This window comes from Gossypium arboreum, chromosome 11 (genome assembly GCF_025698485.1).
Source record: "Gossypium arboreum isolate Shixiya-1 chromosome 11, ASM2569848v2, whole genome shotgun sequence".
Taxonomy (NCBI): domain Eukaryota; kingdom Viridiplantae; phylum Streptophyta; class Magnoliopsida; order Malvales; family Malvaceae; genus Gossypium; species Gossypium arboreum.
This window is the reverse complement of record NC_069080.1, coordinates 120,817,569-120,882,042: the sequence shown is the minus strand read 5'-3', so window position 1 is coordinate 120,882,042 and position 64,474 is coordinate 120,817,569. Positions and strand designations below refer to the sequence as shown.

The 64,474-nt window shown below is 33.9% G+C and overlaps 3 protein-coding genes across 8 annotated transcripts; 1 reads left to right on the top strand and 2 right to left on the bottom strand.

Annotated features, from left to right (window-relative positions):
• Positions 1 to 23,278: 23,278 nt before the first annotated feature.
• Positions 23,279 to 27,078, bottom strand: LOC108470495 (CBL-interacting serine/threonine-protein kinase 9). Of its 5 annotated transcripts, XM_053021190.1 has the most exons (9): positions 26,842 to 27,078; positions 26,588 to 26,707; positions 26,049 to 26,154; positions 25,794 to 25,910; positions 24,642 to 24,732; positions 24,062 to 24,115; positions 23,832 to 23,956; positions 23,666 to 23,754; positions 23,279 to 23,549 (listed from the first exon to the last, which is right to left on the bottom strand). In XM_053021190.1, the coding sequence occupies exons 4-9, from the start codon at positions 25,878 to 25,880 to the stop codon at positions 23,543 to 23,545; spliced, it is 453 nt and encodes a 150-aa protein (XP_052877150.1). In that variant the 5' UTR covers positions 25,881 to 25,910; positions 26,049 to 26,154; positions 26,588 to 26,707; positions 26,842 to 27,078; the 3' UTR covers positions 23,279 to 23,542. The 5 variants fall into 5 exon arrangements, with proteins under 5 accessions (XP_052877150.1, XP_017627315.2, XP_052877153.1 ...); XM_017771826.2 differs by lacking the exon at positions 26,049 to 26,154; XM_053021193.1 differs by lacking the exon at positions 25,794 to 25,910 and having other exon boundaries at positions 26,842 to 27,075.
• Positions 27,079 to 34,908: 7,830 nt separating this feature from the next.
• On the bottom strand, positions 34,909 to 37,263 carry LOC108473498 (uncharacterized). Of its 2 annotated transcripts, none has more exons than XM_017775091.2 (3): positions 37,009 to 37,263; positions 36,649 to 36,817; positions 34,909 to 35,656 (listed from the first exon to the last, which is right to left on the bottom strand). In XM_017775091.2, exons 1-3 carry the CDS (start codon positions 37,261 to 37,263, stop codon positions 35,637 to 35,639), a joined length of 444 nt encoding a protein of 147 aa, XP_017630580.1. In that variant the 3' UTR covers positions 34,909 to 35,636. The 2 variants fall into 2 exon arrangements, with proteins under 2 accessions (XP_017630580.1, XP_017630579.1); XM_017775090.2 differs by having other exon boundaries at positions 34,909 to 35,262.
• A 490-nt stretch (positions 37,264 to 37,753) lies between these two features.
• LOC108473497 (aminopeptidase P2) lies at positions 37,754 to 45,648 on the top strand. Its single transcript, XM_017775088.2, has 13 exons — positions 37,754 to 38,086; positions 38,440 to 38,565; positions 38,684 to 38,803; positions 38,920 to 39,195; positions 39,359 to 39,531; positions 39,720 to 39,974; positions 40,250 to 40,401; positions 40,613 to 40,803; positions 41,016 to 41,124; positions 41,219 to 41,373; positions 41,639 to 41,731; positions 45,151 to 45,231; positions 45,383 to 45,648. The coding sequence occupies exons 1-13, from the start codon at positions 37,754 to 37,756 to the stop codon at positions 45,452 to 45,454; spliced, it is 2,136 nt and encodes a 711-aa protein (XP_017630577.1). The 3' UTR covers positions 45,455 to 45,648.
• The last annotated feature ends 18,826 nt before the right edge of the window (positions 45,649 to 64,474 follow it).

The following is a 64,474-nucleotide window of genomic DNA, read 5'->3' as shown; positions in this document are numbered from 1 at the left end:
TATCCCAGATATGGTCTTATATGGAAATCACTTGTCACTTGTAGCCGAAGTTACCACTATTCATCGATCAGGTAGCCGGAGCTACCATTTTTCACTGATCAGGTAGCCGAAGCTACCACTTTTCACTGATCAGGTAGCCGAAGCTACCACTTTTCACTTGTCATTCGTCCTTGATTAGATAAGTGTAGTCGAAGCCATCACTTATCACTTTCACTTGTCCTTGATCAGATAAGTGTAGCCAAAGCTATCACTTATCACTTTCACTTGTCCTTGATCAGATAAGTGTAGCCGAAGCTATCACTTATAACTTTCACTTATCCTTGATCAGATAAGTGTAGACAAAGCTATCACTTATCACTGGTTGCCATAGTCCAACCATATTCTTTTCCGTCAATTCACTTTGGCACTAAACTGAAGTGCTCAATTTGATCATTTATTCAATTTTCATGCATTTACATTATTCACGATTTTATCATCAATACATATGAAATAACACATCATAAAATTCATAAAATTAACAAATAATCACTAAAATTTAGGCATATAAACTCACAAGTTCAATTTTTGTATTATAACGATAATCATAATTTCATAATAAATATTCCAAATAAAACATTATATCATTTCTAATTCAACACTTATCAATTATAATCGGGCATGTGATCAATTTATACACGAGTCATTCATATATTTTTTTTCTCCTCCTCCTCTCCATCCACATCCTTGGTATAAATAACACACTTGTAACTAACCTTATCCATAATTTTCACTAATTACTTATGTGAATATTCAAGCTATCCACCTGTGTCATAGTCACTAAATTATTTATATCTAGAGGTATGAAACTTCAAATTAAGATCTTCTAATTTTTCATGAAACTAGACTCACGTATCTTCTTACCATAAAATTTTCAGAATTTTTGGTTTAGCCAATAAGTACAGTTTATTCTTTAAAGTCACCCCTGTTCTGCTATCTGACAGTTCTGATCCTTCTTCACTAAAAATTAATTATCTCTTCATACAGGATTTGAATGATGTTCTCGTTTGTTTCTATTAAAAATAGACTCATTCATAATTCTATACATATAAATTTAAGCCCTTAATTATTTGTATTCAATTTTTTATGATTTTTCAAAATCAGAACAGGGAAACCCGAATTCATTCTAACCTTGTTTCACAAAATTCATTATATCTCATGATTTACAAATCCATTGTTTACACCGTTTCTTCTATGAGAAACTAGACTCAATAAGCTTTAATTTCATTTTTTTTCATCTTTTAATTCAAATTATAAAATTTATGTTGATTTTTCAAAGTTAGTCTACTGCTGCTGTCCAAACTTGTTTTAGTGCAAGCTGTTTATTACCATTTTTCCCCTAAGCTTTTAATAATTAACAATTTCGTCCCTACTCAATTAGCCTCTCAATTAAGCTGATTTTTCTCAATTAACACTTTATTCTATCACTTTAAACTACTTTACAACCCTTGGAGATCATACTTTCAACACTAGACTTTAATTCCAAACATTTTCACAATTAGGTCCTCAAATCAATTTCCATCAATTTTACTTGATAAAATTATCATATATCAAAACTAAAGCTTCAATTCTATGTTTATTCATCATGTGATTCTAGAACTCATCCATAACAACTTTAAAAATTAGCCATGAAATCAAAAACTAATGAAATAGTAAGTTGGACCCAATTGTAAAAGTTCAAAAACATAGAAATTATAAGGAGAAAGCAAGAATTAAACTTACATGAAGCTAGAGTATGAAAACCAGCTTGAACCCTCTTCCATGGCTATTTTTCAGCTGATGAAAATGAAGAGCATTGAAGAGAAATCTAGATATTCCCATTTGGGTCCCATTTTTATTTAGTTAATTTTGAAAATTTTCCAATTTTGCCCTTAATTCACCCATTTCCTGATTTTTCTCAGCTATTGCCACCCAAAATATCTCCTATGGGCTTATTTGCACTTTAGGTCCTTCCTCATTTGACAATTGAGCTATTTAATCCTTTTAGCAACTTTTACACCTTTTTCAATTTAGTCATTTTTATTTAATTAACCACCCAAACACGGCTCGATTTATAAAATTGAGATCTCGATACCTGTTTTCCTCAATTTCTTGACTTAATAAATCTTTATAAAACACAAATTACTAATTTAAAAATCTCTCCAAATCACATTTGGCTCATAATTATTAAATAAATAAATTTACGAGCTTATTTGTCGAATTTAGTGGTCTCAAACCACTATTCCCGACATCATTGAAAGTCGGCTATTAAAATTGGAACCGCTCATGACCCTCTGGGTATTAAGGCTATCGAAGAAGTCAGACGGTGCCGCACGGAAGACCATGGCTGATGACATACAAGATAACTGCCAGATCAGATATGTTACGCAGCAACGCTAGCGTATAAGTCAGATTGTGCTATGCGGTGAACCATGATGCAGACGTCAAAGATAACTGCTAGATCAGATAATGGTATGTAGTGTAGCTAACGTACACACAATATAGTACAAGATAACAAACCACTATTCCGTTATCAGTAATGTCCACAACCCTCAGGGTATTGGGACCGCCCACTACCCTTTGGGTATTAGGGGCTATCAGAATGCAAATAAACTGCCAAATCGTAAATCTCTCTTCTCTTCAACATCCCACCCCAAAAGTTTTGTATGCAGATGTATGCATGTGGATGCCCAACTCAGAATACCAGTTCCAGACATTTAATCAGAACAACCATTCACATTTAGTCAATCAATATAGAATCAAACGTGCATACACTCATAACTCAAGTTCAGTATCAAGCTTGTCACAGAACCAATCACATATGACACATATATCAAGTCTAGATCAGAGTCATAATTACCCTCGGTAAAGCTCAGTTGAGGATTGACACCCACAGAGTCACAATTACACTTAAATCAACATAATACAATAATTTTGCAAGTTAGAACCACATGGCCGTATGCCCTGGCCGTGTGGAATTGCCCCGGCTGTGTGGAGGTCTACATGCCCATGTAGAGGCCTCACACGCCCGTGTGAAGGCCCCACACGTCCGTGTGAATAGCCTGTGTAACTCACTATCCAAAAATGCTAAAAATTAAGAATAGAGGAGACATGGCCATGTGGAGTTCTCACACATCTGTGTGGGACACATGCCTGTGTGATCAGGCCGTGTGGCTCTAAAATTCACCCAAAACCCTAATTCCCAAACCCACATGCTCGTGTACCTAAGGGACACGGCCTTGTGAAGAAAATTTGACAAAAATCCCCAAATCGCACCCAAATTTTGCTCGGAACCCTAATTCCCAAATCCACACGACCATGTACCATGGTACACGCCCGTGTGGCTGTCAGGGAGGTCACAAAACCAACCCAAAATAGCCCTGAAACCATTATTTTAGCCACCAAACTTGTCCCTAACCTTTGCCCTATCAATAACCACCAAAAAGTGACGATTTCTCATCACCTCCATTGACTAAAAACCCAAAATCAAGGGGTTAACATTCAATCAAGAAAAGCCAAAAACAAATGTTCGCAAACAAAATAAATAGAAAAGGAAACTGTAAACAAGGTTCAAATCCCACACCTAATATGTGATCGAAGACGACGACAGATGAGCGAAATTCCACAATCAGTCAACAACTGATTTTATAGAAAACAAAGAGAGGCAAAAAGAGAAAACCGAAGAAGAATAAAAAAAGAAAAAGAACGTGAAAAAAATAGAAAAAAACAAAATAAAAATAAAAACATATAATAATAAACCCATAAAAAATAATTATTTAACCTAAAAAAAATAAATAAATAAAATATTTTTCCAAAATGCCCATACAGAGACTCGAACTCAGAACCTTAAGGTATGCTAACACTCACTCAACCACCATACCAGCAGGCCTATTCTGCCACTTAAATGCGCAGCCAAACTCATACGTGAAGCCTCCTCACTGTCCCTATGCTCAAATCCCAAAACTTCTAGGCCCAAAATTCAGGGCATTACAATGTATCTGCTTCAGTGGTTAAGTGTTCTGGGTGTGTGATGTCTTGGGTTCAAGTCTCCATTTTGGAAAATTTGTTATTTTTTATCCAAGCCTCATCCTTGTTGGGTGGGCTTATATAAAATTGTCTATTAACTTATATCAGAATGAGCTTACTGGTTCAAGTGGTAAGGTGTTAGTGTGTTGGAAGTTTTGTGTTTGAATCCTTGCACGAGCGTGAGTGTTAATTTTTGCTTCGAGTGTTTGATAGAGGTTTGGAGGAACCAAAATTCTGAGGTGGTTGAGAGTTAGTGGGTTAGTGGGGAATGAGAGGAAAAGTAGGGATATATTATCAGGTTTTCTGAATTTTAATTTCAGTTTTTCTCTTTTCTCAAAATTTTCTTTCTCTGCCATTTTTTTTCTTTCTATTTTCCCACTTTCAATTGCCGTTTCCTTCTTCAGATTTCTGCCGAATTTTATCTTTCAATTCGCGATACTTTAACGTTTTGATTCCTTCGTGTTGCTGAGTAGGTAAGGAGTTCGTTGTGTTTTAGGGTAGTTTTGATTTATACCTTAGTCCCTGTTGGTGTACAAGGTTAATTCGTCATACCGTTTTGTTAGGTGTTCTTCAGGAAAACAGAGACTCTTTGATTTAGTAGTTAAGTTTAGAGGCCGCTGTCATCGAGGGTAAATTTTCCAAACATTTTAGTGCTATTTTTCTTTTAAAGGTGTGCATTTGGTTATGTGAATTTGAATGAAGATTCGTTTGGATTTCTGAACTCACTTTGATTGTAGGCGTTTTGTGATAATTTTAGGTTCTGTTCACTCCGGGGGTGCGTTTGCTTCGAAAATGAACCAAGTGTATACTCCTAACACGAAAAATCGAGCTTCAATGAAAGCCAAAAATAGAGTCTGTCGACTCCATATGGGCTAGGCCAGATTGGGTGTGCAGGCCATACGAGCAATGCCAGTCTTGGTGTGTGGGCCCACAATTTTGAAATTTTCCTTAAGGTCGCACGGGTTGTTCTTGTAATAGCCCAGTTTTAGCTAAATCAGAACAGTGGTTTCAAAACCACAATCCAAGGTCAAAAAATTATTTTAATATTATTTTATGTGTTTACAGCATGTGATTATATATGTGTGAAATTTCATGTGCTAATTTTATCGTTTAAGTGGTTCATTTGAGAAAATGACTTAATCGCATAAAATGTAAAAGTTGCATTCTATATGTTAAAAGTGCTAAATTGCCATGGCTTATTAAATGAAAGGTCCTTATGTTGTAATTAGACCACGATTAGTGGAAATTGACATGAATAGCCATCCATTAAATGAATTATTAATGTTTAAAATCAAGGTTAATTTAGTAATTTGTGATTTAAGTTAATATTAATTAAAAGAAACATTAGGGTAGCCATTTTATCATCTTTTTACACTAAAATAAAAAATAAGAAGCTAAAATAGTGATTTGAATTTTGACACTTCTCTAGCTTGATTGAGGTATGTGTTGAGCTCGGTTTTTGATAAATTTTATGTTTTTGTAATCATTGCTTCGAGTACTATCTAGCTCGTGCTTTATTTTTTGAATTTTTTGATGATTTTATGAAGTGCCATTGTTGACTATATGAGCTTTGTGATGGTTGATGATGAAAATAGATATTTGTTGATGGATTATCAAGTCTTATTAAGTGATTTTTGACAAAAATATCAAATAAGGATTTATTTGTGAAAATGTGAAAATATGTGGTTAAATGTGTGAATAAATGATAAATATGAGTTGTTATATATACTAGGAGAATCCGACTAGCTTATATTTGAAAGAAATTGTGTAATTTTGTGTATTTGTGAAATAAGGACTAAATTGTAAGAAATGTGAAACTTTAGGGGCTAAAGTGCAAAAATGCCCAAATTTGTGTTTTTCGATTAAATTGAATATGTTGATGAATAAAAGAATTAATTTTGAATGTATATAGATCAAGAACGAAAGAAATCAGATTTAGATTGGGAGAAGTCGAAAGTTATTGAATAGTCGATCCGACCCCTCTATTCCGACTACAAGGTAAGTTCAGATGCAAATAAATGTATTTATATTGAATTAGACGTGTTCACTTGTCTTGAAAATGTTATAAATTTTGAACGAGCACTTACGAGTAAGAATCGACAGAGTTACGATATCCGAAAGTCCCGTACGAACCTTAAGAATAGAATAAGATACGAATGTCATGACATTAGGTTATCGAGATGTGATTACATGTAAGACCGTGTCTGGGACATTGGCATTGTATTGAGATTATGTGTAATACCATGTCTGGGACATTGGCATCATTAATCGATTTCGTGTAAGACCCTGTCTGGAACAGTGGCATCGATATATAATAACATGTAAGACCATATCTAGGATATGGCATTGTATGAGCTTTATGTAATTTCTGAGTATCCTTAATGATTTCGAATGGTTCAACGGGCAAAGTCAAGTCGAGAAAGAAAATGTGAATGAGCTAAGTGTGTAACATCCCGAAATAGGGCCTAAACGGAACAGTGGTTGCGAAACCACAAATCCGAGGTAGAATGTAACGGCCTAATTTTCAGTGGTGTCAAAAATGGTGATTTGAGATCACTAAATCGGACAAATAAGATTGAACAAGATAGTAACTTAATATTTATGAGTCAAGTAAGAATTTAGAAGAATTTGTGAAATGGTGAAATTAGTGAATTAAAATAATTTATTAGGTCAGACGGGTCAAAAACGAGGTATCGAGACCTCGAATTTGAAAATCGAGCTATAAATATTTTTATAAATATTTATGAAGTGTCATTGAGTTAGTATTAAAGTTTCAGTTAGAAAATTTTGATGTTTGGATAGCTAATTAATTAAAAGGACTAAACTGAAAATAACTCAAAATTTATTAAATTGTGAGTAAATAGCTTAAGTATTTAAAAAGATGGATTTAAAGAGCAATTAGACCCAAAGGTTAATGGCTGGACGGTTTGGGTATGAAATAAGCAAGAAAACAATGTGAACAAGGGACAAAATTGGAATTAGCATAAAAGTTAATAGTTAAAAAAATGATGTGATTGAAAATCTAGACATTTCTTCATCTTTCTCAGCCAGAAACACCGTAGCAGGTCTCCTATGCTGGTTTTTCATATTTTTGCACCATGTAAGTTCAATTTTTACTATTTCTTAGTAATTTTTATGTTTTTGTGACTTTTACAATTAGGTCCAATCATCTAATTCATTAGTTTTTGATTTGGTGGGTGAAATTGGAAGTTACCCTGGCTGAGTAAGGGTAGTTTATGATGAATTATTATGAAATTGAAGTTCTAATTTCATATTAAGATTGTTTTATTAAGTCATTTTGATAGAAAATGGTATTTAGGACCTAATTGTGAGCAAAATTGTGAATTAGATGTTGGTGTTGAAATTCAGAATATCAAAGGCTGTGAAATAGTTTATAATTATAAAATAAAAGTGTTAATTTAGAAAAAAATTAGTTCAATTGATGGGTGAATTGAGTAGGGACTAAATTGTAAAAACTGTAAATTTTGGGGTAAAAGTGCAATTTCGAATTTTGAACAGCATAAATTGTGAAGTGAAATAGAAATCAAATAAATGCTAATGGGTAGAAATATTTTATATTATAGATCAAGAATCCAAAGAAGAACGAGGAAAAGAAAAGTAAAGGACTAAAGTGTAAGGTTTAGTCACTTTTTGTATCAAGGTAAGTTTACAGAAATAAATGCAATATTCTTTTATTTTACATTATTATTGTCAATTTCAGTATTTATATATTTATGTTATGAAAATATTTAAAGTCGAATTTAAGGTGAAGTGATGAGAGGAAAAGTGTTAGAAAGCCCGGTTGAACCCTAGGAATGTTAGGATATTAGGGTTGATGTGATGTAATGAAATGAGCCATGTAAGTCCATATTAGAAATATGGCTTTGGAGACAGGATTGAGCCATGTAAGTCCATATTATATATGGCATTGGAGACAGGAATAATTCATGTAAGTCCATGTCAAAGACATGGCATTGGCAGGATATTGATAGATAGGAACGACCCTAGTATCCTTAGTATTCCGAGTGGTTCAACGGGTCAGGATACGAGTTAAATTACAGTGAATTAACAGCAAAGGAAAAGTAGATTATACTTATGAAAAAGGAAAGGTCGTAAGAAAGAAGGTAAGGAATAAAGAAGAAGATAGAAATTGAGAAGTAAAGAAATTTATGATGTTAGATGATATTATGCATAATTATCCATTATGTTGAATGTTGTGATTTATTTGCTTGTAAGCTTACTAAGCCTAGTGCTTAATCTCTTTATTTTCTTCTTCTTATAGTACTTATCTAGTCACTCGAGGATCGAAGGAAATGTCGGAGGCCGATCACACTATCAAAGAAATAACTCGGTATAACTAGACGTTTTGTTTTGGGTATGGCATGTATAGAAACTTAGCTACTTTTGGTATAATATGAATAATGAATCATGTGTAAATACTTGCTAGTGATTAGCTAAGAAAATAGCTGATGATATACATGTTTATTAATATGTATGATTGAATGATGATTATCACATGAAAATTATGAAAATGTGAAAGTAACCTAAAACAGATTCAAGTAACAAAAATGATGTAACTTTGAAAAATCACTAAAAATTGTAGAAACATAGTTTGAAGATGAATAATATAAGAAATTAAAGCTTATTATGTATATTTTCTTATGGAATAAGCAAAACAGGTAAAAGTATTATATTTTATGATATATCTGAGTTTTAGTGAAATAGGGTCAGAGCAATTTCTGGATCCCCTGTTTCAACTTTGGAAATTCACCATAAATTGTACAAAACTAATTAGAAGGTATAATTTATATGGTTAGAATTCCTGTTGAATCTAGTTTTGAGAGAAACAAACGAATTAGTCATATGAATTTTGTACAGGAATAAAAATGGTTCGTAGTAAGAAGAGGTCAGTGCAGTCGAGTTTTGAAACAGGGGAAACTTTAACTAATAAACTGTACTAATTGGCTAAGTCAAAAATTCTAGAAAAAAATTAGTAGATATATATATGAGTCTAGTTTCATGAAAAATTTACGGATCTTAATTTCGAGTTTTGAAACTCGAGAAATGAATTTTTAAGTAACCATGACGCAGAAAAACAGTTTATTCCGAAAATTAAAATAAGTGATTTAGAGTTGTTTAAAAGGTAAGATAAGTTTAGTAACACCTCAAGCTTGACTCCGGTGACGGTTTCGGGCGTGGGGGCGTTACAAAGTGATTTAGGTACATACGAAATTCATACAAGTATTGAAAAGGGGAAATATTTGATGAACTCGATTAAGACATTGAATATATGTTCAATGAGAAAGGTTTTTGCATTTGAATGTGATTAGCTATGTTTAACATATTTGAATTGATATACAAATATTCATGTGTTGACTTTATTTGTATATGGCTTACTAAGCTTTTGAAGCTTACTTTGTGTGTTCTTTCACTGTTTTATAGGTTATCGAAGCTAGCTCGGATTCGAGAATCGTCGGGAAATATCATCACACTATCGATCATCTCGTTGGTACTTTTGAGAGTTTTGTATATATGGTATATGACATGTATAGGCTAGTGTCATATTGGTATGTTTTGAGTTATGATTTAGCCATGAGATTTGGCTTGTAAATGTTGATGTATATGGCCATTTAAGTTGGCTTGAATTATATGTTTGATAAGTGGTATATGTGATGTATATAATGCCTTATATGTTGGCTTGTTTTGGTATGGTTATGAGTTGGCTATTTTGGATAGTTGTAAGTTGGTGTATTAATGCTTGAGGAATGGTATATTATGGTATGTTTTGTAGATGATGAATTGATATGTTTGGGAGGCATGATTTAGTTGATGGAAAGGTGATAAAAATATATTACAAAGTTATGTGAGATTGATGATTGTGGGCATTGATTTGGTATGTTTTTGAATATGGAATTAAATAGTTGAAATGGTTGAGTATAGATGACATGATCAGCGTATGAATTGGCATGTTTTGGCTGCCTATATATTTGTTGAAATGGTACCAATTTGGTTATTTTGTGTGCGTGAGAAAAGGGAGACAAATTGGCTTTTCAAATGGCCAATTTTTTCCACATTGGTAGAGACACGGGCGAGTGTCTTAGCCGTGTACGACACACGGTCATGCTACAAGGCCGTGTGTCCCCTAGGGTACCCTTTTGAATTAAGGCAGTGTACCCGACAGTTTTGACATAGCCTAGACACACAGACGTGTCTACTGGCCGTGTGTGGCATACGAGCTGGTACATGGGCATGTGGTCGACTGTGTGACCCAAGTCAGTAACCCCTCCAGTTTTTCCACGGCCATGGCACACGGGCGTGTCTTCGGCCGTGTGGTTCAAGCTAGTATGTATGCCCTATTTTCACACGGTCTGTGACATGGGCGTGTCTGGTGACCGTGTGAGGCGCACTGTCTGTTCACACGAGCGTGTAACCCTTATATGTTTAAAAATTTTCTAAGTTTCCCAAAGTTTGTAAATGTTATCAGTTTAGTCCTGAACCACTTCTAAGCATGTTTTAAAGTCTTGTAGAGCCTTACAAGGGACATTGTGAATGATTTGAATGGATTTTGAGCATGAATGTATAAATGTATGTGAATAAGATGTGTTATTCAGTAATGCCTCGTAACCCTATTTTGACAACGATTACGGGTTAGGGGTGTTAGCATTCTGATCGACTGTGGACCTATTGTAGGGTTGGTAAGGGCTAATCAAACCTTATCTCATGTGATTTCGTATTCTGATAGACTTATCTGAGTAGGATTCTGGTATGCATGTCTGACTGTATTGTTTAAGTATGTATCTATCTGTGTGCGAGCATGTTAAGCATACTAATTCTAATATTATGTATATGTATTATGCATCTGTAATTGGGGTGGGAATTGTGAATATGGAGGAAGTGATCTATATGGTGACCTTTCGCCAATATTCTGGCAACTTAACTGCATATTATCTGCTATGTGTCACATCGACACTATATAATGTGTAGGGATGGGTGGGTGTTCTTAACCCTACATGGTGTGATGGGATGGTCAACGATTGTGTGTAGAGGATGGGGATAGGATTCTGTATATCTGGTTTGTTTATCTGATTCTGATATCTGTATCTGATATGGACTTAGGTCTGAATCTTTATCTAACTGTATGTGGAATTCTGTATTTGTTGCATGACCATTTCTATTGGGTTATACACCGAGTTTATAAAAACTCATATCTATTTGTCTGTACTGTTTAGGTAATTTATAGACTTAGGCGAGTCGATGCGATGGAGGCTCAACGGTGACCACTGGACTAAGATATGATTTTCTTTTGTTATATTAGTTTTATTTTAAAATCTGGTTTTCTTGAGAGTTTGTAATTTTTAGGACTCTTTGGACTGTGTGGTTTTAACTTTTGGATTTGGATTTCATTTTGCTTTCTTTTCAACAATGTTGACAAAAAAATTACGTAAACAAATGTTTTTTTTTTACAGATAATTTTTTGAAAACGAGCTTGGTTTTGGTTTTAAAAGAATTTCAAACTTCCGCTGCGAAATAAATAGTTAATTATAAGAACATCATATAACAGTTTCAGTAATGAAAATGTTTTCTAATGCTTGGATGCTTTATCAAATAACTAAACATGGTTTTATCAATGTAACGTCAGTTCCAAAACCCTTATTCATGGTTTTATCAATGTAACGTCAGTTCCAAAACCCTTATTCGTAACACCCTCAGACTCGGCCATAACGTCTAGGCTGGGTTTGGGTTGTTACACTCTACCCGACATAATATTAATTAATGGTTTGTTTGGGTGAATAGTAGTTAAGTTTAATCCAGGATAAATTTGATTTGTGTTCTATAAGCCAATGTTGTGTTGTGGTTTATAATGTTTGTACGCCATGAGTGGTGGACAGTTTGATTAACTTGGTAAGTTTTTTGTGTTATGGTTAAGGAATGCGCCTTTTGGAAAAGTGCAAGTTTTTGTTCTTGTGAAAAATGAAATAAAATAAAAAATAAAATAAAGAACACACAAATTTTACGTGGAAACCCTTTCGGGAAAAAAACCACGGGCAGAGGAGAAGAAAATTCACTATGTCGAAAATTTGAATCAATACAAGAGGAATAGACAATGTCTATTTATAGGCTTATAAAGCCATATTCTAGTAGGATTGAAACACCTTATCCTAATCAATATAAAATAGATGGAGTTTAATAAGGTTTAAAAAACCTTATTCTAAAATAAAATAAAAGAAGTCTAGTTCTGTATGGATTTTACTTTTATTTTATTTTCCATCGTATTTTATTTAAATAAGAATTCGGGTCACTTAATTCTAACAATCTCCACCTTGACACAAATTCTCAATGAACAAGTTCTTCATCGCAAACTTTTAATGAACAAGTTCTCCACCTCTTCCATAAAACCCCTTAAGGGTTTAACTTCAATAATGAACACAAACCAAGTCTAAGCAATGCTCAAACTTGGTTATAGGAAGTGACTTAATCATCATATCTATAGGATTTTCATGAGTACTAATTTTGCTCACAATAATATCACCACGAGCAATAATATCACGAACAAAATGATATCGAACATCAATATGTTTTGTTCTCTCATGAAACATTTGATCTCTTGTAAGGAAGATGGCACTCTGACTGTCACAAAATACTGTACTGATTTGAAGGTCTTCATTGAGTTCACTAAATAGTCCCTTCAACCAAATAGCTTCTTTACAAGCCTCAGTAATCACCATGTACTCAGCTTCAGTAGTAGACAAAGCGACTGTAGTTTGCAAAGTGGCTTTCCAACTAATTGCACAACCTCCGATTGTAAAGACGTAACCTGTGAGAGATCTTCTTCTATCAAGATCTCTAGAAAAATCAGCATCAACATGCCCTATGACTCCATCTTTAGTTCTTCCAAACTGTAAGCAAACATCAGTAGTGCCTCGTAAGTATCTTAAAATCCACTGAACTGCTTTCCAATGTTCTTTACCAGGATTTCCATGTATCTGCTAAATGCACTGATTGCATATGATAAATCTGAACGTGAACAAACCATAGCATATATGAGAGATCCCACTGCACTAGAGTATGGAACATGTGACATGTACTCAATCTCATCATCTGATTTTGGAGACAAAGCCGATGAAAGTCTGAAATGGGCTGCTAAAGGAGTGCTAACAGGCTTAGCACTCTACATATTGAACCTGCAAAGAACTTTCTCAATGTACCCCTTCTGACTTAGGTACAATTTACTTGCTTTTCTATTTCTGAGAATCTCCATACCAAGTATCTTCTTTGCTGGTCTGAAATCTTTCATCTCAAATTCTTCACTTAGTTGGGCTTTGACGTTTCTTATCTCTCATTTATCTTTTACTGCTATCAACATGTCATCAACATAAAGAAGTAGATACACAAAAGACCCATCACTGTTTTTCTTAAAGTAAACACAACTGTCTAAACTACTTCTTTTGAAATCATGAGAAGTCATAAAGGAATCAAACCTCTTGTACCACTGTCTTGGTGATTGTTTCAAACCGTAAAGGGACTTTCTCAGCAAGCAAATATAGTCCTCTTTTTCTGAGACTATAAACCCTCTGGTTGTTGCATGTAAATATCCTCCTCAAGTTCTCCATACAGAAATGTAGTTTTTACATCTAACTGCTCAAGTTCCAAATCATGCATGGCCATAATACCAAGCAAAGCTCGAATCGAACTATGCTTAATAACTAGAGAGAACACGTCTGTGAAGTCCACTCTTGGAATTTGACCGTAACCCTTTGTAACAAGCTTTGCTTTATATCTGGGTTCTTCAACTCCTAGAGTCCCTTCTTTCTTTTTAAACACTCATTTACAACGAACAGCCTTTTTACCTTTAGGAAGTTTCACAAGGTCTCATGTTCTGTTTTTGTGGAGTGATTCCATCTCTTCTTGCATAACAAACATCCACTTTTCTGGGTCTTCACAGCTAACCGCCTCAGAATAATTAGGTGGCTCTTGATTCGCATCTATATCTTCAACCACATTTAAAGCATAAGCAACTAGATCAGCCTCGGCATACTTCTTTGGAGGTTTAATTTCTCTTCTAGTTCTATTTTTGGCTATAGGGTATTGTGGTGAAGAAGCAACTCTATTCTCAATTTTTGTTCTGGCTTGAGAAGTTGACTCTGTATTAATCTGATGCTCCACCTGCTTTTGATTTTCTTTTTTGGAAGAGTCTTTAAGAGATAAGTTAAGTAGCATAGCATTTTCATCAAAAACAACATCTCTGCAAATCACAACTTTTCTATTTTCAGGACACCATAACTTATACCCTTTTACACCAGCTTTATAACCAAGAAAAATGCATTTAATGGATCTCAGTTCCAATTTTCCATTATCAACATAAGCATACACAAGACACCCAAAAATCTTTAAATCAGAATAATTAGCAGGATTACCAGACCATACCTCTTGTGGAGTCTTTTTCTCAATGGCAACGGATAGAGATTGGTTGATCAAAAAACATGCAGTAGAGGCTGTTTCTGCCCAAAACGACTTCGGTAAGTTGGCATTTGACAACATGCATCGAACCTTCTCCATGATCGTTCTGTTCATTTGTTCTGCAATGCCGTTTTGCTGTGGAGTATGACGAGCTGTCAAGTGTCTCACAATCCTTTCTGACTTGCACAATCTATTAAACTCATCAGAACAGAACTCTAAGCCATTGTCTGTGCGGAGGTATTTATTTGTTTTCCCGTCTGTTTTTCAATCATAATTTTCCAAGACTTAAAAGCGAAAAACACATCGCTTTTCTACTTCAGGAAGAACGCCCAAACTTTTCTGGAAAAATCATCAATAAAGGTTAGCATATAATTAGCTCCACCTCTCGAAGGCAGTCTGGATGGCCCCACAAATCGTAATGAATATACTCCAACGCTCCTTCGTGTTATGGATTCCTCTAGTGAATCAAACTCTCTTTGCTTCCCAAAACACAAGGCTCATGAAATTCGGTTTGCAAATTCCTTACCCATCAAGAAGTCCTCTTTGCTCAATTCGCCATGCCATTCTCACTCATATGCCCAAAGATATGCCAAAGTTTAGTAATATCATCATCTAACAAGGAAGAGGAAGCGACAGCTGCATCACCAGTAACAGTAGAACCCTACAAAACATATAACTTGGAAATCTTTCTCTGCCCTTTCATCACAACAAGGGACCCTTTGGAAATCTTTAAAACCCTACTTTCAGTTATGTATTTGTACCCTTTTGAATCAACAGTACTTAATGAAATTAAATTTCTTTTCAATTCTGGAACATGCTGTACGTCACTAAGTGTTCTGACAACTCCATCAAACATCTTAACTTTAATTGTTCCAACACTTGCGATTTTATACGAAGTATTATTTCCCATCAAAACAACACCTTCAGACACTGTTTCGTAAGTTGTAAACCAATCCCGATTGGGACTCATGTGGAAGGTGTAGCCTGAATCAAGTATCCACTTCTCACTTACTTTAGAATCATTGACAGAAGCGACTAGAAGTTCACCATCACTGTAATCTTCTACAACATCAGCTTCACCGGAATTTTCTGGTTGTTTTCCCTTTTGATTCGTAGCCTCCCTTTTAATCTTATTTTGTAGCTTATAGCACTCAGATTTAATGTGCCCTTTCTTCTTGCAGAAGTTACAAGTTTTACCTCTATTTGAAAACTTTGATCTACCCTTAGATTTACCACGAGGACGCCGTTCCTGTATCCTACCACGATCATCATTAGCATGTCAATCTTGTCTCCCACAAACAATGAGACCCTCTCGCTAAGAGTCGGGTTTAACCACAAGATGATTCATCTTATCATACGAGGTTAAAGAATCATAAACCTCATCAACTGTAAGAGACTCGCGGCTATATAAAATCGTGTCTCTAAAGGTGGAATAAGACAGGGGCAACGAACAAAGTAGAATCAACCCTAGATCTTCCTTATCATACTGAACCTTCATGGCCTCCAAGTTTGAGAGAATTTCTTTAAACACTGTTAAGTGTTCGTGTACAGACGCACCTTCCTCCAAACGATGAGCATAAAGACACTGCTTCATATGCAACTTGCTTGTTAGAGTTTTCGACATACATATTTGTTCTAGCCTCTTCCATAATGCAGCGACAGTCTTCTCTTTCATCACATCCTTCAAAATTTCGTTGGACAAATGCAGATGTAATTGTGTTAACTCCCTTCGATCCTTACGCTTCTTCTCTTCATCTGTTAATGTCGAAGGCATCTTATCTATCCCTAGAAGGGCATCCTCCAGATTCATCTGTGCAAGAACTGCTTGCATCTTAATCTTCCACAATGCAAATCTGGTGTTGCGATCCAACAGCAAAATTTCATACTTCTAAGACGCTATTACTGTGATTGAGATGAACAATCCGGAAGCTCTGATACCAATTTGTGAAAAATAAAATAAAATAAAAAATAAAATAAAGAACACACAAATTTTACGTGGAAGCCTTTCGGGAAAAAAACCACGGGCAGAGGAGAAGAAAATTCACTATGTCAAAAATTTGAATCAATACAAGAGGAATAGACTATGTCTATTTATAGGCTTGTAAAGCCATATTCTAGTAGGATTGAAACACCTTATCCTAATCAATATAAAATAGATGGAGTTTAATAAGGTTTAAAAAACCTTATTCTAAAATAAAATAAAAGAAGTCTAGTTCTATATGGATTTTACTTTTATTTTATTTTCCATCGTATTTTATTTAAATAAGAATTCAGGTCACTTAATTCTAACAGTTCTTTATGTCTTTGCGTAGTTGTTAGAAAGGAACTACCAATTGGTGTTTTCTTTTGATAAGTTGTATGGTATTGTGAAGCTGATTATTTTTTTGTTTAAACACGTGTGCTTATTGTTCAGTTTTATTAAGTCCTTGATAAGACCTAGTTAGGAACAAAATGGAGTTTTATGATTATTTTATTATATTATGTACTTGAAATGATTATGTTGGCCATATTAAGATAGTGAGTTAGTTTTGCATGTTGGCCTTGTATTTGTTTTGAGTAAGAGAACTATAAGCTATTTATATCGGTAGACTTTTGTTTTGTAGGTTTTTTTCTTCTTTTTCCTTTGGCTCTCTTTTTTTCTCCTATGTCCTGATTAAGAAAACTTCTACATTAGAGAGGAACCAACAAATGATCATATAGTAAGACAGTGGTTGTACTTGTATCAATAAAGATACCGTAGTAATCTCTTTGAGATCTTCTTTGAATATCTAGTCTAAGTTACTCTTCTTTGAGTTTCCTTCCATCACGAATTATTATTATTACATTTGGTAATTCTAACTTAAAATTCAAATGAGACCCTTAATACAGAACTTTGTAAGTCTATTGCATGTTATATTCTATATGTGCATATTTGTGACATGAAATAGGTAATGCCTCATTGGGATATAACTCGACATCTAGATACGAAAAGCCACTGGTAGGGCATGTTAATTGCAAACTAGATTGGCAGATATGTAAGACCACTGGTAGGGCATGATAATTCCTATCCAGATGAAAAATATGACAAGCCACTGGTAGGACATGTTAGTTATTAACCATATTAGCAGCCACTGGTAGGGTATGTTAGTTACCAACCAGTTGGTATGAGTGCTAGGTTTGCTAAGAGATGTTAATTGTTAACTGACCCACACAACGCGTGCATGTTGAAAACAAACATGCATTTATGAAATAGTTTAAAGAGCGGGTTTTAACTGCAAGCGTACAATGTTAGTTGTAATATTTATAGTTTTGATGGAACACGAAGTATTCCAAAGGTCGAACCCAAAGAAAAGCCAATTGAGCAATAACTAGCATACACAATAGAGTCTAAATGGCTAATAATCTGATTTCATAGTACAACAATTCATAACAAGATGAGTTTGTAAGAAAGTTAAATATTCTACTCTAAAGACTAAATTGCAAGAAATGTAAAACTAGAGGGAATATCCAACAAATAACTAATGAGGGTCGGTCGATTTTAATGTGGTTCACCAAATCTCAGACTAGGGACATAAATCATGTAAATTACTAAGTGGCTCTATTTTATCTTTCGATCATAATTTTACTGACTTAGACGAATTAGGTTTGGTTTATCTTCCAATCTCATTAGTTAATCTAAGACTAACGAACTGGTGTGAGAAAAGATTACATTTCGGTCTCACTTTATCCTGATATTCCCTGAGGGGCATCACTACCTAAGTTCTTAGTTTTATTTAAATTAGTCCAATTTGTTACAATCTAGTTCGTTGTCCAAGGGGTTTTAGTTTACCCACATCTCCATCAACCAACCTCCTTAAAGGTTTAGCTACACATGTTCAAAGTAAAGAAAATAAACATAACAGTGGAAAACAAGGCACCATGAAAGTAAAGCTTTAGAAAAAAGCAAGAAAACTTAAATAGCATAAAACCAAAAGCATTGAATAGAGAAATCTAAGGCAAGAACATAAAAGGAACAAGCTTTATTATATTTAAAGTAAAATAAACTGAAATACATTACACTAAAGCTTAAAGCGTCTTGAAAGCAAGGTACAGGGACTGGAAATGTAAATAAACCTCAGCCATGGTGTTAACTAATACTAAGAAAAATAAGAACAAGAAGTAATGGTAGAAAAATAAACTCTAATCTAAGGTAGAAGAAGAGAAAAATAAAAACCCTAGAAAAGTACAGAAAAAAACTAAAGAAAACCTAGAGAAAACCAATCCTAAAATTAACCTAATGTATGTCTCTCTCCTCCTCAGCAACTTTTAGCTGTTTTGAAGTGTATTTTGATGAATTTTTTATGCAAAAAAATGCCCCTGCACGAGCCTTGTGTGATTTGTGGGTCAGACAGACAAAAGTTACCATTTTTTGTCCAAGTTTGTCCCCATAACAAAAGTGATCTCGCGATACCCAGAAGAGGATATTGCGATATCTCAAACAATATTGAAACTTGGGGTCTTTCTTGGGAGGTGAATATTGTGATACCCAAAGGGAATATTGCGATGCCATTGAATGGAATCATTGATCTTCTACACTGTCGGAGGTATCGTGATTCCAAAAGTTGGATGTCGCAATACCCTTGCCCTTGGTGCCATTCTCACTCGTTTTCAATCTTCGACTCGTTCCTACATCACTCAAACACATGTTAGGCCTCCAAATGCCACTAGCGGCCAATTTGGGTAAAAAAAATAAACAAAAACAAGACATTTTCACTTATTACCTGAAAAATATGAAAATACAAAAATAGCGAAAAACTAAGCTAAATACTCTATTTTTCTCGAGAAAAAGCTCCTTAGGTGCATCAGAAAAGTCTAATTTTCCACATCGATTTGTGGTAGATCATTAATCATCCTAGCGAAATGGGTGTTGCCTACGGTAAGACATGTTAGTTGTTAACTATGACAAAGAGCCCTGAACTCACATGAAAACATATGAATTTGAAATAATACGAAAAGTGAAAACCGATTTGATATGTAATTGACGGATCCGATGATTAAGCTAAGGAAGGGTATGAAAAAAGTAAGTAAATATGATTCTGTATATGTTATATGTTATGAATTAAGAGAGTAAGAAAATGTGGTTTCATACATGTGTTTGATATTTGTATCTGTTGTTAGAAGAGAAAAGTGGAATGTTAAGTGGTAAGTTCTGACCTCTGTTATTGTGTTGTAAATGTAGCGTATGTGTTAAGAGTAATGATATGTACATAGAATCTGCCCTAATGAAAGAAAGTTTGGAAGGCTTGTATAACCTAGCCTTATAAGATGTTTGGGTTGTAAAAGTAAGTGTTAGAAAGGTTTTGGGTTAAATGAAGAAATGTAAGCTCTGTAAAGATGTGGTTATACGTTTGAAGTTGAAGAAGTAAGTATACATATGATGTTTGAATCCGCTCGGTAATGTTATCTACCATAATTTGAATTTTCGTTAATATTATGAGAGTATGAGCCTAAATAACTTTGTGTCCGAAGTATTGATGTATTATTAAGAGTATGTATGTATGAATATTTGTGATATCTATTGAAATCTTGTATTTGTCTAAGGGATGTGTAATTCTCTTTGTTGGTGCTCACTAAGTTCTTTTGAACTTACTCCCCATTCTTTTCCCCTCTTTCATGTGGAACTTTGTTGTAGGCTTGTTGAATGGACTCAGCCAGAAAGAGTGACATTTGTTGCGAGCTTAGCCTATGTTATTTGGTAACATGCATATGGTCTTTGGGGGTAGTGTGTGATTCTATTTGAATATGAACCTGTGTAAAGGTATCTTTTAATTTAATTATAGTTTTAAAATAATGTTATCTTGAAAGATTAATTAATTTTTTATGAACTATGATTGGTGAAATGCTTTTTGTTTCTATAGCCAAGCTAATTATTATGATATGATTTCCTCTAGTACTGAATTTTAAAAAGAAATTATTTTTATTTCAATGAAAGTTTTAAACTTATTTAATTTTGGTTAGTGGTGTATACTTATTTCAATTGCTTTGATTACTTTAAAATCTTTCTGAAGTATCACCCACTTCAATTTGTTTTGCACCATAACTAAACTAATATCAAACCATGTTTAAGTTTGTTTTATGTGTAATGCCTCAATTAACTATATGAGATTGGTGTGTTACATCTCAACCCAACTCGATCTAGGTCCAATTCATTTTCTCCTTCTTTAAATGAAAAAAAAAACCAAATAAAGTGTTCAAACAAAAATTAGGAAGATAGGTATGGGACCCAAATTGTCATTCTATTGTGCCTTTAAACGCTCAAGTTTAGTAAGGTTCTGAATATCTGAATGAAGTGTACCTTGCAGGTTCTGATGACCAATTTGGATCCAAGTGACGGGTTTGTCCTCTAATCAGAATATGTGTTTCCTGTTTCATGGATCTGGGTTGGTCCACTCAAAAGGTTCAGGGGGACTGAGGGTCTTCTAAAGGGCTAACATGGTAGCATAATCATCGCTTGCAGTTGCCTGGGATTTAACAAATGAAGATTGAAGAGAAGCAAATAATAAAAGTAAAAATCTCGAAGCAGAAGCCAAGTCCGGATTTGTATTTCATATTGAGAAAGATTAAAAAAAACTCAAAGCTTTAGTTTTTTTTCCTAGGGGAAATGATGCATGAAAGATTGCAGCTTGGAAAATGATGCATGAAAGATTGCAACTTTTCTTTTTCTTTTCTCAAAGGCATTAGATAGATAAAGGCAACATGTTGTAGGTGAACTATAAACTAGAAACTTAAAAGGCAAAAGAAGAAGAAGAAGAAGAAATGATAATAGGGAGAAAGATAAGAAGAGGTTTAGGATGGGGAATGAAAATTATAAGCACATGGAACAAGTAGAAAAGAACAAAGCAAGCATAAAAAAAAAGAGAGTAGTAGTAATTGAAAAGGAAACGGACTGAAGTGTAGTGCACATGTCCAATATGGAAAGTTAATAGGCCACGTCAGCTATTTAATTAGCCACATCACTTGTTCCGTTAGGCTTGTAATAGAAAACGTTAGTGGGAGATTGATTTGTCACTTTTCGATAACGTTAGTGACTAGTTTGTTATTTTCTTAAAGTGAAGTGACTGGGTTGAAAGTTGAGTAACTGTTGGTCTAGTTTACCCTAAAAGAAATTCACCAACTTTGTTGAATTCAGGATTCTATTTGGATGCTAAAGTCAATGCTTGGGATCTCATATTTAATCTAACTTGTGCACAAAAAACAAAAACCGTACACTGAGTGATAAACTCAGTGGTATTCCTACAATTCAAATGACAATTGCAATTAAGCTAGTGTATGCAAATTAGTAATCATGCCATTTTATCAAATGCAAAACATATTACTATATGCACCATTTATGCCATATGTTTCAATCTAACATGTTCAAAAAATTAAATTAGGAGGAATCGTATTAGCATATCATATTCCAAATCGAATTATTTAATTCGTCCAAATTCATATCAATCTTTCGAGTTGAAAATCCGGTTCACATAGTATTTCACCATAAAAGTTCATTTCAAACGCCATTTTCAAACTTTACATTTAAAGTCCCTATTAACCTAACTCGAACTCGAACGGATACATAGATCCAACCAACACACTAATTTAACACTTAGTGTCTTACCAGACAATTTTAAATTAAATAAATTGTGCACAATTCTCATCTGTATAATCAAAGTAAAAGTTGTGTCCAACACTCATCAACACGTACTCGAAGTAACCCATAGTCAATATCCTAAGACATGTCAATTATATCTGACTCTGCCCAAACAGTTAATAGGGTAATAACCATTCAATTCCGAATATAGTTTAATAACACAATTCACCATATTCAATTCATCAACCAAATAGTCATTTCATATGTATAATAGCATGAATCAACCCAATTGAAAGTCAAATTTAATATTAAGTAAATTGGTCCCTCTAAAAAAAATTGAAGCAATTTAATCTATGTCATTTTCAAAAGTGAGCAACTAAGGACAATTACTCACAATGTTAATAATTTTTGTCAAATTTACACAAATTTGATTGGTATAATAACAAATTTAGCTATCATAATTTACACATTCTATTAATTTGGTAATGATTTAACAAATTTAGGCTATATTATTTGTGTAGATGTTGATGTTAAATTTGTTGATTTTTTTCAAAATAAAGACCAGATTAACAAAATATGTAAATATATAATGCTAAAATTGTTATTATACAAATCAAAATGATGTACAATTGACAAAAAGCATTAACACTGTAATTAATTGTCCTGAATTGCTTACTTTCAAAATTGACAAGATTAAATTGCTCTGATTTTTTTTAGAGGATCCAATTTGCTTAAATTTAAAATTATAAAGGACTAAAGAGGTCATTTTACTCATGTATTATATGTTTTTTAAAATATTTTATTTTCTTTTTACAATTTATATTCAAGGTTTGTGATTCATTGGTTCACTGCAACAAAATTGACTTTTAACAACGTTTTTTAATGTCTTTAAAGTGCCACTAAAACTATTTGTGGCGTTTTACGTTACCGCAAAAAACGCCGCTATAGATGGTGCCACTAAAGTTTGTGGCGTTTATTTAAAAAAACGCCGCTAAAGGTCATGACCTTTAACGCGCTTTTCCCACAAACGCCGCTAAATGTCATGACCTTTAGCGGCGCTTTACCCAAAAACGCCACTAAAGGTAATGAAATTTTAAAAAAATATATTATAAAAGTCATGAAAAATATAAAAAATTTAAAATTCATTATCAAAATATTGAGAAGAGTAATATCCATGATATAAATATAAAATTTTCTATTAAAATTCATTATCAAATTAAATTTTCTATTAAAATTTTAACTAAAAATGTTAAAAGAAAAATAAAATTTAGAATCCAAACTAAAATAAATAATAAAAATTAGATTGAATATAAAGATATCAATGAAATAAGGACTTAAATCATAACCATGTAAAATATAAGATATTATCATCAAGATTTACATCCTAATCTTGCTCAAATTTTGATGGCTTGTACCCTTTCTTGAACCATTCATCTTCTAGAATTTCACTAATAGTTATACGCTGCCAAAAAGAACATGCAAAATTTCAACCAAAATGCACACGCTAAAGCTTATATTGTGATCAAAGATTGCATGTAATCACAAATTTTCATAGGATGAATTTAATTTGAAACTTACGTAAGAGGGTTTGGATCAAGAATTCGCTTAATCAAATTCCTAGCACCAGATGAAAACCATGATGGACAGCTGAAAAAAGCCTCCCAGATCTGAAATTTATCAAGGTACAAACAATTTTAATGAAGTTCTCATCTAAAAAGACTGGCCAAATCTGTAGGGTACTTACTTTCTTATACAAGCCTATAAGGCTTGGCTCATCAAAAGGTAAATAACCAGCCATGAGAACAAAGATAATAACTCCGCAAGACCAAATATCAGATGATGTACCATCATAACCTTTATCTTTGAGCACTTAAAAATAAAAATATCAGATACCAGAATGAAAGGCAAAAAAAAAAAAAAAAAGAAGAGTTACAGCAATACAGCTAATTATTTTCTGAGTTCATGAGTGAAAACCTCCGGAGCAACATAATTTGGAGTCCCGCAAGCAGTGTGAAGCAACCCATCTTCCTACATTTTCAACGTGTCAAAGAAAATAAAAGATTACACTACTAGACATGGAGCTTTCTATCTTTTCCTCTATTATTGATAGTTAACATTTATAAGATGTTACTGCCAACTAAATGCCTTGACCATCTGTTTCAACCATTTTCCCATACAAATTATTGGTTTATAAATGGATTTTACCGTTTCGCCATACGAATTCCATCATATCTTCTTAATATGGAAATTTTACCATTTTCGCCATACAAATTATTGTTTGAGATGTTCATATCATGCTGTATTTTAATCGTTTTTCTTATATATCGTATCCAAAATTATCAAATATAATGTTTTCTACAATGTTAAATTAGACTGCCTATAATATTAACTCTGAAATTTATGATGACTACAAAATTCCACTTCGCGGTCCAGAACTGACAGAACATGTCACAGAGCACTGAACGGTGGAAAAGAAAGAAGGAAAGAAATACGTTTTCTACTAATTTTCTTCCTATCAGGCCATGGTGGATGGTTTAGACAAACTGGAGGTTACCTTGTGTCTGCGCATTAGATTTGGCGACCTTTTCTCTCCACCCTTTCTGATGAGCTCTTATTTCCCACATTGCTGTCAATAAAGTTGACACCTAAATGAAAGCGATAGCAGCAACAATGGTGAAAAAACCCAGCAGAGAGGGCTTTTGTCATGCTAAAATTAGAGGTGATCTAAAAGGCATAGAAAAACAAATGTAAAATTTCTTTGTATTAAGTTACTTAGTCCCATATTCCAATAAATACATCCATCCATGACAAAGAAACAGGAAACTGACTTGTAAAGGAAGCATTGCTCAGTCCTGCATTAATTAAAGATAGAAGTAAAAAGAAGCATACATCTTAAACTAAAAACAGAGATGAAAAGGCAATAAGGAATGAAACAGTGATCCTCTAACCACTAACATCTATTGTTTCTAATAAGGAATGAAACAGTGATTCTCTAAAGGTGAAACCGAAAACCATGACAAAAACACACTGAACATAGAAGTAAAAAGAAGCATACATCTTAAACTAAAAACAGAGATGAAAAGGCAAAGACAAAGGATTTATAAAGCAGAAAAAAAATCACAAAAATACCCACTGACATAAAAGTAAAAAAGCATCAACCAATAAGCAAATTTATCTTCTAACTTATTATAATCAATAATGTCTCACTGCTCAATATAGTAGCAAACCCCATGACCCATTGGTTTGGCCCATAGAAATACTAAGAACCACCAAAACAGTGAGTAGCATATTTTATAAAAAACAAATATAGATAATCTCATATAAGATTTACAAGTTTAGTTGATTTAAAAGTTCAATTGAAGATGTAACAATACAGAATCATTAGTCATTCACACTTTATTTGCTAAATTATAGTAGATATATAGATAATAGCACTAACCAAACCATCATTATCATTTGGGACATTCTCAAATCATCAAAACTAGTTTCAACCACCTAGGGTTGATGAATGAGATTACTACCTAAGGTCAGTAATGTTAGTTCCATTTTAGTCTACATAGGCAAGGCAGAAGAAAAAAAGGAGGAAACTGCTAAAAGGAATTTATGACTGATTATCGGGACATATTAATCTATAAGCTTCTTTAGCTTCTACAAGATCTCTAATTGCCTCATCATGGGCAAATTCATCAGCCCAAGAAGCACCTACAGTGTACTGTTGCTGATATTCTGTTGCCCGGTTCTCTAATCTTGGTTTGACCTGATTATCATCAATGATAAGTTCGCCACTACTCATCTTGGATACAAATTGAAGAAATTTTGAATTCTGCATGCCCCAAAACATACAGCACATAAGTGCATATATTAACTCATGCATAGTAAAGATTATATCATTAAGAGCTATCTTTGACACATTGCAAGTATTCAGCCAAACAGTTTTAAATAACCCAAAACTTAGGATCACCGTTTCGAGAGAGTGTATGTGCAAGCATCTTAGTCTGCTGAATTGCAACCAAACTTTCTATATTTCCCCCTCTCATGTGATCTACAGATGTTAACTGAGCTTGTTCCTGTATGTTTTAGCTCATTATTTGTGTTATGCAAGAAAAGCAGGCTAAAAGGTGACATGCATGTAAAGACTACTCAAAGCACGAGATAGTAGCAGAAAGAAAAGGAAAGATAAAGCCAAATTGGAAGGTATATCCATCTGCAATAGCACAAGGAGTTAGATATAGTTCCCTGGTAAAAACACATTAGCATGTCCTTTCAAATTTGCACATGATGCATTCATAGAGAAACCTACATATCGAATAAAGTTGTGATAAATAAATATATCTGAAACAAAAAAATAAAGATGAACAGGCAAAGACAAAGGATTTATAAAGAAGAAAACAAAAAAATCATAACAAAAACCAACTGAAATTCAAGTAATATGAATAGATTTGAAACTAAAACAAAATGAAATGGCAAAGACAAAGACAAAGTACAAGTGATGATTCATACCTCAAAGTAGTTCCAATGAAGTAGAGAATTTCAAAAAAATCACAAAAACCAGAAACGGCAGAGAAAACCTAGTGTAGCGTCTTTCTGTGTTTTTTCTTTTTGGCATTCGGTGACCCAAAACTAGAAAAAAATGAGAGGAAGAAATTCAATACAGACACAGAGAGAGAGAGAGGGAGTCGGCGAATAAATAGGGTATCATGGATAGAAGAGATAGACTTGAGGATTCAAATTTCGAATAATGGAAGGAAACTGACCTTTGATTGGAGGTAAGACGCCCGAAGGTGTTGATGGCGCGGAAGTGTCTAGGGTTTGTTACGAAAGGACAAGAAAGGGAAAGAAAATAAAGAAAACGAAAGAGAGGATTAACAGAGATCAAAGAATGGAAAAACAACAGAGAATAAAAAGGGGAAATAAATAAAGGAAAATAAACTGCACGCTTTACTCCCAAATCCGTAGACGCACGATCGATTATAACTCAATTTTTTGTGGCGTTTTTAAAACGCCACTATTGATTAATTTTAAATTTTTAAGTTTTTAATTTTTTAATTTTTAATTTTTATTTTTAAATTTTAATTTTTAATTTTTTAATTTTTATTTTTAAGTTTATTTTTATTTCGGTTTAATGTGTAATTGTAGACGTGAAATTCTAATTGTGGTTTAAATGTATAGTTGAAACTTTAATTTTGATTTAATCATATACATTTAAAAAATAAATACATCAATATATTTTTATATTGAATAAATATAAATATTTATGTATCCATGCAATATATAAATATAAAATGATGTTATATCAATAATGTGTAAAAGAAAATGAAAAAGTGGAGACACAAATATATATTTTAAAAAGAAAATGAGTTACAATTAAAAAACGTGGAGACACAAATGAGTGTAGAGAATTTTCATTCAGATAAATAAATATATATTTTAATTAATCAAGATAGATAAAAATTAAAATAGTATAAATAAAAACTATTAATAAAATTTAAAGGTAAACTTATCATTTAAAACATTTTCCACAAAATATCCCTTCAATCCATTAAACAATATAACACCTTATTAATATATAAAAATATTTTTTATCAAAATCAAGATATCTATTATTGATAACAATAATTAATTATAGGGTTTAGGATTTAATTATTGAATATGATTCACTTGAGATTAACATACTATATACCCATGGCCATTAAACCTTAAACCTTAAATATTAAACCGTAAACCAAAAATAAATTTAATCAATATTAAGTATTGCTTCCATAATTTATTATGAACATAAGCTTTTACATTAATATATATGTATATACACATCAACATCCATGTGATGTTTTTTGGGTTTAGGGTTTTAAAAGTTATAGTTTAGCGTTTAGGGTTTTTAGGGTTTAGGAGTTTAATATTTTAGGGGTTATAGATTAGCGTTCATGATTTTTGGGGTTTAGGGGTTTTAGGAGTTATATGACTTTTAGTGGCGTTTTACTAAAAGCGCCGCTATTGCTCTGACTTTTAGTGGCGTTTTACCAGAAGCGCCGCTATTGCTCCTACTTTTAGCGGCGTTTTACCAAAAGAGCGGCTATTGCTCCGACTTTTAGCCGCGTTTTACCAAAAGCGCCACTATTGCTCTATTTTTAGCGGCGTTTTACCAAAAACGCCGCAATTGCTCTATGTTTTACAATTTTTGTGGCGTTTTTTGATAAAACGCCGCTAAAGCCCTATTTTCCTGTAATGGTTGTCTCTCTCAACAATATCATCTTCAAAGTTATAACCTATATTATTTTTTTAGGGTGCAATATGTTTTACCACTAAATCCAATACTTGTTTATATTATAATACGTTCTCATGTATTACATGCTTTTGATGAATTCAATTTTTCTAATATAATATGATATTTTTAGGCCTTTTTCATTTTTGAATTGTGTATCTTTAGTTCAAAGATGAATCTATTTTTATTAATTCCGTCAAATAATTTGATATGATTTATTCTTTTTAAATATGGATCGACATTTCTTGTGTTGTTTGACAAATTTTATATTTTTTTAAAATATATTAATATGCAATAAAACTCTTTGAATTTGAAGATATTATTCTATGAAATATAAAGAAAAAAAAAGAAGAGTAATAAAGAGAATGATAAAGAAATAATGCGAAGAAATATAATGTAGATCACTTTATTAATTGATAAAATCTCAAGAACTAGTTATGAAGATGGAGATAGGACATTAATGAGAAAAAGAGTGGATTTCAACTCCATTTGCGACAACAATCCATATGTGCTAGTGTAATTCCTACGCAGGTACCTCCCTTGGGGAAACCTTGGGCAACACAATCATGGAAACAGTTTTTAATTGTTGAACAAGGACCCAAGCAATGTGGTATATGTAAAGAATTCACTGCCATCGCCCTTGCAATTCATCATACAATATTTCACCAATCATTATAAAGAATATTTCAAGACTCAATTCAGATATATAGATGATAAAGAGATCAGTGTTTACTTAAATTTGATATTAAAATCAAGCATATTATTCTCAAAATTTGTTGAACCATAAGATATGCAACTTTTCTCTTTGCCATTCTTTCTCTCTTAATGCTTTCAATTATGTATTTTAATTTGTTCAAAAACAAAGAAATGCATCCTTTTATAAGAGGTTTTCAAGCAAGAATAAAAAGTTGTAGATATTTTTAAGGTCAAACTTCTCTTCATTATTTTTATTCTATTACTATTCGGTATAAATTTAATCGCAAATTATGACTTACATAATTCATGGAAATGGTGATAATAAATGTATAGAAAAGTAACGGTGATAATCTTAAACTTACTCCAAATCTGTACTTTTATTCTTTTATGAGTTTTTACCTTTTTGGAAGATAGACAGATGTATTACTTATTAAGTTCATGTATTTTTTGTACATCTAGAATTTAGTTCATTCACTTTTATTTCTAGGAATTTATTCATTCTATTCTTTAGATTTCAAAATTTTGGTCAAACTATTAATATTGTTAAATTTATATTGATTACAGTATTTTTTTTAATTACATTGCTATAAGGTGATTCTTTTTTTTAATTTAAAATGTCACACTAATAAATATAACAAAAAAAATCTTAACTATGGTAAATCTAAAAAGTAAAACTAAATTCTTGGAAATAAAATATAGAGATCAAATTCTAAATTTGTAAAGAGTACAAAATCCTATAACATATTTTAACCTAATATAAATTATTGATTTTGTAATTTTATGTGTTACAAAGAATGGTACATAATTATATGGGAAGTAATCTTAGGTGGATAGCCTATATTCTTGATACAAGTAGTTATGTGTCATACATTTTAATTAATTAATTAACTTTTTAAGAATTCATATATTATAATAATTTTTAAATATTCTATTTTTAATTACTATAATTAATGTCTAATAAAAACTCTTGAATATAATTAAAATATATTAACTTATTTAAAAATTCATATATTATAATAAAAATTCAATCATAATTAAAGCATTTTTAACGTGTTCATTATACAATATAAATTTACTCCATGTAATTAATGCAAAGCAATATTATTTAAAATAAAACTAATTAACATAATTAATAATAGATTATTTTGATAATTTAAATATAGTATTAATAAAATTTCTATTTGTTATTACAACACAAGACTATAAACACTTTTATAGTTTAAATTAAACTCTTCAATTTTCGTTATTATTTTATTTTCTTAACTATCAATAAATTGAAAGTTAGAGTCGTGTGACCTAAATTCCTATTAAAGAAATGATATAAGTAGAATCCGTATAGAACTACTCTTCTTCTATTTGATATTGATTGTACAAGTAGAATCTGTATAGAACTTCTCTCCTTCTATTTGATGCTGATTAGAATAATATTTTTCAACCTATAAATAGAAGTAGTTAAAACTGCTCTTGTATCATTTGAATTTTAAAATTAGTAAATTTTCTTCTCCTCTGCCCATGATTTTTTCCCGAAAGGGTTTTCATAAAATTTGTGTGTTATTATTTTTCTTTCTTATTGCTTTGCGATCATTCTATATTACCATTATCAGTGTTCAATTTTACATTAACCATAATAATTTGTAGATAATATATCATTAATACAAAAAATTATATCCTTAAACATTGTTTTTGGTAAGCCACTATCCTTCACTTTTAACTGGTAATATCTTGATCTCAAGTCAATTCTGGAAAAAAATTGAAGCTCCCTTCAATTGATCAAACAAATCGTCAATACACAACAAGGGATATCGATTTTTTTTTGTCAGCTTATTCAATTGTCGATAATATATGTAGAGCCGCACCAAACCATCTTTTTTTCTTAACAAATAACACTAGGGGCTCCCCAGAGCGATATATTAGGCTGTACAAAGTTGCGATCTAGCAAATCTTGCAATTGAACTTTTAATTATTTTAACTTTATTGACGCCATTCGATACGAAAAAATTGATGCAGGAGCCGAATGACATAATTAAGAAATCAACAGAGAATGATATGTTTTGAATTTCTAACAAACACCGCTTATACACCTTATCAACTAACACAATTTTTCCTAAAGGACTAAATACAACCATAGCTACTTTCGACATTTTGGGTTTTTGACCCCCCGATTTTTCCAATTTAGCATTTATATAAGAATGAGATGAACCAGGGTCTATTAAATCATAGACAGGCGTCAAATATAAAAAAGAATATACTTGCTACGACATCTGTAGCATCACCCTTTTCACGGGTTCCAACAACATAGGCTTGTGCTAGAGCTCTGGCCTTGAATTGTTGAGCAGATGCCTCAATCCCTCTTCTCAAACCATCTCTCGATACAAAACCATTATGAATATTCCCTCGGCCACTAACAGTAGAAGTAGATCTCTGAGTGGTGATTGGTAGGTCATTAACATTCTTCAGGCATTCTCGAGCAAAGTGCTCTAGGGATCCACAACAGAAACAAGCTTTCGTTAATTTCCAATACTCGCTTTGGTGCTTTTTCCCTTAGTGTTCAGAATTCAAAATATCAAGATCTCTAGTAGGACCTCTCACGCTGCCCACTGATATGGACGATTGGTAATCTCAATTTCTTTCTATTCTAACAAACCTTGAAGATGTTCTCCTAGACTACTAAGACTCTTTAGCTCGCTTAAGTAATAGATGTGAACTAAAGGTCCCTACATGCTTCCCGAAAGCTCTAAATGGTTCGAATTTCTTTTCAAAACTTATGGCATGTTCCACCATTTTGGCTCGTTCTGTTAGGTTAGCAAACTATTACATTCTTTGAGAGACCACCTGAACACAGAGCTCATTTCACAATTCCTTAAGGAATCCCTTACAACTTTTCTCCTCTATTGGCACAAGTTCTAGATCGTATTTACTGAACTACAGAAACTCACGCTTATAATCAGACACTGACATTTTTCCCAGTCTGAAAGTCATAAATTCTTTTTTCCAGTCTTCCAAATATAACCCATTGAAGTATTTTTTTTGAAATTCAATTTGGAAGAAATCTCAACCACTATGATTAGCAGATAAGTGTTGGGTAATAGTTTGCCACCATAGGTATGTCTCTTTTTGCAGAAGAGAAACGACGCATGTAACACATTCCCGTGGAGTACATTCTAGTGTTGTGGTACTTGATTTGTCGATTCTAGCTAGGTCTCAGCTGACGAAGGATCAATCTCTTTTAATGTAACATCCCATTTTTGGGTCAAATCAGAATAGTGATTTCAGAACCACAAATTTAAAGTCAAAATATTTTTTTATTAATTTATTAAATTTTACAGCATGATAAAATTATTATGTGAAATTTTCCTAAAGAAATTTTACTGTTTGAATGCTTAATTTGGTAAAAAGGACTAAATCGTGTAAAGCATAAAACTTATGTTCTATTAGCTAAAAGTGTCAAATAGCTATAAAACATTAAAGTAAAGGTCCTTAAGTGGTAAATAGTCCATTTATGAGTTAATGGATGATAGTGGAGTGGCATTTGTGTAATTACTAATGTTTTTAAAGGATATTTTGGTAATTAGATAACAAAGTTAATGTTTAATAAAAATAAATTAAATCATCATCTTTTCACCATTTCTCCACCAAAAATTAAAAAGAATGGTAGCCATGGGAGAAGCTTTTGGTTCGGCCACACTTAAAATGCTCGATTAGGTACGGTTTTAGCTCTATTTTTAATGATTTCTACGTTTTTGATATCGTTGCAACTAGTACCAGCTAGCCCGTGTCTTTGATTTCAAAACTGTTAAAGATTTTGATAGTTTCCATTGATGAGCTTATGTGTACTTTGATGTTTAATGGTGAAATATGAATATTTGATGTTTGATTTTCATATTTTATAAAGTGATTTTTGATGAAAATGCAAATTAGGGATTAAATTGTGAAATATTGAAATTATATGGTTAAAAGTTTGATCATTTAGAAAATGTGGGCTGATAAGGCAATAAGAAGAATTCAGCTAAGCATGAGTAGGATGAAATTGCATGAAATTGTGATTTTATGTGATAAGAACTAAATTGTAAAAATGTGAATTAATAGGCAAAAGTGTAATTTTGCCAAAATATGTAAATTGTGTTAAATTTAATGAATTAATGATTAAATAAGTAAATTTTGTTATTATATAGAAGGAGAAAAATGAGATTCGGATCTAGAACGAGGGAAAACAAAGTATCAGATTAGTTGACCTAATTCGTCGTTACAGCGAACGAGGTAAGTTCGTATGTTAACAAATGTTATTAAATTGTGCTATAAATTTATCATTACTATTAAATTGAATTATAATGCTGATTGGAAATGAGTACAAGCACAATCGACAGAGTTATGATGTTCGGAAGTCCCTTATGAACCTTAAGAATAGTTTAGGATCTAAATGTCATGACATTAGGATTACAGAGATATGAGATTAAGACCATGTCTGGGACATTGGCATCGATATGAGATTTGTGTAAGCCTATGTCTGGGACATTGGCATCGATATAAGATTCATGTACAACCATAGCTGGGCTATTGGCATCGATATACTATAACATGTAAGACCATATCTGAGATATGGCATTGTATGAGTTATATGAGATTTCCAAGTATCCTTAGAGATTCCGATTGGTTCAACGGGCACGTCAAGATGAGAATGAAAGTACAATCAAATTAAGTGTATTAGGTACGTACAAAACCAATATGAGAATCAAATGGAGGTAATTTGGTGAGTTCTTAGTGTATCATGTTTATGAAATGAGAAAGATTTATGTATAAGTATGTTTTATGCCAAAAATGTGTTTATTTGGCTATAATGAGGTATGAATTGAATGATGTGTGAGATATGAGTTATAGATGTTTTAACTAAATATACATATGGCACATAGTGGAGGAAATACTGTTATTTGATGATATTTCAGATGATTCATCTTTACTAAATAAAATGTGATTGATATTGGATTAAATAAAGTTATATATATATATATATATATATATTCGCTTATGTACATGTAAATGTGAATGATTGGATAAGAATGTAATTGATCCACATGAGCAAAGAAATAAATAAACTTGTGAAGCTTTGTTAATTATGTGATTGGAATTATGGTATAAAGATGAAATCAAATGAATTTATATTATATTATATGTAAATGCTTAATATGTGTTCATTTAATAAGATAAGTTTAATATCATACGAGCTTACTAAGTTTTATAGCTTACTTTGTGTTATTTTTCTATGTTTTATAGTGATTCAGATGTTCGCTCGGGTTGGAAGTTGACGGAGATCATATCACACTATCCAGTTTTTGATTTCGGTATTTATACACTTGTGACTTGGTTATATGGCATGTATAGGCTTGAGTTATGTGGAAATGTGTTTGGTAATGTTGAATGTGAGTTTGGCTTGTATATGATGTAAATGTTGGTGAGTATTTAGCCATTTAAGTTGGCTTAATTCATAAGATTTATAAGTGATATATGATGTATATATATATAGCCTTGTGTTTTGGCATGTTTGGTATGGTATAGGGATGATGAATTAGTATATTTTGATGATGATGCATTGGTATATTTTGTGACATGAATTAGATGATAATATGGTGAGAACTTACAATTGGTAACTTTTAGCTATTTGTATGACTTGCTTGAGGCAAAAAAAGGAAAATTTTTACTTATTTTGAAGAAGTCTTATTTTTACAAAAGTTTTACTTATCTTTATTATTGCATATTTAAATTTGTACTAATTATTCTTTATTTTATATCTAAAATTATAAAACATGTGTTAAATAACATAAAATTATTACAATAGTAACTAACATAAAATTATTACAATAGTAACTAAAAATAGCATAAAATTATTACCTTTTATTGAAACAATAACAGCTACCGTAACAGAACAAATTAGTCCACTGACAAAGCTTATACAGTCTTAAACATTTACACTGATTACACAATACAACCATCCTTATCATCATTCCATCAACCTCTCCATAACCAATTTGAGAACAGCAGGTGCATTAACTGTGACCGCCACCTTCATCGATGGTTGATCGAACCACTCCGTAATTTCAGCAAACTTGCTCAAATGCATCCCACTCAATAATGAACAATCATACATCATTACAGAATTTGAAGAGTACAACTGCATGTCTACACATTATATCTGCTTTATCTCCAATCCAAGACAAGCACAACATCACTGCATAGAAAAAGCTTTCATATACAATTTGATTTCTATTGAACCAATTATCAAATTTCAGCAAAATATATTCAAATTAGGGATAGTAAATGTCAAAAATTTAGAAATGAAATTATTTTTCATCAATTACATAAATAAAAGTATATTATGATTACGGATACCCTCTAATAGCTACTATTAAATTTTAACCAGTCACATGATTTATTTTCAAAAACATGAGTAAATGAAGCAGGATGTGAAGCATTGCCTGCACATTCTCAAGCCAAACCCTGCTTTATATTTTGTTTATCTCTGCTTCTGAACCCTCTTGTCTTGTATTGGCAGCTCAATAGGCTTCTGAGCATCGTGTGGATGGTCTAGACCCTTGTAAACCTTTAAGTGGTTAAACAATGCTCTACCAAGTTGAGGAAGGCAAATATTAGTGTTGGGTTAGGCAATAATTGATGTTGAACATCATGTATGCAGTATACAAAAGAAACAGCATATTGTTTCTTGGAGTAAACTTCTGGAACAGATTGCAACCAATGGATTCAATGTAAAAGCCAATACAAGTCATTGTAATTATTGGCTTGAATTAGATTTATTCACTTTTATAAACCTTAACAAATGTACTCTACTAAGAATTATCATGATTGTATTCACAAATTGAGGTTGCTTAGCTGATGTCAAATTGTTTACCATATCCTATTTTCTTCATTTCAAAGGTTGGCACATGGAAATTTGCACATTACATAGACCATTAACAGAGTTCCTCAGATTTCGGGGTTAATATTCTTTCAGCACTTGTACATTTTAGACTCCTCCATCATCTATGACTGTAACGGGCCTTTTTTGCTGTCTTTATTACAAATGTAAAGCTATTTGTAAAGTACCTAAATCACCAAATTCAAGGTAGTGGACATAGAAAGCCCACAATAAGTTTTTTTCTCATTCTTGATAACACCTAGTCAGTGAAAATGTGATACCAGAAGTCTAGCCATATTTGGAAAATTCCTAATAAGCTTAGAATGAGAGTTAGACATGCAAAGAAACCAGGCACACGATGATACAAATAGATAAATTCCAAGGGGTTATGAGGATTTACCATCCCTTTAATAAGCGAGCTAAATTAATGATGTAAGGGATGGAAAAAATTATATCCGTATACCAATTCATATTTAAAGTTATATGTTCCAGATTCTTCGTTTTCTCTAAAGTTCTTGTGACCTACACCTATGTCTAACACATTCAAACATGGATATGGAGATATAGCATTCCAAATATATGGAAAATACTTAGAAAAGGTTGAGCATAACTAGCACATACCTATGTCTGATACAGAAACCAAGTCAAGATAACATAGATCTACATATTATTAGTCTTTAGTTTGAAACCAATGAACTTAACCTTCTTTTAGGAAGGAACCACGAATAGTGTGCTCAATAATTCTTTCAGGAATTCTCTGCTGCAGCTGGTTGAATGTTTCCACTTTCATGCCACCTGGTCTTCCTGAATGCCTTCTGTAGAGCTTTTGTGTCATTTTCTTTCCAAATACAGCAACTTTTTCAGCATTTACCTATTGAGTCAAAGTAGACCAAAATAGAGTGTGAGGCATGCAGCTCATGTTCTGGGGAAAACTAAAAGGTGCCTCATTTACAAAAACAACAAGCACAAGAATAAAATTTAATCCCAAACCTAGAAAAAAATTAAAAATAAAGAAAGAAATAAAAACCAAAATAGAAAAAGAAGCTGTAAAGAGAAGATTACCTTCTGGGAAAGATTCGGAATCAAGAAGATTAAAAGAGAAGACGATTGAAAATTTTCAATTTTGATGAGAAACTTGGGGAATTTATCACGAATCAAAGCAAACTCTTCCCAAAAAGGATGGGGGAAGGGGAAGGGGAAGGCAAAGAGAAAGGAAAGATCGTGTTGCTTCTTTTCCTGAAAATGTTTTACCGAAATAAAAACTGTAAGACATTTTCCTAAAGTAATGGCTTTATTTTCCCATATTTTGTAATTCATTTTACTTGGTAAATTATTTTCGGCCAAACAAATGCGCGAAAAGGCTGAAAAGCTTTTCCTAAAGATGTTTTCCTCCCCAACAAACTGACCCCTGGTCTAATCCATTGGCAAATTTCTTTTAGAATGATGATGAAAATTTTCTTTAGTCCTTAACGACAACGTTTCAGCAATCTAGTTTTTATACTCTGAAAAAGCTTTTTCCATTTCGATACAGACACTGTTAAAGTGTCTTCTTGTTGGTTGTTACTTGTTGCCTGTTGGTAAGTATTTCAGTAAAAAACAGTGCCCACTTTCAAAGCAACCTTTGTTGTCTTCCTTCCTTATACGACACAGTTTTCAACCAACTTCCATAATTTCTTCTGCTGCTTTATCTTCTTTCTGAAACCTTAAAATACCTTATCTTCTCTGTCTGAAGAAAAAAAAAAAAGGAAGCTATCTTTTTTTTTTCTTTTTCCTTGTTTATATTGGAATTTAGCTGCTATTATCAGCTATGCATTCCCTACCATCACATGCGATGCGTCCTCTATGCCTTAACCCATCTCTTTGCTCTTCTCGTTTCCCTTTCTTCTCCTTTTCAATCCCCATTTTCCACAAATTCAAAAACAACCCCACAATTTATAAGAAATCACAAAAGGGTCCTCCGTTTTTTAGCATAAGATGTTGTGGTTCAGGCTCTGTAACCGCCAAGCCTTCATGGGAGCTTCGTAGGAACCGTGCTGCTGTTCAAGAACCAGATGAAAAGGTTGATGCTCTTCGACAGCTTTTTACCAAGCCTGGAATTGGTATTGATGCTTATATCATCCCTTCTCAGGATGCTCATCAGGTTCAATTCTTTTTCTTTTTAATATACTTTTTAATTGCTCAAAAAGACATAATTTTTTGTTATTTAGGGGAAAAAAATACAGGTGAAATGTTATCTGAGAATTATGATGATAAACTGATATAAATTATATGAACTGTCTCAGATCTCATCATGTACGTTGGTCCTTGCATGTTTGTAATTGAAAAAAGATATCATTTTGATGTACTTTTCTTTGTTTTTTTGCCTGTTGGTCCTGGAAGTTGATTCAATGATTGTTTTCAAGTTTATTTTATGCAAAAGAGCTTCTGTAAGTAGGACTAAAAATTTATGTTAGTAGAGCATCCAAGTTCTAACATTTTTGGCATGGCTTCCAGAGTGAGTTCATTGCTGAATGCTACATGAGGAGAGCTTATATATCAGGCTTTACTGGCAGCGCAGGGACTGCTATTGTTACAAAGGATAAAGCAGCTTTATGGACCGATGGTCGCTATTTTCTGCAGGTTTTATTTGTTGACAAACTTTATAGTCATTTTAATGGAGTTCTACTTCTATCGAGTTTGGTGCAATATGGTATGAGTGCTTGTTGACGGTAGTTCTTCTTTGACTATGACCATTTAGGCTGAGAAGCAATTGAATACAAGCTGGAAGCTCATGCGTGCTGGTAATTTTGGAGTCCCACAAGCTAGTGAATGGCTTAATGATGTTTTGGCTCCTGGTGGACGAGTCGGTATTGATCCTGTGAGCAATCTTTTCAACCTCCTAAACGGGTGCATCTAGCTTACAATTTGCACTCGGTATACGCTCTACTTATGCTTAGCTCTTTGGGACGATATCTGATAATTTGAAGGGAGCAGTTTCTTTTTTCTTATGATGCTGCAGAAGAATTGAAGGAGGTTATATCTAAGAAGAACCTTGAGTTGGTTTACTTGTACGATTTAAATCTTGTGGATGAAATATGGAAGGAATCAAGACCGAAACCCCCAAACAAGCCAATTAGAGTTCATGATCTGAAATATGCCGGTATAGACGTTGTGTCCAAATTATCTTCCCTCAGGGCCGAACTAGTTGCAGCTGGTTCATCTGCAATTGTTATATCCATGCTTGATGAAGTTGCCTGGTTGCTGAACTTGGTATTGATACTAGCACTTAGTTACTGGTTATTTTCCTAGAAATAAAAATGTTGGTCAATTTTGTTTTGTCAAGATTTGTTTAATGTTGGGTACTTTGCAAGAAATCTGATCGTTCAACTTGCTAAAAGCAATATTTATGCATGTCCCACATCTTGTTTTGAAGAGAGGAAGTGATGTCCCACATTCACCTGTTATGTATGCATACTTGATTGTTGAGGTCGATGCGGCAAAGTTATTTGTAGATGATTCTAAAGTCACGTCAGAGGTGATGTATCATTTGAAAAAAGCAGGTGTAGATCTAAGGCCATATGACTCCATCCTTTCTGAAATAAGGAGGTTCGTTTGGGGCACTGTTATTTTTATATATGCGTTGAATCAGGCATGTTTTTTCATCCTATCATGAAGTAGCATCTTTCGTTGGACCAGATTTTCAAAAGATCTCATACATTGTCATTTAGATATAGTCTTAGCTGATTTTCCCTGGATGTGCTCATCTGAACTTACTTTTGAAATAACTTTTTCAGATTGGCGGCGGAAGGGGCTCACCTTTGGTTAGATACATCATCGGTTAATGCTGCTATTGTGGAGACCTATAAGGCTGCTTGCGATAAATATCTTATGAACCGTGGGAGTAGAGGCAAAAGAAAGAATAAGCAATATTTTGAATCCGACAGTCTCCCTGTTGGTCCTTCTGGAGTTTATATGCAATCCCCTGTCTCCTTGGCCAAGGCATTGAAAAATCCGTCTGAGTTAGAAGGGATGCAGAATTCTCACTTGAGGTATCTGATTTCTCCATGTAATAGTAATAAGAATGGGCTGCAGGCCTTTGTTGACACATTGCTTTTGTAGGTTATTCCTTTTAAGCAGCATTTATGTTTTTGCAACTCTTGTTTTTACCACTGTCGGTGGACATGCAAACATACCATAGCCCTTCTTTGTGAAACTTCCTATTTCAGCGTAGCTAAAAGCTATTGTCTGCTAGAAAAAAATATTTGGAGACAAAACTTAATGAATTATGATTATGGTGATAAATAATATCATAATATAAATGCAGGGATGCAGCTGCTTTGGCACAGTTCTGGTGCTGGCTGGAAGAGGAAATTCATAAGAACGTGAAACTTACTGAGGTAGACCTTGCAGACAAACTTCTAGAATTCCGTTCGAAGCAAGATGGTTTCCTAGATACGAGCTTTGATACAATAAGCGGTATATTAATTTCTGACTTCTTGATCCCCTCTTTTCCAGCTAGACATTCCAGTCTAAGTCTGACAAGTTTAATTCTTGAATGCTGGAAAAAAGTGAAATAGTCCCATTTTGTTTTATTTTGGAATGGAATATGTATGTTGACAAAATTGTCAAAAAAAAAAAAAACCTAATCTCTGGTTTTTCACAATTGACATTAAGAATGATATTTCAGGTTCGGGTGCAAATGGTGCTATTATTCATTACACACCTGAAGCAGAAAGTTGTAGTGTTGTGGATCCAAATAAATTGTTCCTATTGGATAGCGGAGCGCAATATGTTGATGGAACGACCGACATAACAAGGACAGTACATTTTGGTGAACCAACTGCAAGGGAAAAAGAATGCTTCACTCGTGTTCTAAAGGTGCTGCTTCATTTTTCATCTATTTTGTTGGTTGCAAAGGAGCACTACGTATTTGTTAAATTAAGAGATCGAGTGACTCGTATGCGAAAATTTTCTGTTAGATCATTTAGAATATTTGAGAATATTGGTTGATTTGCTTGCAAGTTATGAGGCCGCAACTGCTTTTTGTGTTGGTTATTGTCAGTATTTCCTGATACATCATCAAATTGCAGGGTCACATTGCTCTTGATGAGGCAGTATTCCCTGAGAACACTCCAGGTTTTGTCCTGGACGCATTTGCCCGCTCTGCCCTTTGGAAGATTGGACTTGATTACCGACATGGTATTTCTCCTATCTTTCTGTTGACTTTCAACCATATCAAAAAGCTTGGTCTATTATTGGTCTGTGACTTGATTGTCTTTCTCATTTCATGCAGGTACCGGACATGGTGTTGGAGCTGCATTAAATGTCCATGAAGGTCCACAAAGTATTAGTTTTAGATATGGAAATATGACCCCCCTACAAAAAGGCATGATTGTTAGCAATGAACCTGGCTACTATGAAGATCATGCCTTTGGCATTCGGATTGAGGTACAAAGTCATTCGGCCATATCTGTTTGTTCTTAAACTTTGAAATAGCTATAACAATTCTAGCTGAATTCTCTTGATGAATTCATTTAATGTTCTTATTGCTAGTGTAAAACCAAATGTCAGTTAGTCTAGCGCCATTGGCTACACATTATTTGAAATGCATGGTGATTAAAATTTAAAAGTTATATCAGAGTCGGGCATTGTTTACTATTTTATAATATTATAAGAAACCCTCTAGTTACTTAGGCTCTTCTCATCTTTGCAGAATCTCCTTTGTGTACAAGAGATTAATACACCGAATCGTTATGGAGGAATCGAATATCTTGGATTCGAAAAACTAACATTTTTTCCCATTCAGGTATACTATCTCTCTTTCTTTGCGAATATTCCTTTGTATGTTAAAATATGCTTTTCTAGCCACTTTTCTGTCCACTAACTCCAATATCTTAAGCTCGCATAAATTACTCGTCACAGGACTCACAACTGGTTTTAGATGCGTTTTAAGAAACTTAGTTGGGATCTAAAACTCAAATTTGTTAATAGATTAAGTTGAAATATCGACTTGTGAGGAAGTGTAAAAAATCCCATCTTCTAGGAATGATAATCTGCTAATGACATGAATATATGCAATATCGGAAAATATTAATTTATAAAATCCCGTAATACAATTGTCAATGATGAAATGATAAATAAGCTTTCAAGGAGTATTATAGGGAAAGCAAAAGGAGTTTATGGCAGTGATTGATGATTGGAAATTTTATTCAACTAGGTTGTGCTTATGTCGATGTAATCAAACTGGATGCTGGCTACTTCTCAATCAAATTTCAAAACCTAACACATTGACATTTTTAAGAATGATGATTAGGGTTGGCTTAATGAATGGTTAGCCGATGTAGAGGTATGATCAGGAAGTTTCAATCCTACTAAGAGACTTATGTGGATTGGTTGCTTTGGTATTCCCCTTCAAGCTCGGAATATTATGACTTTTCAGAATTTCGCAGTTTTTCTAGGCTTCCTGATTAAGTTGATAGTAGAACGGTGAGTTTTTCAGACCTTAGTAAAGGGTTGTTTCTAATTGAAACTAAACATAGGGAGAAAATAAAAGAGGTTTTTCCGGTTTCATGTGCTAGGGAGGATTGTTTTATTTGGGTGGAGGAGGTGGAGGGTTTTTTCCTAATGATGGGTCAATGTTTGTTCAATCCTTTGCGATTATGATCACGTAAGAGGTAGTGGTATAGGCCGTCATATATTTTCTGACAATAAGGAAAAAAAAAAAAACAAAAAAGAAACTCCGGTGGCTCCTATTGGTCGTATTGAAGAACTGAGTTTGGTGGCTTTTATACTGGAGTAATGGATCTTGGAGAGCATCATAAAGATCTTGAGCTTGTTGATAATATCCACAAAATGGCGGTTGATGATGTGGGAACAACATGTATGAAACAGCTCAAAACTGATGACAGGTGTAAAGTTTTGTAATGGATCAAGGGCCTAATGAAGCGATTTTGGAGTTTGAAGTGGAGGGCCTTGATGCAACAAACCAAGCTGAGGTCCTTTTAGTTAATAATATGGTTGGCCAATCGGAAGCTATGATATGTGCAACGACAGGTGAGATCAAAGAAAAAAGGTTGGATAATAGTAATGAATACTGATTCACAAAACTTAAATATATTGGAAAGGTGAAGACCAATGGTTCATTGGGGAAAAATATATTGGAGGGTGACAAGAAATTTATTTCAACAAGGATGTTAAAGTATTAAGAAATAATGAAAGAATGTCACCATAGCATCTTGGAAGAGATGATTAGGTCTCAATGCAATGGGAGTAGAAGAAGAAGCTGCGAAATTGACAAACATTGAATTGAACAAGAGGACTATATAAAATTGAATTAGATTTGCGGTGATCAATACATAGTTGTTTTGTAAAAGAATTTAGGATGCTTTTATGATACATTTACTACAATGTTTTGATGCTTTTGCTTGTATCTTGGTCTTTTCTTTGTATTGAGGTTTTTTAGTTTCATTTAGAATTTAGATGTTGGTCAAGTGTGTTTTATGGTTTCATATATGGATTAGGCATGCTAAAAGGTTTCTCCGTTACTGCTCTTCCACCGTGCAAAGCTTTGTTTAGTTTTCTCCTAACTTTCTATAACCTTTTGTGCCCCACTCTTCTGCTTGATTACCTGTTATACCTTTTCACAAATCTCTGCCTCCCGTTTGTAATCTTTTCTGAATCGTTCCTTTTCTCTTAGGCTAGGCAGTATCTTAGGGGTGGTAGTAGCCCCTATCTCGTGTTTTCCATTCTCTTTTGCTGCTGTGATTCCTTCTTTCTTATTAGCTTTTCCTTATTTTCATTGGCTTTTAGTTACCCGTGATTAATCTTTTAGCTTTTTGTTTCTATCTTCTTTTCTGTCTTTTTTCTTAGTTGTAGTATTCCTTAGTGTAGATATCCTATAGTTATCAAGAACCTAGAGCTCCCTTTGTCTTTTCCCACGTCTACTCAAAAGCTATCTATTTATCCAAACCTTCCCTACAGTCTGAATTCAAAACCCAACCGCTATCTTCTTTCTTCTCACTATAACCATTTTTCTTCATGAACCAGTTGATAAACTGCAAGAAACAAGTATGAGCAGAAGTGGCAAAGGAAGTGGGCATTGCCGCTATAACTGCGACAATCACAATAAAAACAGGGACAACAAAATTATTTATGCAATTCAATTTCCCTATGTCTACAAAGCCTAGCTTAGTGAGATGAATCGCTATCTTTGAAACAAATACAACCAGTGATCCTAATTTTAACGCACCTCAAAGGAGAATCTCACTCTTTATATCAAAGACTAGAGCTCTCACCACTAAATTCTTCTCCTGGAAACTTAACTTGTAAAATCAATCACAAACATGTTTTACAATAATCAATACATAAACTCATAGAAGTCTCTCAAATATATAGACACTTTTTAGATTTGCTAACAGACTAAAAGATCAATCACAATCTCTTCTAAATAGCAACTAAAAAAACTAAATACAATATGATATTAATGACCAAAGTTAAAAAAATAAAAAAAAGTTGACAAATAAGTCTTGTTTCTCCAAGTGATTTGATGTAATCAATCCGATCCGGTCCGATCATAAGGATATGTTTCTCCAAGTGAATTGATTTTCATTGATAGGTTTGCTCATTCCACGATATTAGCACAGCCCAAAGATTTGTTTCAATAATTTGTCAATCTTCTAAATATGACAACTTCTTGTTTTGTGCAGTGGTGCTGGAAACAAGCACTTCCTTTGACACATTGCAGCAACTTCAAATATGTCAACACCTTTTATTCTCTATCTTTCTATTCATTTCAAAAACCCTAAGAAAAGAAAGAAAATGGATCCTCATACAAACAGTAGAGACGTTAGTTGGTCTCAAAGTAACGAGTCAGCTGATGAAAGAACAAGAAAATGAGAGAGGTAAATCAGCAACCTTGGCATCTCCTTCTAGAGAGGGCGAGAAGGGGACTGATTGTCTACCTGGAAAATACTGATAATGAAGCCCAACAAAACTTTTAGGACCATAGTACTCAATTTCATTCCCTTGTCATTTTCTACTTCTATCTCACCGCAACCATTGCGTAGAATCCAAATCACATCCCACCACTATTTTTAATCTCACCATTGTAGTATTCAATATCAACGCTACCTCTGTTTTTGAGTCTCATAGCCAATCTCATTGCCTGTCCAAAAGAACTTAAGAATTTGTTTTTTTTTCCCTAATCATGTTCATATCTGGGTGCAGACTAAATTGGTTGACTTATCTTTACTTTCTATCGAAGAGATGGAATGGCTGAACAGCTATCATTCACAAGTATGGGAAAAGGTAGGTATTTACGTATGAATTCGAGTTCCCAAAACTCATGTTTCTTCAATCTTGAAGAACCTTCAGTTTGATAAACGTTCTTGGTTAATTTTTATTTTCCTCCTTATAGAGTTTGAAATCATGATAAAGCTAACTTAAGTTGATTTCACAGGTTTCACCATTGCTGGAAGGCTCTGCTCGTCAATGGCTTTGGAAAAACACTCGACCCATTGCTAAACAATGATTCCCGCTTTCAAAATTGTCCATCTTTTTTAATCCAGAAATTTCCGCCTTCTAAATCTTGTAAATATATCTTATGATGTGATGATGAGTTATTGTTTGTAGGGTAATTACATTATGTACAGCATTATATTTCATGAAAATTATGAAATTAAATTAACTGCAATGAGAAATATAAATCATAAATGTTCTTGATAATTTTTAAATTTAAGTATTTAAACCATAATTATGCCTTAGGATAAAACACACTTGTTTAAAAAAAATAGCCTTTACTAGAGGTGATCATGGGCAGGGCCGGGTTGAGTTCGAGCCAGGCCTAGACAAAATTTTAAGACCGTTTTTTAGGGTTGAGCCTAGTTCGGCCCAAAATATGGGCTTGAAAATTCGTCCAAGCCTGGCCCAAAATAAAATTGCTAAGCCCGAGCTTGGCTTGGCCCGCCCATATTAATTTTTTTAGCTTATTTCATTAAATAAAAATTAAAATATAATAAATCAAATACTTTTAAAAACATAAAATAAATATTAAAATAAGAAACAAAGAAAAATGAGACTAAAATAATTCTTAAAACAATACACAAATTGAAAATATAATAAAAAGTGGTTATATTAAAATTGAAAATAAAAAAGTAAATATGATTAAAAATAAAAAAAAAGTTTAGTATATAATTCGGGCTGGGCCAGGCCCAGGCCAAAAAGTTTTACGCGAGGCCTGGCCCATTTTCTAAACGGGCCTTATTTTTTTGTCCAAATTCATATTTCGAGCCTACATTTTTACCCGAACCCTCTCATTTTTTGAGCGGGCCTTTGGGCCAGGCCGGGTAGCCCAACCCATGATCACCTTTAGTCTTTACATAGCTATTCAATAATTAAAAAAGGCCATTGAGTCTTAACTCGATTGGTAAGGTGTTGTGGTCAATGTAGGAAGACGTGGGTTCAAGTGCACTAAAGCGTGGGGATATGAGTAGTTCTAGGCAGTGGAGAAGCCAAAAAAAAAAAAAATTTGGGAGGAGAGTGGAATTTAATTGTATGTTTTTACGATAGTAAAAATGTAATTTCACTATTTTAATAGTCTATATCTTTATAATTTTTAAATGATTAAATCAAATTTTTATTGTTTTTGGGAGGGCTAAAGTGTAATTTTATCATTACTAATTTAAAATTTTATAAATATAAAAGGCCTAAATGAAAAAAAAATTATTTTAGGGGGTCATGGCCCTTGCCTACCCCCGTGGCTCCACCACTAGTTCTAGTCATTGTCTCAAAAAGAACAGATATGATCATAACTTATAATGAGATTGTTAAAAAAAATCATTGAGAAGTTTGATAGGGTTTTCTTTGCCGTATAAACTTATTTAGCTTTGATGTCTTGCCTTTCTTCTGATAAGTGTAAGGTTTCTTTGTAGTTGTGCACATTTTGTCTTCGGAGTTGGTTGTAGGTTTTGAGGATCTGTTAAGGGATGGATTTATTAGCTGAAATGGGATTAAGTTGTTTGTTAAATTCTATTATTTCTTGTTTTGTTTTTCCTTATTAAAAGCAACATTTTAGAGTAAGGGATTTTAATGAAACAGATCATTTTGATTGTTTCACCATGTAACTGTTTTTCTCTTTTTATTGCTCAATGTAGAAATCCTCTTTTCCCAAATAACAAAAGTAGGGGAAAATGACACACACATCTTGAGTCATCAATCAAAAATTCAAAAAAATTCCTCTTTCTCTTTCTTTTTTTTTTTATTTTACTGTTTTCTGTATTTTTTAGTTCATTTTGTACCAAAGGTATCAAAGCTTGGTAGTTCTCATGATCAAGGAAGGGGTTTCCACGCATTTGCAAAAAGAGGTCACTCACCTGTAGCAAGAGTTCACCAAGTTGCATTATGAGTTTTCACAGTTGGACAATCGTATTGGGGACAGGTTCAAGGAACAAAATGAGGAGTTTTATGCTGAGCTTAGGTCTGAACTTCAAGGTTAGTTGCATAGCGTATTTGAGCAGTATCTAGGAAACATTTCAGCCACCAACAAAGGGAAATGAGTGGTGGGAGGTCCCCCACCAGGATTCCCACCTAAGGACCCTTTGCTACCACCATAGAAAGGAGATAGTGGATCTCAACACTTAGGTAACATAGAAGTCAATTCCAAAACTTCTAGATTGGAGTGTCCACGTTTTGATGGAACAAATTTTAGAGGTTGGTAGGCTACATTGGAGCAATATGTCTTGGCTGAGAAGACTCCTGTGAATGGCCAAGTGAGGTTGGTCATGTTAAGCTTGGAAGGAAGGGCCTTAGACTAGAATCACTTTTATGCTCAGAAACAGGATTGGTTTCACATACTGGAATAAGAGTCATATGCTCAAGCCCTTAAAGAAAGGTTTGGTTCGTAAACTTTTCAAGACCCTATGATGGACCTAGTGAATCTTAAGTATGTAGGGTTAGTAGACTAGTACCATGACTCTTTTATTAGCTTGTTAAATCAACTACACCTACCTGAACCCTATACACTCAGCATATTTATCAGTAATCTGCATGCGGATATGAGGCAGTATCTACAACTTTTAAAACATACAACCTTGATGGAAGGTTTCCTTACAGCTAAACAAGTAGAAGCCATACTTAGTGGCTCCCAAAAATAGGGATTGTTGACAGGATAGGGTCCTCAAGCTAGAAACACCTCACCAACTTCATTGAACATCACATCTTCATCAACCTTGAATTCTAACACCCATAAAGTAACATTCTCTTCACCTTCAGTGAGTGTAGGATCAGTGCATGGGGGGTCAGCTACAACTTCAGGGCAGCGTCAGGGTGGGCCTAGATCTCTATCTCCTACTGAAATAAAGGATCAAAAAAAAAAGGACTTTGCTATTGGTGTGGGGAAAAATATGTTGTTGGCCATAGGTGCATGAAATCTAAGTTGTACTAGTTGTTATTAGAACCTACCACAGAAAGAGATAGTAAAGAGTTTCAAGAATGTAATCAGGTGGAAGATTTGAGCTTGGGGAAAGAACCTAACCAGGGTTTAGTACCATGCTATAAAAGGATCCTAAGGCATATACACTATGAGGGTAGCAGCCCATATAGGAAGCACCAAGATAGCACTCATAACTTCATAAGTCTAAGTTGGTAAAACAACTGTCTTTACCTGTGAGCCTCATCGACAAGCTGAAGGTAACAATAGCTAATGGAGCTACCTTGATAACTAAGGGGGATCTATAAGGCAGTCCACTAGAAGGTACAATCCACTAAATTTGACACTGATTTTTATTTCCTACCCCTGAAAGTATGGAATTTGGTCTTAAGAGTGCAATGGTTATTGTCTTTTGGGATTATTACTTGGGAATTTAGCTCATTAATCATGAAATTTTATACAAAGACCAAGTCTGTGTTTTACATGGCATTTAACTAGGAAATATCCACTCAAGGTTCAAAATGTTTTTACATGGTAGGTGAACCCCTAGGACCCTATACCATTATAGTGTCTGCTCCCACACACCCCTTCTTAGGGGCCATGAAAGTGTTGGTTCCTGACATTCTACACCCTTTATTGAAAGAATTCCAAGATATATTTCAAGAACCTAAGGGCCTACCACTTCCAAGGCTTCAAGATCACAAAATTCCCTTGAAGAACGAGTCCACTGTGGTTAAGTTGAGACCTTATATATACCCTACCATAAAAAAAATGAAATGGAAAGAATAGTACAAGAAATGTTGCAAGCTGGTATCATCAAAGATAGCAATAGCTCTTTTGTTTCTCCCATAGTAACGGTAAAGAAGAAAGATGATACATGGAGAATGTGCGTGGACTACATGCATTTGAATCAATTGACCATCAAAGACAAATTTTTCAATACCCCTCATTGAAGAACTGCTAGATGAACTAGAGAAGGCAATGGTGTTCCCCAAGTTGGATCTTCGATCGGGCTACCATCAGATTAGGATATGGGAATTTGATATCTATAAGATTGTTTTTTGGACACATGAAGGGCACTATGAATTTTTAATAATGCCTTTCGGTCTTACCAATACCCCATCTATGTTTCAAGTCCATATGAATTCCATATTTTGTTGGAAAAATTGAGTTTGGAAAACACAACTGAAAATAAATTTAGGAAAAAACCAGAGTTTTAAAAAAAATTTCAAAACAAGATTTTGGTTGTGATATCTAAAGCAATAAACACTTAATTAAAATTTTACCTTTTCGATTCGTCTAGGATGAGCGCTTCGACCGGGTAGTCTTCTTCGCAATCCTGAAGTTCACGTTTGTCAAGTATGGGCTTGCTTTGAATTAGAAAAAATTTCACAAAAATTACCAGTGGGTGATTTCACAATTTCTCTAAACTTTTGGGTCATGTTGTAAATCAGAAAAATATCTCTAGAAATTTTCTGAAATAATCTCTTCAAAGAATTTTCTCTCTACAACTTTCTCTTGAATTCAAGTGTGTATGAAATAATGACCCAAGGCTCTCTTTATCTAATGAAACTTTAGAGAGTTTAACTTTGATTAAACTTAATCGCTTTAATATTAAATTAACATAATATTTATCAAGATAAATATTAGATTAAAATTAATATTAAATCTTATTAAAATAATAAAATGTTTATCTTGTATATAAACATTAAATTAAATTAAATATTAAGATAATCACTTTAATACTAAATTAATAAAATACTATTAAGATAAGTATTAAATTAATTTTAATATTAAACTATTAAAATAATACTATTTTTGGAATAGTTAATTTGAAATCAAATTCTCTAATAGAGTCCCAGTAGGAGTGTAACTCTTCCACTACTCAACTACTGAAGATCAACTATCGCCGGCCACCGGGACGCCGCTGGTACTTCTTTGTCCGATGATGCAGGTGCAACACCCCGAGTAGATTCGGCTGCTGCCGATTCAGTTTGGGTTAATGATAACCTAACCGGTCCGGTCTAGCCATTGGTTGGACTGTCGGTCCGGTTACACATACCGGGTCCAGTTTGACCAGTTTTTGGATCTTGGTTTTAGTTTTAGGCTTCCAAGCTCAATTTATGATCTTAGGTCCAATTTTCAAGTTCAATTACCCATTGAGCCAATTGTCGACTTGAAAATTAATTTCAAAAATATCATATTAATTTTAATTAATTTGATTAATTTAATTTTACTTTATCAAAATTAATTTTTCTAAAATTCACTTAGATTTTCAAATTAAATTTTCAAGACAGTTCTTTAATCAAACTTTCTAGTTGAACAATTCTTAGGATCACCTAATTTAATTCCACATCGAATAAATCGACTCAATTAAATTATTTCCAAAGTTGTAAAAAAAAATTCTGATTCAAATGCAATCCGGTCGAACTTTTAATGAGCTAGCAGAGGGACTAATCAGACATGTACAATTAGGCTCTAGTAATTGCAATTATGTCCAGAAGTATTGTTCGAATAATTCACAATTACTTAATCATGGAGTCAGTCCACAAGAAGTACCATGACCGAAAACTCTTTATTGTATACTCTTTACGAAATCAATTCATCCAACTGCTTTGTCCAATGACCTTGTCATGTGTATGTCACCCTCATATGATATCCTTGATTCCTTTGAGTTAAATTCATTTTGTAACACCCCTCACCCGTATTCAACGTCGAAATAGGGTTACGGAGTATTACCGAACTTACAACTTAAACAACCATCAAATTCGAATCAAAATTCATCAACCAAATGTAATTCCAATCAAATTCAATCACATTGTCCTGATTACGAGCCTACGAGGCCCTAAACATACTTTGGGAGTGGTTCGGGACTAAATCGATAGCTCAAGAAATTTTTACAAAACCTAGAAAATTTTCCAAACTGCAGAAGTCACACGCCGGTGCCTCGGCCGTGTCTCTCACATGACTAAGAGACACGCACGTGTCTCGGATCGTATGGACATTCGAAATGGGATCACATGGCCATGTCCCAGCCCGTGTTCGATCTCATGTCCAAACAAGTGAGCTTAATAACTTGGGTCACACAGCTAACCATACACCCGTGTTCTAGCCCGTGTACCCTTTGAAGTGTCCACACAGGCCCGTGCCAAACCGTGTGCTAGGCCGTGCCAAACCTATAGGGTATACTGACTTATGCCACACAGCCAAGTCACATGCCCATGTGTGAGGCCGTGTGGGGTATACTGACTTGGTTTTAATTCAACACCAGGGGACACATGGCCATGTAACATAACCGTGTGTCACACATGGCTGAGACAGACGCCCGTGTCTCTGCCCTTGTGGATAAAAATAGGCTATTTACCTAGCCATTTTGCCACTCCAAATTGGCACACACCTACATCAAACCAATTGATACCAATACAAGGCATAAATAAGCATTCAATCAACTTCAACCAAGCATCATTTATTCCATTTCAATACCAACATCTAACATGCTTATAATACTACTATGCCTACTCAAATCATGCGAATTAACAATTTCAAAGCAATTATATGTACCATTTCAACTAAGCATTTCTTTGCCTAAAACCACAAGCACAACCATTCCCAATTCATCAACTATTAGCTACCTTGAAAGTTGTATACAACAATCTATTCCCAAGCAATCATGAACCACATCACTAAGAGGAATTAATATATATATATATATATATAGACACACACACACACACACACCATATAATTGCCAAAATAAGCCAACTTACATGGCTAACACAAACCAAACACTTAATATTCACAAGCCAACACAAATGGCCAAAATAATGCTACATATACCAAAATGACTCAAAGTCCCTATACATGCCATATACTTAAAATACCAAAGTTCATAGGTACCAAGTGATATGTGGATAGTGTGAAATGATCTCCGATGATCCCCGAATCCGAGTTAGCTTAATAATATTATAAAACAAGGGAAAAATAAACAAAGTAAGCTATTAATCTTAGTAAGCTCGTATACAATAAACTTAATTCAATCTTAATATTATAATACAACAATTTGAATATATCAACATTTAGCATATATTAGCTAACAAACCTTTCAAATACCCAATTAGGATATTAATCATATTCTTCACAAGTTTCTTCTAACCAAAACTTATACATGTCACGTACATACTTGTACCATCTCATATCATTCTCATACTCAATCACATCTTTCATTTACTCGTTGAACCATTTGGAATAGAAGTCGGATACTCAAGAGTCTCGCACACTAAGTACCTATACCATGGATCGAACCCAAATTAAGGTAGCTTATATCACCCAAAGCCAAATCGGTATAACTCGCATCCGAAGTACTAATATCATGGCCCGAAGCCAACTCAATGTAGCCTCTAATGACATGTCACTAGTATCTTAAACTATTCCTAAGGTTCAACTGGGATTTCGAATGTCGAATCATCTTCAAATCACTATCGATCATATCCGTAGTCTCATATTCACAATTTATGCAATATCAAAGCATATGAAATACATTTGTATCAAAACTTATAATATACGAACTTACCTTAGATGTAGAAACGACGAAATAGGTCAATTAGCTGATAACATTAGTTTTCCCCCGATCTAGATTTGAATTTCTCTTTTCTTGGTCTAAATATATTCAAAATTAACTTATTTAATAGTATATTTATTCAATTTAGTCCAAAACACACTAAAAGCATATTTACACTTTTACCCCTAATATTTCACATTTTTTACAATTTAGTCCTTATTTCATAAAATCACAAATTAATGAAATTCAAAATTAACCCATGTTATCTGAATTATTATTATACCCCTAGCAGCCCATATTTTTCATTTATTTTACATTTTAACCACAAAATTTCTACATTTCACAATTTAGCCCCTAACCTGCATTTTCACTAAAAATCATTTAACAAAACTTGTATATCTATCAACAAGCATTCATAATCTATCAAAAAAACTTCAAAACTCATACATATTCATCAATGGAAGCATTCAAAATCTTTAATAGTTTTTCAAAATAGTCCCTGGGCTAGCTAGACCTAGTTGCAATGATCTAAAAAATATAGAAATCATTAAAAACCGGACAAAATGGACTTACATGCCCAAGAAGAACTTGCAGAATGCTCAATCCTAAAATGGTGGTTTTTTTATTCCTCTAAAATTCGGCTAGGTGAAGAAGATGGACACAAATTATGGTTTTTTTATTTATTTTATGTTTATTAACATTTTACTGAATTAACCTTAATAATAAAGCATTAAAATCATATTATACATGTCCAAAATTGTCCACTCACCATAACAAAGGTCTAATTACTACATAAGGACTTCCACTATTTAATTTCACAGCTAATAAACCCTTTTAGCTTACAGAACTCCAATTTTTCACTTTACGCGATTTAGTCCTTTTTATCAAATTGAGCAATCAAACAATAAAATTTCTTAACGAAGTTTTCACACCAACATAATATCATACTGTAGACATTAGAATAATAATAAAATAAATATTTTGACTTCATATTTGTGGTCCCGAAACCACTGTTCTAATTTGACTAAAAACAGACTGTCACAACTCTCCTCCACTAGGAATTTTCGTCCCCGAAAATCTTACCAGTAAATAGGTTAGAGTATTGTTTTCTCATAGCTTCCTCGGGTTCCCACGTAGCCTCTTCGACCTTGTGATGTTGCCACAAACATTTCACCAAATTTATACATTTATTTCTCAACTATTTAATCTCTCCAGCTAGAATTCTGATCGGTTCTTCGTTGTATGTCATGTCAGGTTGAATTTAAATTTTTTCCAGAGAAATTACATGTGAAGGATCCGATCTATATCGATGCAACATTGACACATGAAACACATTGTGGATCTTTTCTAACTCAGTCTGTAAAGCTAGTTGATATGCCACTGAACCTATTCTTTCGATGATCTAATACGGCCTGATAAATCGAGGATTCAGTTTACCTTTATGACCAAATCAAAGGATTTTATTCCACGAAGACACTTTCAAAAATACTTTATCACCAATATGAAATTCAATGCCTTTTCTTTTCAAATCCGCGTACGATTTTTGTCGATCTGAAGCTGCTTTCAAACTGTCTCGAATTGCTTTCACGTTTTTTTCAGTCTCTTGAATTAAATCAACTCCGTGAATCTTTTTCTCACTCAGTTCGGTCCAATATAATAAAGTTTGGCATTTAGGACCATACAAAGCTTCGTACGGTGCCATTTTTATGCTCGATTGAAAATTATTATTATACGCGAATTCAACCAATGGCAAATATCTCTCCCAGTTGTCTTCGAACTCTAAAACACAACATCGAAGCATATCTTCGAGAATCTGAATTACTCTCTCAGACTGATCGTCAATTTGCGGATGAAATGCAGTACTAAAATTCAACTTAGTACCTAGAGCTTCTTGCAATTTCTTCTAAAACCGCGACGTAAACCTCGGATTTCTATCCGAAATAATCGAAATTGGCACCTCGTACAATCTAACGATCTCAGCAATGTACAATTCACCTAATCTATCAAGTGAATAGTCTATACATACTGGTATAAAATGTGCCGATTTCGTTAATCTATCAATTACAACCCAAACAACATCTTTCTTTTTCAGAGTCAAGGGTAACCCTAATATGAAATCCATCATAACTCTATCCCATTTTCACTCTGGTATCATCACCGGTTGTAGTAATCCCGAAGGCACTTGATGCTTAGCTTTAACTTGCTAACACACCAAACACCTCAATACAAACTCTGAAATGTCTCGTTTCATACCCGACCACCAATACAGTTGTTTCAAATAATTGTACATTTTAGTACTTCCCGGGTGAACAGATAGACAACCACTGTGTGCTTCGTGCAAATTTTCTGAATGAGTTCAGAATTCTTTGGTACACAAGTTCTGTTTCGAAACATTAAACAATCTTCGGCCCTGATATGATAATCTAAATCACTAATCAACTCATATTGCATTCTTTTGGCTTACAACTCAGTATCACACTTTTGAGCTTCACAAATTTGCTGAAAAAATATTAGTTTAGCTTTCAACTCAGCCAATATCGAACCATCATCAGACATAGTAAATCTTGTATTCATCGCTCTCAAAATAAACAAGATTTTCTACTCAAAGCATCTGCGACTACATTAACTTTCCCCGAATGATAATCAATTGCTAACTCATAGTCTTTTAGTAGCTCGAGCCATCTCCTTTGTCGCATATTCAAATCTTTCTGAGTCATTAAGTACTTCAAGCTCTTGTGATCACTAAATAAGTGGCACTTCTCACCAAATAAATGATCTCGCCAAATTTTCAATGCAAAAACTATATCGACCAACTCTAAATCGTGCTTCGGGTAGTTCTTTTCATACAGTTTCAACTGTCTAGAGGCATAAGCTATAACTTTTCCTTCTTGCATTAAAACGCAACCCAAACCATTCAATGATGTGTCGCTGTAAACCACGAATTCTTTACCCGACTCAGGTTGAACCAACACTAGTGCTTCAGTTAACAATGCTTTCAACTGCTCGGAACTCTGTTGACATTTATTAGACCATTAAAATTTCACATCTTTTTGTAATAATTTGGTCATAGGAGTAGTAGTTATCGAGAATCCTTTTACAAAAAGTCGATAGTAGCCAGCAAGTCCCAAAAAACTTCTGACTTCGAATACATTTCTTGGTGGTTTCCAATCAACAATAGCTGAAATTTTGCTCAGATCAACTCTTATACCTTCCGCTAAAACAATGTGTCTCAAAAATCCAACTTTTCTGAGCCAAAACTCACATTTACTGAATTTAGCATACAGATGTTTATCTCTCAAGGTTTGCAACACTATTCTCAAATGCTTGGTATGCTCAGACTCATCTCGAGGATCAGAATGTCGTCAATGAACACAACAATGAATCTGTCTGAATACAGTCGAAAAATCAGATTCATCGAATCCATAAAAAGACATGAGCATTAGTTAGTCCAAAAGGCATAACAGGGAATTCATAATACATGTACCTTGTTCTAAATGTCATTTTTGGCATATCTATGTCTTTAACTCTTAACTGATAATAACCCGATCTCAAATTAATATTCGAAAACACTGTTGCACCTTTCAACTGGTCAAATAAATCATCTATTCTCCGTAACGGATACTTATTCCTTATTGTAACTTTGTTGAGCTATATATACATTCTCATTGACCCGTCTTTCTTCTTTACAAACAAAACTGGCGCACCCTAGGGTGAAAAACTAGGTCATGCAAAACCTCTATCTGTTAACTTTTGCAACTAAGATTTCAACTCTTTCAATTCTTTCGGAGCCATTTTATACAGAGCTATAGATATCGGGGATGTCCCCGGTACCAGTTTAATAGCAAACTCAACCTTCTGACCGGTGGCAACCCAAGTAATTCTTCTAGAAATACATTCGAATATTCACAAATTACAGGTACTGATTAAATTTCATTTCAGACACTTTGGTATCTAAAACGTAAGTGAGATAAGCTTCGCAACCTTTTCTCACATATCTTTAAGCTGACATAGATGAAATCACAGTAGGCAATCCACTCAACTCATCTGATTCAATTAGAAGAATTTCACTGTTCTGACATTTCAATTCAAAGATTTTTTGTCTACAATTCACCATAGTATCATGCAGAGTCAACCAATCTATTCCCAGAATCATATCGAACTCATCGGCAAAAGCATTAAGTCAGCTAGAAAACAGTAACCCCGAGTCATTAAAGGACAATTATTGCAAACTTTATCAACTAGAACATACTTGCTTAAAGGGTTCGATACTTTAATCACAAACTAGTAGGCTCAACAGGTAAACTCTTACTTGACGCTAGATTTTCACAAATATATGAATGAGTCGATCCAGGATCAATCAAAGCAATTACATTAGTGTCATAAAGAGAGAATGTACCGGTGATAACATCTGGTGATGACGCTTCTTTGCGAGCGCGAATAGCGTAAGATCTAGCTGGCACTCTAGCCTTAGATTTCACATCAATCCCTTGTCACACCTTTTCCATTAGACACATTCCCCGTATTTCTCGGTGGTCTCCCTCTCGTAGTCGTATTGCTCGATTTTGCATTCTGAAATTTATCTTTTCCAGATAACTCTGGAAAATCTCGAATAAAATGATTTGCCAAGCCACATTTAAAACAAGCTTTATTACTTTTATTCTAGCACTCTCCAAAATGTCGTCTCCCACACTGTTGACACTCGGGCTTATTGTTTCTCACACTGCCAACGCTTAGTCGATAACCTTAGTTTTCCTCCGATCTAGATCTGAATCCTGCTTTTCTTGATTTAAATATATTCAAAATTAACTTATTTAAAAATCTCTCTATTCAATTTAGTCCAAAACATACTTTAAAGTACATTTACACTTTTTCCCCTAATATTTCATATTTTTTACAATTTAGTCCTTATTTCATAAAATCACAAATTAATGAAATTCAAAATTAACCCATGCTATCCGAATTAATATTATGTCCCTAGCAGCCCTTTTTTATTTATTTCACATTTTAACCACTGAATTTCCACACTTGACAATTTAGCCCCTAACTTGCATTTTCACTAAAAATCAATTAACGAAACTTGTATATCTATCAACAAGCATTCATAATCTATCAAGAAACTTCAAAACTCATACATATTCATCAATGGCAACATTCAAAATCTTTAACAATTTTACAAAATAGTCACTAGGCTAGCTAGACCTAATTGCAACGATATTAAAAACATAAAAATCATTAAAAACCGAGCAAAAATAAACTTACATGCCCAAGAAGAACTTACCGAATGCTCAAGCATAAAATGGTGGTGTTTTCCTCCTTTAAAATTCGGCTAGGTGAAGAAGATGGACGCAAATTATGGTTTTATTTTTTATTTATTCTATGTTTATTAACATTTTAGTTAATTAACCTTAATAATAAAGCATTAAAATCATATTATACATGTCCAAAATTGTCCACTTACCATAATAAAGGTGTAATTACTACATAAGGGCTTCCACTATTTAATTTCATAGCTAATAAACCCTTTTAGTTTATAGAACTCCAATTTTTCACTTTATGCGATTTAGTTCTTTTTATCAAATTGAACAATCAAACTATAAAATTTCTTAACGAAATTTTCACACCAACATAATATCATACTGCAGACATTAAAATAATAATAAAATAAATATTTTTACTTTATATTTGTGGTCCCGAAACCACTGTTCTAATTTGACTAAAAACGGACTATTACATATTCACTCACTACAATCTTATTTTATCTTATTGTCACCATTATGTCTTATTAAGGATTAATATGATCACCGTCAACAAATGAATGTGATAAATTGCTCGTTCAGGAACTAGCAACTCGTGGCCATGTTCCATATTTATCAATCCACACAATGCCAATGAGAGGGTATCATTAACTCTTTAATTGAGCTATGAATTTCATTGTTACTAATAAAGTTATGCCATACACAAGTCATGAACCCAAGATACCGGTTATGGGCCCAATTATCTTTGTAGCATAAGCTTTCACTTATATGAAATCACATGAGTTGCATACGCATGGTTAATGACTAACTAGGATTTAGGTAAATCACACTATGAACGTTACAAGTGAATTAATTCACAAACGGATTCAGAATTAATTTATCTTAGGTTCAATCTAATGTATCATTCTACCAATGAATACATATATGTCTCTACCCGTGGAGTCAACTGCTCTGATAGCCAAGACTAGTCAACTCCCCAATTAGAATTGTAGATGACATAATAATCCTTCTTAGTATTTCAATCAAATACTCACTTCGATAGTTTTATGAGATTACAGACTTATTTAGATTATCTACTGAAGTAAGTTGTCTTTCTCGCAATGTAAATGTTCTTACAATGCCACTTATCTTCAGTTTAAACTTAGACAATCAATGAGCTAATTATCACAATTTCGCTATACATTTAAAATGTAACGATCCAAAACTTGGCTTAGACGTTTAGACCGAATCTGGGAGGTTACATTGATCACCGAAATGATCATAGGTAAAAATTGAGTTTAACCAGCTAGACAACATACCGTATTTAAGTTACGTAAAACTCTCTGTTGTAAAATCCTGATATTACAAAAAAATTAGTCTAGAAGTCACTTACGTGCGTAAAACCCCAAAATTCATACCATAATATTCAAATAAAACTTACAGTTTAAACCATTTATTTATAAATGCAGAATTAATGAAAATAATTTTATAGGCTGCTCTAAATCGTGGCTGTTTGAGACCTTCGGCGAGCCAAGTCCAGCTATAGAAAACGAAAGCACTTGGAAAAGGGAAACTAAGGGGGTCTGAGCTACACAAGCTCAGTGTAAGTTCGAAACGTAACAAAAGACAAAGTTACAAAACAAAATTCCAAGTAATAGTTCTATAGCGGAAACTAAATCAAGGGCAACATTTCAAAACAAATACTTAACTAACCCAGAACTCAATTGGTGTACGAGACAATCCATTTCAGCAACTAGTTAAAAGGTAGGACTTATTACAAAGTAATCATTCACTACACACAAGTACAGAACACATTAAGCACACAACCTTTACACAATTAATCATGCAATCCTACAGACTGATCAAACGTGATATGTATGCGCAACAGAAGAAACAATCCTACCCATCTAGCCAAACACCTCCCGTCCCCTATTCATACCACAAATGAGCTATAAGAAGCTCAACCAACCATGCACATCATGTAGGACCTCGAAAGGCCCATCCAACCCTACACACCACTTATGTGGAACTAAGCCACGCAAATAACAATATGCAGTTGAGCTGCCAGAAGTATCGTACTGTGCGGTAAACTGCTATACAGATGTGTTGCAATTAAAATTGCCAAATCACATCAGACTTCTTTCTCTTCATATCCCAATCGAAACATTTATGCAAATGAATGTATGCAAACGATCTCACAGAAATGATGAACACATCAGAAACAGTCAGATGGAATCAGAAATGCACATGCTAAAACACAGAACCCTTTATTGCATAGCACCTATTAGCTCACAAAATAATCGATCAATTTAAGCTATGATTACGAATTACGCATAAATCTAGGTCGAAACGAAGTCTTGACCACCCTTATAAAGACCTAGATAAGGGTCGAAACACACAGAATCATAATCAGAAAAAAAAAACAGACACAGTACAAAAATTGGTGACATAAGGTCACACGGCTGTATGGCTCGGCCGTGTGGAAAATGCCTAGCCTGTGTAGGGGTCTACATGCCCATGTGGAGGCCACACATACTCGTGTGGAGGGGTCACACACCCGTGTGAGCAACCCGTGCAACTCACTGTCCAAAAATGCTAAAAATTAAGAGCAAATGAGACAAGATTGTGCGGAGATCTTACAAGCCCGTGTTGAACACATGCTCGTGTGGCCAGGCCATGTGGTACCAAAAATCATCGAAAACCCGAAATTCCCACTTGCACACGCCGGTGTACCCAAGGGACATAGTCGTGTGAAAATCGACTAATTTCTCCAAATCAACCACACGGCAATGTGGCCAGGCTGTGTGGCACCTAAATCTGCCTGGAAACCCTAATTTCCAATTCCATACGACCGTGTGAACAAGCACACGCCCGTGTGGTCACTCATGTGGTCATGGAACCACTCTAAAATTGACTCGAAGTCTTGTATCCCGGTCACTAAAATGACCCCTAATCAAACTATCTTAGAAACTAACCACAACACACTAAATTAAAAATAATTGAAATGACACAAGCCCCAATTGCTCAATTACCGAAGCCTAAAAAAAAACTATTGAATTCCACAGCAAATCAGTACTAAATTACACAGTTCAAAACACAGACTCAAAACTATCAATTACCACAGAATTGAATTAACAAATCAAAAATAGAAGAACAAAGGTTCAAAACCCACACGTGATTTGCAATCAAAACTCTAGAAACCAATCGACACACGTTGATGACCTCAATATGAACCCGAAGCTTTTCAAAACCAAAACCAAAACCATTCTCTTCTCTTCCTTTTCAAAAGACGCAAAGAGAAAAAGAAAAGCATAGAAAAAAAAGATAAAGAACGTTTAGAAGAAAAGAAAAACCAAAAAAATAAAATAAAAATAAACATTAAGTAAAATAACTAATAATAATAAAATAATAGCACTAAATAAAAGAAATAACTATCTTAATCCTTAAAACAAAACAAAAATGGTCTCTCAAAACACTCTTGAAGACTCAAACCCGAGACCTAAAGGTACATTAACACACTCCCAACCACCAGACCAATAGGCCCATTCTGACATTAGAATGCGAAAATAAACATAATAGATCAACCTACTCACTGCCCTTAACTACAAAGCTCAAAACTTCTAACCCAAAACCGAGGTATTACACAAAATATAAAAAACAGGAATACAAAAGACATAATAGTGAAATGTGAAATTAACTTTATTTATTTATTCATCGTTCAAATAAATAGAAAATAGTTACATGTTTACTACAATATAGACATATCTCCCAACATATTTAAACTACTCTTGAGGAAGTTTGTGTTGGTCATTTTTGATGGTATACTTGTCCACTCTGTTACATGGCAGGATCACTTAGTCCATTTAAGGAAGATGTTTGATATAATGAGGGCTCAATAATTGTTTGCTAAGAAAAGTAAATGTCATTTTGGAGCTATAGATAAATCAAAGATAGAAAATGTGATGGCTTGGAAAGTTCCTCAATCAGTCAAGGAATTGAGAGGATTTCTGGGATTATCAAGCTATTACAGAAGGTTTATCAAAAGTTATGGGTCTATAGCAAAACCCTTAATTGGCTTGTTGAAAAGGGGAACTTGGAATTGGTCACCACAAGCTGACCAAGCCTTCATGTCACTCAAACTTGCCTTGAGCTCAGCACCTGTCCTGGCTTTGCTTGATTTAAAAGTGGAATTTTGCATAGACACCGATGCTAGCAATACTAGTGTAGGAGCATTTTTACTGCAGAAGGGCCATCCTATTGCTTATTTCAGCAAAGCCCTTGACATCAAGCACCAATCCTTTTCGATATATGAGAAAGAGATGTTAGCAACCTTGCTAGCTGTTAAAAAATGGCATACATATCTAGTGGGACGTCATTTTTGCATAAGGACAGATCATCAAATTTTGAAATTTCTTTCAGACCAGAAGGCTATTACACCTTTCCAGCAAAGATGAGTTGCCAAGACGTTAGGATATGACTTCCAGGTGATCTATAGAAAAGTAAGCACCAATGTGGTAGCTGATGGATTATCGAGACAACATCCTACTGCAGAGCAGTGTTGGCAATTGGGAAGTACTTCATAGTTTCAGATTTACTGAATAAGGACAAGGATCCCTTGATGCGGGGAGTATTGTTAAGGGATGGATTTATTAACTAAAATGGGGTTAAGTTGTTGGTTGAATTCTATTATTTCTAGTTTTGTTTGTCCTTATGAAACGCAGGGTTTTTAGGGCAAGGGCGTTCCATTATAACATAGCTTTGTCTTGTTGAAAAGTTTTTGGGTGAAAGGGCCATCAATTTTGCCGCTATGGAGCAAACCATTTTATCTTTATGGTGTTCACTCCGAGGTGCTAATATCAAGCGATAGGTGGAAACTTATTTTATTTGGTCCAGTTTTTTCATGTGGTGAATCTGAAGATGATGATATCTGGTGGTCATTGGTCATTTAATGATTGCTTTCTTATTGTCCACAAGTTGGTGCAAGGTGAAAATATGAAGGGTGTTAAATTTTATTATGCGGATTTCTAAATTCAAGTGCATGATCTCTCGTCTAGTTTTGCCTTGAAAGCTCTGTCCAAAAACCTCGATAAGTTTATGGGTTCTTTCTTAGATTGTGATGCAAGTAGTCAAAGGAATGTGTCATCTTTTTGGCAATTTTTTTTAGGTTAGTTTTAGTTACGAAAGAGTTTCTGTTGTTTGTTATTTATGTGGTATTCTGGGTCCTAGTGATTCCAGCTGCCGGAAATTACTTGATTCTTTGGAAGGGGTGTGCTTATCCAGGGTTGGTCGTAAGAGATGCGTGCGGAGGTTCGACATAGAGACAGAGGGCAGTCAGTCCAGTGGCATTCGCGACAGGGGAATTGGGAGAGTAATCAAGCTTCAAATCAGGCGGGAATCATGGGATTAGATAACAATGGGAGTAAATCCCGTTTATCAAATCGATGTATTAATTTCCCAAAAGACCCGTTGTTTATTACGGGGAGTGGGGTCACCCACGTGGGTCAAAATGGAGCTGACGCAGTTGCTACCAAAGGCCAATATTCGCACCAAAAATGGGCTGGTAGACACTCTAGGGAGGGATTTTGAGGATGCGGTGATGGAAGGTTATGATAATAAAAAACGGGCCAGAAATGGTTCGAGTAAGGCCAATGTGTTTCACGGTTCGGGCACTGTGGAACATTCTGATGCTGTTTTCTGAAATTCTGGTGTAGCCCAATTGAATGTATCGACCGGCCTTGTAGTCGAGACCCGCCAGAAGTCATGATTTCTATTTTTTGGAACTGCTGGGGCTTGGGTAACCCCCGCACAGTGCTCGCTCTGAGAGAGCTTGTTCATTCTAATAAGCCTGGTATTTTGTTTTTATCTGAAACTTTTGTTCATTCGAATAAAATGAAAGATTTAAGAATTATTTTACAGTTTGATTCGTGTTTGTGTATGGACCAGCTTGGTCTTAGTGGTGGTTTGGCTTTGTTATGGAACTCTACGGTTCATGTTACTATTTCAAGTTTTTCTCAAAATCATATTGATGCTCATGTTCAGTTAGATGAAGGTCTTCAATGGAGACTTACAGGTTTCAATGGCTTCCCTAAATCGAATAGGAAAAGTGCTTTTTGGGACTTATTCAGACATTTGGCTACGCTTAATTTTTTACCATGGCTGTGTTATGGTAGCTTTAATAATTTATTATCTATGGAGATTGTTACGTGGTTTTGTCGTAACATTAATCTTTTGACTCGTGGGGTTACTATCGATATCATTTGTCTCAGGTGTCGTCAAGGAGGATTTGGAGCATATTCTTTTCCATTGTCCTTTGCAGCAACTGTTTGACAAGAA

Coding starts and splice junctions, on each gene's coding strand:
- LOC108470495 (XM_053021190.1), bottom strand. CDS start 25,880: ATGAGTAGTGGCGAACTTATCATTGATGATAATCAGGTCAAACCAAGA. Junction 23,957..24,061: donor CAAATTATGTTGCTCCGGAG/GTTTTCACTCAT, acceptor TTTATTTTTAAG/TGCTCAAAGATAAAGGTTAT. Junction 23,755..23,831: donor TTATAGGCTTGTATAAGAAA/GTAAGTACCCTA, acceptor GATAAATTTCAG/ATCTGGGAGGCTTTTTTCAG.
- LOC108473498 (XM_017775090.2), bottom strand. CDS start 37,263: ATGAATTACAAAATATGGGAAAATAAAGCCATTACTTTAGGAAAATGT. Junction 36,818..37,008: donor TTCCGAATCTTTCCCAGAAG/GTAATCTTCTCT, acceptor TTGACTCAATAG/GTAAATGCTGAAAAAGTTGC. Junction 35,263..36,648: donor TGGTTCCTTCCTAAAAGAAG/GTTAAGTTCATT, acceptor TTTTCTATGCAG/TGATGTTGTGCTTGTCTTGG.
- LOC108473497 (XM_017775088.2), top strand. CDS start 37,754: ATGCATTCCCTACCATCACATGCGATGCGTCCTCTATGCCTTAACCCA. Junction 38,566..38,683: donor ATGGTCGCTATTTTCTGCAG/GTTTTATTTGTT, acceptor ATGACCATTTAG/GCTGAGAAGCAATTGAATAC. Junction 40,804..41,015: donor GCTTCACTCGTGTTCTAAAG/GTGCTGCTTCAT, acceptor ATCAAATTGCAG/GGTCACATTGCTCTTGATGA.